The sequence below is a fragment of the Ixodes scapularis genome, unplaced genomic scaffold (assembly GCF_016920785.2).
Source record: "Ixodes scapularis isolate PalLabHiFi unplaced genomic scaffold, ASM1692078v2 PGA_scaffold0__279_contigs__length_252992795, whole genome shotgun sequence".
NCBI classification, from domain to species: Eukaryota; Metazoa; Arthropoda; class Arachnida; order Ixodida; family Ixodidae; genus Ixodes; species Ixodes scapularis.
The window spans coordinates 89386067-89458155 of record NW_024609835.1 but is presented as its reverse complement, the minus strand read 5'-3'; positions in this window follow the sequence as shown (position 1 = coordinate 89458155).

The following is a 72089-nucleotide window of genomic DNA, read 5'->3' as shown; positions in this document are numbered from 1 at the left end:
CCGCCAACGAGGTAAAAATAAGTTACATTTTTGTTGTGGGCGACTAATACAAATCTGTTACATCTTAGCGACAGCATTTATTTTTACCTACGTAAAATGTATGACTTCCAAGTGAAAAGGCATCAATTTATCAGTGTTCTATTAAAGGGGCACTGAAGTCGAATTTGAGATCTTTTTTTTTTGGGGTGACAACTCAATCCAGACGCTCTGAGCATCCCAACAAACCCGAAACCACAACCGTGCGCAGATTATTTCCTAGTTAAACGCGTGTTCAAACATCGTGACACGCCCTTGTGAAGAATGTTCTTCCGAGTGAAGTGGTCGACGAAGGGCGTTTGTCGGAGAGTTGCAAGCGATGGCTTCGCGTACGGAGGAAAAGAGGAGTCTTATCCGAATGTGTACCCATCTGACTCTCTTCGAAACGAGTTATAGTAAATCATTCGGAATCTGCGCGTATTGTAGGGCTTTCATTGGTCCACACAATGCATTCCGCGAGAAAAAAGAATCCAAATGCTTTTCTATTGACCTGAGATGAATAGGCGGTTTTACAATATGGGTCTTGGTACATATGAGAACTAACAGATTTTAAACAATATAAAATCAAAAACAACCTTTTCAAAACTGACTTCAGTGCCCCTTTAAGTGACCTAACCGCGCTTACTAACTTTGTTGGCGTACACCCACCTGCAACATGAAAGACCCATGAGAGAAAGCATGTTAAGGTGAATTTGCCAAATTCGCTTTTACAAGGACTACATTTCTTAGTACTAAATAATAAATTGACATTTCGTCTTGCTCTTTCCTCAAAATATATGTGTCTGACATCTGTGGGGTTAACACCAATGCCTAAACTGAATAGGCGAATGGGTCTTTCATATTGCAGGATACTGTCCATGTAAACATTTTTGGTCACATTTATTGGGCTTTTTTAAACCAAGTAATATTTTCAATGTCGCTGTTCAGAACGTGACAGCTAGTGTTTTAAAACATAACACGGGACTAAAAGTGATTATTCTTCGAGACGACCGGCCTAGGTGGAGGCGCCTTGCCATCAAAATATGTGTGATGTGGTTTGCTAATCAGTTTACTCTTTGCGTACATGGCATCATGTAGCGCCTAAGCTATTTTGAGCGAAAGCATTATCTACGTAATGTCGTTCGTCGGGTTTATTCTTTAGATTTCATTCTGATTTTAGAGAACACTTAAGATAACACAAGGGCGGTTTAATTACAGCAAGGACCAAAGCATCCCAGCGGATTCGCATATTGAGCTGTGAACTTCACTGAAGTGCACTCTCACGGGTCAAGCTTCATGAAGACTCGGTTATGAAGATGACTTTTCCGGTTTCGTGGTTATAGGAAAAATAAAGTACTGCTTGGGGTTGCAGTTAAGTAATTTTGCATGCTACTTTGTTTTTCACCCTAAAATATTTTATTCTACTATTCTTGAACTTTCAAGAGATATAGACAGACATCAACAAACACTTTTAAAGTTATACTCTATGTAATGGTGGTTATCTAATAATCCGAATATTTTCTGTTTCCTTGTTCATTATCTTAGGTCGCGCGAGGCAACATTATCGGACCACGTGCCCTCAATCTTATGGCACTTTATATTTGACAAACAAAAAGGCGCGTTATTTTTTAGCTAGAGCAGCGACTAAAGATCAATAAATAGTAGTTCGGCTAAGGGTATTTCTTGAGGCCTATAGCTATAAAGCCTGTTGCGTCTTTCTTTCTTTTCTTTTTATTTTCTTGGGGACCGGAGTTTTCAAACATCATGTAAGGATCGAGATGAACCCGGTAACGAAGTAAATTTCAGGGTGCTTCAGGGACAGTTATGGTTCTACATCAAATGTAGTACTTTGGTAGAGCAGTCTGATGGGCAATACTTTTAATCTTAGACTGACGAAGTTTCTTGAACTAGTGCAAATCGAAACATTTAAAATTGTAAAATTCACATTTTACCTCCATTGTATACCCGCATCTAAAATTTTATTAGTTTCGCAAGGACGTGGCATTCTAAGATACATATTTTATACTCATTTGGTTAAAATATTAAAGGCAAAGCCAACCTGCCTCAAAGCAACGGAAAACCAATATGCATCTGAGAGGTGAGCGAAGAAAATTCTTCTCATATTAGTATTCTTGGCTGCGTTGACATGCTTCAATGGCCCCAAACCGAACATTCCTACTATGAGAGAAATGTGACCGGGCATATACAAATTATAATTTTGATAGCAATTTTCGGCCAAGGCAAAATTCCTTGAACAAGTTTACGCTCAAAACGCTACTTCAAACCGCGTCATTTAGGTAAAATTCGGTTTATTTTTGTCTATTAGGCGGTAGATTGCGGAATTTTTGAAATAGGTACAATTAGGTTTACCGAAATGAAATATAAATGTTTGAACTTCAGTTTTCTACGCAAATATAAAGGGAAGAACTCATTTGTATTGATTCGTCGTTAACCGTTAAGTACGCTAACCGAACGTTTAGGTAAAACGCAGTTATGGTGTAGTCGAGAACATGGGCGTACCAATCGGGGGGACAAGGGGGGCGCTTGCCCCCTCAGTTCTCCGAGTGGGGGGGGGGGGGGGGCAAAGCATGTGTTTTGCCCCCCTAAAATGGCCGCCACTGGGCAGGGAAAACACTGGCCGGCGGCGCCCAAGGACCACCAAGGGCACTGCCCCCCGACCCTCGCGGGCATATTTTTAACCCGCAGGTGATACAAACCCTAGCAACGGCGCTCACGCCAAATTGGCTGGTTCGTGGAGCCTTGCTCCACGAACAAGGCTTCACGGTTCCCTTGCGGACTCCATCCGCAAGACGTGGGCCGGACGGGCCGTCCGGACCAGGACGTAGGTCCTTACACAAAATAAAGTTTTGCTTGCTTGCTTGGAGATAGGCGCTGCCGCCTTCAACATAGGCAGCGGATGCAACGCGAGTTTCCGAAGAGGTAGCGTAACTTAGTGGTGAGATGTCTGCATCATACGTATCAGACCAGGGTTCTATTTATGATGTGGGCTTACTTCTTTTTTTTTTTCCTCGAACATTTTGTCTTCACGAGGCATTTGGCGATATTTACGACATTTTTTTTATTTACCATTAACACAAAAAAAAAAAAAAAAAAACGAATGTTGTTGACGAAACATCACTGAACTAAATCGCATGGAACTATATTTACGGAAGTGCATGGGGGACAGCGGGGCCTGGGTTGCCGACTGGACGCCGCAACGCGGCGTGTACGGGGGTAGGGCGGGGACTAAGTGGGTTAATAGATTTGTAATTAGCAGCCGCACACTGTCGCCGCAAAGCGGCGTGCACACAGGCGCGGGGGTGGGTTAACGCGCTTCGAGTGATACACGCGCCGTCCGAATCCGAAATTTAAGTTCCCGCGCGTTGCCGAGCAGCCAATCCGGCGTGAGCGTCGCTGCAAGGGGGTCTATCCCCTGCGCCGTAAAAAGAGCCAGTGATCAAGGCGCCCGGTGAGCATACACAATTAGCCCTCTCCTCCCCTCCCCCCCCCCCCCCCCACACACACACACATACACTCTTTTACAACGCCTACACACACACACGCCGTAAAAGTCAGTGATGGACCGAATCTGCCGAACTTCAGATTCGGCGAAGTTCCGCACGTGCCGATATTTTCAAGGAAAGTCTGGCAAAGATTCGGCAAAAATTTGGCAAATGTCTGCGCACGCGCACGAGCGCGACGGTGCCATGGATCCCAAATGGACGCCGCGCAGTCGCGCGGTTATAGATATCGGTTTCGGCGAGGTGTGGAGTAGGCGACACGGTAACTGTGCGCTTGTGAGCTTTTGCGAGTGTGGTTCTCTTCAGTATTTTCTGCCTCAAGAACGGAAGGTCGACCAGTAAGTTACTCGGTCCACTGCGCAAATGACAAATGATGCGGTGCATTCTGGATAACGTGATTTTCATTTAACCTCTCCATTGATGCAGCGAGGTAGTTGAAACATTGACTGACAACTGAAAATTACGCTCAGTGTGCGCAGCCCACTGCCGACAAACGGGGCAGAGTCACGAGAGCTTGCCAGAATGTATGGGATGCATCTGGCATCCTCGTCATATTGTGATACATGTTTTCTCGCTTCGTTTCTTTCCTTTTTTACATACTTTCTGTATTGTGCATATTCTGTACATTTATTTGTCTGTTTTGTTTTTCCCATATGTGGTGGCGGGCTGGCAGCAGACATGTACAAGCTACTCAGAAAAACTAATTGGGTTGAGTTACTGAGTATTAGCCTCAAAAAATAATTTGAGGAGGGTGGAAATTATTCAAATGGGAAGTAATTCATTAAATTACTAATTACCATAAAAAGTAGAGAATTACTTTTGAAGTTACTTTTATTTTTTTTCTATGCTAACAAGAAAGTACTTACACAGGTTTTGATGAGTAAGCAAAATTCTGCTAGCCCAATACAAAGCGGCTTGTGTTTTCACAGAAATGCTTTAATAGCTGGTTCTGCTTCTGCATACCTAATTGTTCCGTACTTCTTTTTGGTCAAGGATGTTCTGCGGATGTATCATGTCACCTTTGAGGTTCAGCACTGCCTGAGCTTGATTTTGCAGACAGCGTTTGATTGCTTACAGTGTTGCGGAAAGTACGTCTAAAAAGTACTTGGAAGGTCAAAGTAAATGAGAGGTCATGTACTTCAAGTATAGTAGTAAGTACACCGGGTGCAATGTACAGTCGGGAGCAAAAGTTTGCGGGGCACGGGAGCGCGTGCCGAAATGCATCGCCGCGCCGTGCAACGGCACTCCGCCGCATTAAAAGCCGCGCTTTGCGCATGCGCGCCCTTCGTGCTGGCAGTCATATCTCTTTCGCTCGTTCCTGTCCGACCCACTCCTGATAACCGGAGTCGGCTCCAGGGGCGCAAGTTGACGTTTTGCTGGCTCTCATGCTGTAGAATATTTTTACGTTATTGTTTTGTTCGGCCAGACTCGGTGGCCCCGCGTTTCGAAAACGAAGTGAACGTCGCAAAACAACAAACAGGCCTTCGTTCGGGTATCTGCGGTTCCCAGGCCCCGGAATGTGAGGGGGGTCATAAACGGAGGGGCGCTCCTGGCCTTCGGCTCGGACACATCTGGAACGCATCGCACCACCCCGCCTCTCTCTCCCCCCTTTGCTGTTGTTCTCTCTTTCCCTTGCCAGTGTCGGTGACTTTGTCCTTTGTATTTGTACAGAAATAAACCAGTGTTTTTTTCTCAACGAAACGTATCGGACGCTTCCTGACGTTCTCCTACGAACGCAACGAGTTTAATCTTAACGTGAATTCAGTCTTCTATATATAGAAGTTCCCACAATATTGGTGCCGAAACCCGGAAGAACGTCAGGGAACTCACTCTGGCAAACAGACACTCAACGGAAGCAGCGACAGCCTCACGAACTGAAGCCAACGAACAACGTAAACGAGCGGCTGCAATGGAGAAACTGAAGAAAAAACGAGCGGTCGTCCGAGCTGCGGTCACCAGGATTATCAGCGAGATGACCACAGCAATGAAAGGAGCTCCATCGCAGCAAGGTGAGCTTGACGAAAAACTTTCTCTCCTTGCTTTAAAAGAAAAATCGCTTCGTGAGCTTGACCATGTGGGATGTTGCTAGCTACCAACACAGGTACCGATAGAGTAACCAAAGGATTGTCTCAACAGCGGCGATATCTCAAAGGAGACGTCAAACCTAGTAGCGCGGTCCCCACATCTCCGCGGCAATGTAGACGACGTTTAGGGCTACATTACCGCGGGTCGGTTCGATTAATTACCTCCGTCGGTGCCAATGATCGTCTACCTTGTCTCACTCTCTCGAATATAGCGGAAGAGAAGACACACGTACCAGAGTAAGGACAGAGTCCAAGTGCATTTATTGGAACACTCTTTAAATGAACTGCTATGTCCCCATCCAAAATGCCCCCCGCGCCGGCAAGGTAAGAAAAGGTCCTTACCTGGCCAGACGCGGGGTTCCGGAGAGCCAAGACCGGGGAAGCATCGGAGAAGTCGCCGATACACGTCCTATCTCTTTCGCGGTCACCCGGACGAGTCCCTTTCCCGAAAGCGGGAAAACAAGAGGCGAAACCTCCTCGCCTGTCGGCAGTGATTCGCATCCGAGCGGGGGGACGGAAGAGGTCCCCCCGAGAGAGAGTGAGAGGAGGGCCCCCCCAAGCCAGGCGGCCCTCCGCCTCACGAACAGGTCGGAGCTCACGGCGAAGAAGGCCGAGCGTTCCGACCCGCGGCCGTTATCACAGCCATCGGGGAAGGGAGACCAGAGGAATCCCCACATCCCCCCCTCCTTAAAACGGTAGGTGGGTCTCAAGAATAAAGGAGGCCCACCTGCTCTCATAAAATAATATATCTCTCTGCGCACCCCCAACAAATACACGCGACACCCAGCGCGCGTCTTCACAGTGTCCGCCGTCAACAGCTCACGGACCAGGCCGAAGAAAAGGAAAGTTCCAGTTCCAAGCACTTGACAGTCGCCGCCACAGCACCGCCGAGCATCACAGGCACCGTGTTGACGCCGCTGGACCCCGGTGTCGCGGTACGAGCTGGCCTGCAGTGGGGGGGGGGGCAGTCAGGCGGTCGTGAAGGCGGCAGCACCAAAAAAGACCAACGACCGCCGCCCACCGGCGGAGACCAGCTGGGGAAGCCCCAACCACGCTGCCCGGGGGGTTCGGCGCCATCTCGGCCGCAGTGGGCTGGTGAAGGGGGGGTGGACGACCTCGGAGCAGACCTGCGAAGTCGTTTTGCGCCAGCAGCAAACACGCCCAGAGCCAGCCGTAGACCTCCCGAAAGGGAAGAAAGGGCGCCGCAACCTCCAAACGAGGGGGCGCGCGCAACCGACGCTCGCCTGCCTCGGGCCGCAAAGGCGGCAGACACGGGCAGGAGCAAACGACAAACAAAAACCACAAAGAAGGTGGCCAGTTTGTCAACGGTGACAGGAACATGCCAGAGTGACCCGATTCGACACCGGAAGAAGCCATAAAAAGGGGGCCCCTCCGTTCGAAACGCGTCCACATACCATGCAAACTAATTGAGTTCGCTTAATGTGGGCACCGGGGAGAGAGCTTCTAGGAAACATGCCGAGTTCTCAATCCATTGCGCAGGCAGCTAAGACAGAGGCTGCCTACAATACCCGGTTTTATAGTTACCGGAAGAGTCCGTTGACTATAAGTGGCCAAAAACAGATAACAGTCTGCAGCTGGCCCGTCTTCTGAAGTCGAGGTAAACGGATACGGGGACTTCGAAGGGGCGGATAGAAAGAAACCGCCATGCATGCGCGTCTGCGAGCGGGGAAGATGGAAGTTCCCGCGCAAAATAGCCGCCATCTTGCTCCCCAGGGAGGAAGACAAAAGGGGCCGCAGCTCACACGCTCAAACCTGCTAGTTTCGCCAACTATTTGAGCTAGCTAGCTTACCGAGGCTAGAAAAACATGTCTTGCACTCGATACGGTTTGATCAAGGACTCACAACGGTGTGGACCCTTCTTTTGAGGCAAGGCCAGGTTTCAGAGCAACGTAACTGCTAAGAGTCTTAGAGTCGCTCTTCCACCTGGATCACGGGAGTCTGACAGATATCGCCAAAGGGCGCTCTGGCCACACGGCGCCTGGGTTTCAGAGCGACATAACCTCCGAAAGTCTTAGAGTCACTCGTCCACCCAGATACTGTTACAGTGCGCCTCAGACCGCGTAGTGCCACCACCATGAACGCAAAACTAGTGTCGTTCTTGGAAAACAACAACAGGCTGCAGGAGTACGTTGGCATCAAGCAGATACAAATCTTTCCCTAAGAAAACCCTCCGCGCCCACTGCAATACTAGCAGTGAATCCAGCGCGCGCGTCAACAGTATGCGAACTGCTTCTCGACGCCGACGGTTACGCGGCCCGGCTCCCGGAGCCCGTCAGTAGCAGTACCAGCTACTTATCGACGTTATTGGCAGGCGCACCGTCCGACTCTAACTGAGTGTCCGCGACTACTCAGAGTCAAAGAAAACGCGAATATTTACATTCCCAGATTGCACTGCTGATCCTTCGCTACTCTTTTCTGCAAAGCCTCGCTTCCCGCCGTACATAAAAGTCCACCCGGTACTCAAAAACGTCATCAAAACTTCTATTTACAATTTCCCTTCAGGACAAGTTGTTGGTGGCGCGCAAAGGAACCCAAATACACACAGGTGAAAGGTTCGCCTCAAGCATGGAGAACAAAGAGTCTCCCGCAACAACGAATGTTGCTTGACGCACGCTAATTCAAAACAGGAACACGCGTACGAATCACACTGCGCTCGCTCATAGGAGTGGCACTGCGGGTTGCCGACTCGACATTAATCGCTCAACCATAAGTGGCGAGATCAGGACGCTCGTGGTACGGGGCGATCAAAGGCAAGGATGGTCGGCAAATAGGCCGGACAAAGGGACGGAGGCCAGGAGCCACGACTACGATAAAGGAAGCCGTGGCCCCACGTTGGGCGCCATTTTATGTGGGATATTGCTAGCTACCAACTAACACAGGTACCGATAGAGTAACCAAAGGATTGTCTCAACAGCGGCGATATCTCAAAGGAGACGTCAAACCTAGTAGCGCGGTCCCCACATCTCCGCGGCAATGTAGACGACGTTTAGGGCTACATTACCGCGGGTCGGTTCGATTAATTACCTCCGTCGGTGCCAATGATCGTCTACCTTGTCTCACTCTCTCGAATATAGCGGAAGAGAAGACACACGTACCAGAGTAAGGACAGAGTCCAAGTGCATTTATTGGAACACTCTTTAAATGAACTGCTATGTCCCCATCCAAAATGCCCCCCGCGCCGGCAAGGTAAGAAAAGGTCCTTACCTGGCCAGACGCGGGGTTCCGGAGAGCCAAGACCGGGGAAGCATCGGAGAAGTCGCCGATACACGTCCTATCTCTTTCGCGGTCACCCGGACGAGTCCCTTTCCCGAAAGCGGGAAAACAAGAGGCGAAACCTCCTCGCCTGTCGGCAGTGATTCGCATCCGAGCGGGGGGACGGAAGAGGTCCCCCCGAGAGAGAGTGAGAGGAGGGCCCCCCCAAGCCAGGCGGCCCTCCGCCTCACGAACAGGTCGGAGCTCACGGCGAAGAAGGCCGAGCGTTCCGACCCGCGGCCGTTATCACAGCCATCGGGGAAGGGAGACCAGAGGAATCCCCACAACCAACAAGTAGCCGACCTGACTGACGTGAACGATATCGAGGAGGAAACGGAAGCTAGCCTCGGTTACGAAGATGCTATCAGCAGAGCCAGAACTAGAGCCTTGAGGCAGCTACAAGAAGTCACGAACAGCGAGACAACCTCCTCTACCTCTGGCAACGTGTCGCGTATGGAGGTACAAAGGGGTAAGGGCGCAACTGTCCCAAATGTAAAGCTACCCAAATTGGAGTTACCGAAGTTCAACGGAGAGCTGGCGGAGTGGCAGACATTCTGGGATCAGTTTCAATCCTCAATCGACCAGAACACAGCATTGTCTCCCGTAGACAAGTTCAAATACCTCAAAGTGTATTTGGTCGGCCGAGCGGAGTTTGTCATCAAAGGTATTCCGGTAACCGGGGACAACTATGGCACGGCCGTAGAACTACTGAGGAAGAGGTTCGGCCAACCCTCCGTCATCGTCAACGATCACCTCACGCACCTGTTGAACGTTAAACCAATCACTATGTCAGACGCGGCAAATGGGCTCCCCAGGCCCTATGACAATGTGCAGACACGCATGCGGAGCCTCAAAAGTTTAGGAGTTGACTCAGATTCGTATGGGGTACTGTTGCACACTGTTCTCCAGAGATCTCTTCCTCCTGAGCTCATTCTCAGATACAATCGGAGTTTGATTGTCGAAAAGCGACCACAGACCGAAGGTAGAGACGACCTCGCGAGGTTGCTTGAGTTTAATGAAATCGAGGTGGAAACCAGAGAAAAATGCCGACAGCTCACTCCCCACGCGAACCAACGAACGGCACCCGAATCGCGCCACCGAGGGTTTCGCTCCGAAAAGGGAGGCACTGCGGCAGCATTGACCAGTGCCGCGAAGTCAGAAATGAGGCGCTGCGTATTCTGCGGCTCTAACGAGCACATCTTGGAGAAGTGTACGTCACCCCTTACGATCCAAGAAAAGAAGGAAAAACTGAAGGCGGAGAGCAGGTTCTTTCGGTGCACAAAGCAGTTCCATCGTTCCCGAGAGTGCAGGTCCGCCCAGAAACTATCGTGCGCAAGGTGTTCTAGGAGACATCTAACCGTGATGTGCGACCCCGAGTGGGCAGGAGCAGGGCAGTCGACGAGCTCTGACTCAAACCCACCTCAGTTTATTGGCATCTCGAGCGCCTGTACAACCAGCCACAATCAGGTGCTCCTTCAAACGGCCAGGATGCGAGCGAGGGGTCAGACCGAGACTTCCCTGCGAGCACTAATCGATGGAGGCAGTAAGCGAACCTTCGTCCGTCGAGACACCTCCGAAAAACTTCGATGTAGACCAGTTGGAGAGGAGGAGTTAACGATATTCGCTTTCGGTGAGTCGGCGCGTGGTACGAAAAGAAGATGCCGCCGGGTGGAGCTTATACTTCGAAGCCACCACGGAGACGCCGAAATCGTCATCGAGGCCTTGGAGGTTCCGGAGATCTGCGGAGAGATTTTGGGCATCACTGATGGTGATCTGATCAACAGCCTACAAGGGCAAGGGATCACACTCGCTGATCTACCTGTGGGGGACTGTCAAAGGGAGCGTGGAGTGAGCATTCTAATAGGAGCGGATTACTATTGGAGGGTCACCACCGGGAACGTGCATCGCGTCAGCCCTTCACTGACCGCCGTGGAGACTATCTTCGGGTGGTCTCTGCAGGGCCCCCTGAAGGTGAACAACGCTGCCAACGCATGCACGACAGCCGTCTTCAGAGTCAACGTTGACGAGACCCCAGGGTGCATCGCAACTGAACTGCGTGCATTCTGGGATCTTGAAAGCCTTGGCATTAAGGACACCTCCCAGAGTAGCGAAGGTAATGAGCCATCGAAAGAACTGGTGACTTCTTTCAACTCGTTTCTGATAATGACTGACGGCAGATACGAGACCCGCCTCCCTTGGAAGACCTCAGAGCGTCAATTGACGAACAACAAGGAGGTTGCTTCTATGCGCTTGACAGCCTTGCTGAAGAAACTTCGCCGAGACAACTGCCTGCTAACGCAGTATGACAAGTCGATAAGGGAATATATGAGCAACGGCTTTGCTGAAAGAGTTCCCCCTGAGAATGAAGACGGGCCCAGTGGCATGACGTATTATATGCCTCACCGGGCCGTGATCAAGGAGGACCGCGAAACCACAAAAATTCGCATCGTGTTTGACGCCTCCTCACATGCTCCAAACTCTGCCTCGCTTAATGATCATCTTCATGCTGGGCCCAACTTGAACCCAGAGCTGCTGCAAGTGCTTTTGAACTTCCGTGAGCACCCCATCGCTCTTAGCGCCGACATAGAAAAGGCGTTTCTGCAGGTCTCCCTTGCCCCGGAGGACAGAGACGCTCTTCGCTTTTTCTGGTTCAAAGATATGCCCAGGGGTGACGAATTGGCAAACCCGCCTGAGACATGGAGAATGACGCGAGTGCCCTTTGGGGCGTCATGCAGCCCCTTTCTGCTTTCAGCCACGATTCGACATCATTTAGACACTGTAAGGGGAACGTACCCCGAGACTGCGGGGATCATCGACACGTGTCTGTATGTTGACGATTTGCTTACGGGCGCGGAGACAAATGTTCAAGCTCGTGTAATTTACGAAGAAGCCAGCGTCATCATGACAGGAGCGGGCATGAAACTATGCAAGTGGAACACAAACGACAACGACCTGCAGCGTGTCTTCAACTCAAACGAAGCGAACGACAGGTCAGAAACCACAGGCCAAAACGCAGAAGTCGTAAAGATCCTTGGCCTGCTCTGGAAAAGAGTGGATGATCGGCTAACTGTCAACCTGGAAAATGTACTCGGGTTCGTGGACAACACCAAGCTCACTAAGCGCGGTCTTCTCCAGACATCTGCCCGAATATATGATCCGCTCGGGGTGATCGCCCCCGTCGTCGTCACAGTGAAGCTATTGTTTCAGACACTTTGGGAGCTGGCACTGGGATGGGACGAACATCTTCCTGACAACATCGCTGGGGAATGGTCGGACTGGTGTTCCCAACTTTCTGCGCTTCGGGAGATGTCGATTCCACGAAGATACACCAGCCTGAAGGGGGACAGCGACGTCACGACTGTCGAACTTCATCTGTTTTCCGACGCTAGTCCCAGGGCCTACGGTGCAGTGGCCTATCTCAGGACAGAGAGTGAAACCGACGTAACGATTACGCTTCTCATGTCCAAATCAAGAGTCGCTCCACTTAAAAGGCTGACTCTACCAACGCTTGAACTCATGGGAGCCTTATTGGAGGCAAGGTTGCACCACTATCTCATCGGCACGCTGAGGACACCGCTGCAGGCTGTCTACCTTTGGACTGATTCGACCATCGCCATGCACTGGATCAAGGGGTCTGTCTTGAAGTGGAAGCCCTTTGTCGCGAACCGCGTAACGGAAATTGAGCAACTGACGAATCCTGTGCAATGGGGGCACTGTCCAGGCAACGAGAATCCTGCAGACCTGTTGACCAGGGGACTGACGGCTCCTGCGTTGGTTACTAGTGGACTCTGGTGGAGAGGACCGGACTGGCTGCAGGGTTTCCAAACGGAATGGCCCCAACGGACTCCGAGAGAACGACTGTACGACACCGACTTTCATCGGCAGGAGCAACGGGAATCAAGGCCATGTGTCACTCGTGTTGTTATGTTGCCTCTCATTCCATTGCAACGCTACAGCAGCCTGAATCGTCTCCTGCGGGTCACGGCGTGGATCCTGCGTTTTGTACGGAATTGCCGGCGAGTTCAGAGAAAGCAAGGATCATTGACAGCACAGGAAATGAGCGACGCGGAAGAATTCCTGGTGCGACAAACGCAACGTGAAGAGTTCGGGGAGGAACTGGCCGCAATACAAGACAAGGGGGAGTGCAGCAAGGGGTCTCCGTTAAGTTCGTTGGGGGCCTATCTTGACTCTAATGGCATCCTTCGCGTCGGGGGAAGGTTGCAGAAGACGCAACGTCAGCTGGGGGAAAAGCACCCAATCATCTTGCCTCCCAAGCACCTCTTTACTGAGCTGCTTATTCGCGCGACCCACGAACGTCTACTTCATGCGGGTCTTCGTGACACCGTAACGGAGATCAGGGAGAGGTATTGGGTCATAAGGGCTCGACAAGTGACGAAGCACTGCGATGTTAAACGGTGACAAGCGATACCAAGTTACTTCGCGCACTTTACGCCTTACCTTTGCTAGTCCTCGAGTCACAATTCTTCGTCAACCGCGCAGAACGGAGGAAAGGTAAATCAATTTGCGAGACCAAAAGCCGCTTTCAAAGGAACAACTCAAAGCCGCTGTTGCAAGGTAGCGAGAAACTATCGCATCGCGTGGAAGAAGGTTTAATCGCTTGAAATCAGATGGCAGGGCCAAACAGGGCAATTGCTAGTAGCACGGCTAGGTGGCGCTAGATACCGCCCAAGTCATGTTCTACAAAAAAATATTATCATTTGCTTACGCTGCCATTACGCTTCGGAAACTTCGCTCTTAAAAAAAGAAAAAAAAAAAAAGGTTGCGTGAAGGAAATAATTATCTTTTAATTTCACGACCCTAGCGCCCTCTATTCAGAAGCGGTAACTCGTATTTTATGATTGGGAGCTTTTTTACTAGGGTGTTTGATTTTTTATAGTCATTTTCATTATACAAGGGAAAAAAGGACATTGAAAAGAGCTGTCTCTGGGTAGTTTTCTTTTTTTCTCCAAGTTTTCTTATTCCTGAATTGGTATATAGGGCGTCTACAATATGTCTTAGTGCTGTGAAACGAGCCAGAGAAATCAGATCCTGTATGCAGAAAGCTTAATTAAGATTTAACAAAATGTGAACTTTTCCTGCAAAAATTTCAAAGCTTAGCTCCCTTCACATGAAAAATAAGACCAACAAAGTGGCCAATGTCAATAGCAGTCATATCTGCAGGTGATGGAGCTAACGATAATTGTAACTCCCAATAGGCACAACGAGCAGATAAAGGATCGCCTTCTGCTTTCGTGATTAGAACAAAATGACGTCACAGTTCACAAGCATTGCTAACTCTGCAAGCATGTCCACCGTTGGCCCTGGCAAGACGGTCTCATTTTTCACAAAGAAGAGGCGAAATGCCTTACAATTTCAACAGATAACGTGCACAATCAGTGAATGCTTAAACTTTTAATGTGCAGGCACCAATTTTTCGGGCTCGTTCCGCAACACTAAGGACAATTGTAGACGCCTATATATATGCCAGTCATGTTAAATTTTGGCAAGTCCTTCAGAGCCAAGATGGCAGTATTTTCTTTTATACATTCTTGTGATGTGCAATTGTTTTCATTTTCAGTGTTGTGTAGTTTTAGAATAAATATATTTCCACAATGAAAGTGCTAATTTTTTTCTACAGATTGCTGGTGCAACGTTTTTCGTAAAACTGGGATGTTGGATGTTAAAGCCTTCCTGAAAGTTCTACGAGTGTTGTCGGCATATCAAGTCTTCGTAGGAATTATTACTATTTAGATTAGGGTTGGATATGATGCTGTTTGTTTGGCAACACAGGCTTTCTTTTGCCAAATCAATGTGCGAAACTTTTTAGATGTACTCCAATATTTCCACCTTTTAGGTGTGAATCGGAGTGAAAGCTCTGCAGTATTGAATACCTCCCTGTTCTGAAAAGACACTTTGTGTAACTTTCCGGAAGAGAACCTTTTCAGACAAGTTGCACAATCTGCCTTTTCTGAATAGGACGCTGTTCAATGCCGCAAACCTTTCACTTCTATTGACAGCTGAAGGATCTCAGTACTAGTAAATTCGTCTCTAAAAGTGGCAAAATTTGATCAATAAGGAACGAAAGTTACTCCCTCATTGCTGTAGAATTCATCTTTAAAAGGGTCCAATTTTGTCCACAAAGGTACGAAAGTTACCCCCTCATTGCTGTAAAATGCATATCTAAAAGGGTCGAAATCGACACCCCGTCAATATAAATATATCATCCCTTTAAGTGGCAAAATTAATCCCTAAAGGGATAAAATTTAGTTCCTATCTAAAAAAAAGGGTAGTCCCCAATCACCACTGTTGATCCTCAAAGGGATCAAAGTTACTCCCCCAGTTATGGCCACGACGGCGCTCAAGGGACCATAATTGATCCTCTCAAGTGTTAAAATTAGTCTCTGACGCCCTGCTGTAGAATCAAAAGCACTCTTTTTAACGGGTCAAAACTTCGACCTCAAGGGATCAATGGAAAGGGACTAAAAGAAAAGAAGGGTCTAAACCGAGGTTTTGCCGTTTTGGGGGGGATAACCCTCAGTGACATCAACTTAGTCTCCAAAAAGACGAAGTATTACTCCTTTTTTTTAAGTGCGTTTCAAAACCTTTATTATACACACATGTAGGCCCGTAACGCATACTACAGGAAGCATCACTTAAACATATACATTGAGCGCATACACATACACGGCACATACAAACATAAATGCAACAGCACACTTACCCGATCACTATCACTACTTCCGAGCTAAAAAAAATGTGTTTGCTCTGTATGTTTATACAGCCTTGATGGAGATACGCCTCAACGGGTAATCGGTCTCTTTTAGCTCTAGAGGAGAAAGTTCGCCAGTGCAGTGCAACCGCTAACCTGGGGTCTTTAACGCGCACCACGCAGTAGTGATTACACGAACGCGTGCCCATACAAAACTCATCCAGATCGAAACGGACGGGGACGGCGGAGATCGAACCCAGTAGGTTCCCAGCGCAAGCTTTCGCTCCACGCTTCTAGATAAGACGCGTTAGCCAATTCGGGCACTTTGTTTTTAGCCCATTCGGCCACTTCCTTTCCCGTTTTTTTTTTTTTTTTTAATCAACATTGAGCTTTATGTACATGTTAAAAGAAATTCGTTAACACTCCCTCCTGTAATCAAAGTGCAGTGGAACCACAAAGGATCACAACGCACTGTGCAGAGTAGCACAAAGTGACAGAACATTTCACATGTCTAATCCGCAGTTCAAAAGGGAGCAAATGCAGAGACAGTATCAACCCGAGAAACCGCCGCAAGGCAAATGGCATGCCTCACTTGGTGACGGCAGGGAACCGAGTGCACTCCGAGCCGAGCCTCCAATGTGTCCCAACACTGAAGCCCCTCCTGCTCTGTAGTCGCAATCAGCGAGCTGGCATAGACAAAAGCACCCAAAAAATGCCTCCACGCAGGTTTCCCTCCTTCGACAACATGAAGGTGATCCGTTCTTGACCTCCACAACGCGTGTAAACCAAGGATGATCAGAACCTCAAAGGCTCGACTATCTCTTCCTGTCCCACACAAGAAACATTGCACTTTGTAACCACACATACAGATCAACTTTTAGCGCCGCCTGCAGCTGTGCCCAAAGAAGTTCTGCATTTGTGCAAAATAGGATAACATGTTCCAGAGTTTCCGGAAAAGGACAAAACCCGCAATTCGTGGACCACGGTACGAAAAAACCTTTTTGCACCAACCATGTTTTTACCGGGAGAACTCTTAAATGCAGTCGCAAGAAAAAAAATGTTTTGTAGCTGTTCTTACGGGATAGCGTTGTAGCTGTTTCAAAACATCCGAAACCACTGCTGTTCCATCCTAGATCCGATACAGTGGAACAGGAATCAGCATGTAGAGCGTGTCCCAGTACAGAGTCTATCGTTTCACCCTGTCAAGGTACTCATCAGAAAGGGGTTCTTAAAAAAATTAATCGCTGCTTCAATTTGTTTGGAGAGTTTTAAGATCCGTGAGCAGGGAAGACCCAGATTCACCTTCTAGCCACTGTCGTACAAAGTTACCTCCGATCACTCTGAAGGAGGGTAAAACAATGTCGTTCCTCTGACTTCTGAAAAACATAAAACGGTGAACTTTTGACATAAGACATAAAACGGTGAACTTTTGAGTCAAACCAAGAGGAGGGGGGGGGGGGGGGGGGGGGGGGGGGCGTCGGGACTGGTACCGTCTGCTGCTTGTCGGGCGGCGCACTCTCAGCTTCCGTTTGACTATACTCTATTTCACCTTATGATGTCCCGCAGAAAAGGCTACCACGCGACCTCCTTGCTCTAGGGTTCGTTTCGGCGGCACAAGCTCTCGTGCACCAAGGTGTTCTGCCAATGCTATGAGCTCGAACTTCTAGCCTTTGCTGCGGTACAACATAAGGTGAAACGGAGTATAGGCGTCGTAGTCGGTACTTCGACAACCTGCTCCATGACCTTTGCCACCTCCTCAGCCTCCTCCTCTCCATTTCGAGGGTCGACGCTTCGTTCTCGATGGTTGCCTCGATGATAGTGGCATACGTCACCACACAGTTGATACGTTTATGCCCGAAGAGTCCACAATTTTCGCACTTCGGTACGCGACACTGGCAGCGTGTGTGTCCGGTGCCTACACACCGCAGGAAGAGCGGTGAGCGTCCTGGTACAACCACCAAGACGTTGCCGCCGGCGATCCTTAACTGATGTGGAAGGCAGTCCAGGGATACGCCCTCCTTAGGGCTTAGACAAGCCAGCTTAAGCGTTGACTGGATGCCCGCGAAGCCATCGGCTCTCCAGAAGTTACGGGTGATTCCGTTTACCTTTCCAAAAGGCTCCAGGGCCTTCTGCACGACGTCGTCGGTGACGTGGATAGAAATCCAATGCAGCTTAACGTTGATGCAGCTTAACGTCGACAACGCGCATGCGTTGTCGACCCCGACAACGCATCCGCGTTGTCGGGGTCGATAATCACACAGCGCTTGCCTTTTGTGGAAAGCTCCGCCGCCTCTACACACGCCGCTTACATTCTGCCGTCTTCATAGAGAGCATTAAGACGTGGTTCATCTGCTAGCCTCCAAGTGCGTCGATGACGGCCATCACGTCTAGGCGCTCCAACTCTGCCCGGAAATCAGAAATCTGATACGGCCTTCCGGAGACGTCGCCATGAAGTAGAACGGAGTTCAGCGCAACACTTCTTGAAGGAAGCGGGGGCAGAACGCCACGGTACACAGTCGTCAGTCGAAGCCAAAACAGGATTTCCGCGGCCTGAAAGGGGCGTATCGCCGCTTTTTGGGAGAGCATGATTACACAACCGTAGCTGGCGAGCGCCGAGAGTGGAATGCCACTTCCTCCCCTACTACTTCCTAGCTCTGCGTTCCCGTCTTTTATACTGGTCGTTTTGAACCTACGGAATTTCTTAGTGAACGCCTAAGCAATAAAAAATATTCCCAGTATGTTAATTTTTGTTCAGCAATGTCATACGTCTGAGGCTATTTCGAACGGCTCAGGGGATGAATCTCTTAGTAAAAAGTAAAAGCTCATGCCGTAAATATTTGACAACCAATAAATCAAGCCACTCCAATGCGGTTCCAAGACATGTGCGTGCTTCCCCACACGGCACGTACTAGCCAGTATTTATATTCTATGGTTTTTTTTGTTGTTTTGTTTTTATTTGAGCTGTTCTCGCACGGCTGCAGTTGTCGTCTCCAATTAATTTCCGTACAGCGGATATTCGCTTAGCTGAAAGCGATGCTTCAGTGACAGAGAAATTGCTTTTCGATCAACTTGAATGCAGTCAACCCAAGCAGCACGTTGTGAATGGGCCATCGCTGGCAAGTGTACCATGGCCAACCAGATTTTCGATGGCCCAAGCTTGGCCGAAGTGCTCGGCAATAGAAGTGTTTTCGTCCTCGTCTGGTGACTTGCCATTCACTTTATGCCAGTCGCTGGCCACTCACTTTAGGCCAGTGACTGGCCATTCACTTTAGGCCAGTGACTGACCGTTCACCTTTGTCCAGTGACTGGCTATTCATTTTAGGCCAGAGACTGGCCATTCACATTTGGCGAGTTACTGGCCATTCACATTTGGCCAGTGACTAGCCATTCACTTTAGGCCAGTGACTTGCCATTCACCTTTGGCCACTCATTTTCGGCCAGCCACTGGCCATTCGCGTTTGGCCAGCCACTAGCCATTGACTTCCGGTCAGTCACTTGCCGAAAGTGGCTGTAGTTATACACTTAATACATAATTTATCACAGACTGCCAAAAAACAGTCTTGACAGTCTTGACAGTCTTCTGTTCCTCAGAAGACTGTCAAGAGTTTCGGGAGGTCAAGTTCGAGAACTCAACCCCAGAAACTCTTACATAGTAATGACATGCGAAGCTGCTGCAAGGCTGCTTAATATTTATTGGACTTTTTGAGTACTAAGTCTTACGACGCTGGTGGCGACCACCATTCCAGTCGTCGTGGGTTCAGGGATGGTATGTTGTCCCACCATTAAGATCACCCGGTAGTGCAGCAGTAAAAAAAAATAAAAAGTAACTTTAGGTGAAGGGAGAGTGCAACAATAGTTTTAGTAGATCCTTCCGATACCTCCGAGAGCCCCGATAACGATACCATGCATGCGCAAGGGAGGCGGTGGCTGAGTATCGGGTATCGTTATCGGAGTCATGGGAGCGATCTACTAAAGCTCTCTACTGTTCAGTTACAATATTTTTCACTTTACACAAGCTTACTGACTCTAATGGGAAAGAGAAGCCTTGAGTACACAGTAAAGGTTTTTACACACTTAAGGGTGTAAATCAGTTTGTCCCTGGGCTAGCACCCTTACGGCGTTCAAGCAAGCACCCTTCACAAAGGGTGCTTGCTAACACCCTTGGTAAAGGGTGCTTGGCATGAAGAGGGCACCTGCTGGGGTGGCCCAGTGGATGCTGGGCCACCCCAACCAATCTAGCGCCGGGAGAGTATCATGCGACGTTTTGGTTATGTGGAGTTCAAGGTCACATGACGCTCTCTCGGCGCTGGATTGGCTGGTACCGTCCGCCGCGCTCGGACGAAGGGTGAAATTAAGTATAGACCCCAGTGAACATCTAATTGGAATGTGTCCAATACACATATCAGAACTTGTAAATTGTACGAAAATCATATATGGTATTGCATATTCTTATATTATTATTATATGATTTACTGCTTATCGTGTTTACTGAACACATTTACACTTCTTTCATATAAAGGGATTGCCACATCACCACATACGAGGCATGTGATAAAGAAATAATGAGTCACACTAAACAAAACTCACTTCATGAAGAAGTAATACAAAAGAGCTCCTAGCAAGCCACATCATAACCCCGTGGGAAATCGGGATGTGGTAGGGCACCCCTTTTAGAGTGCAGCTCTTAGGGGCCCGTTTCCAGCCTGAGCGGCGTCGGCGTCGCCGTTGGCGTCGCCGTCGGCGTAACCGCGCCCCTCCCTCTCCTCCTCCTTTCCTCCTCCTTCCCCTCCTCCTCCTCCCCCTCCTCCTCCTCCTCCTCTTCTCCTCCTCCCCTCATTGTGTAGTATGGTCCGGGCGGGTCACGTGACCTCGGGGGGAGGGGGTCACATGACCCGTTTCCAGCCTGTGCGGCGTCGGCGTCGGCGTTGGCGTCGGCGTCGGCGTCGCCCCTCCCCCTCCTCCTCCTCCCCATCCGCTCCTCCTCCTCCCCCTCCTCCCCCGCCAAGGTCACGTGACCCCGGGGGGTGACTCCCCTCCCCGAAGTCACGTGACGGCCCGCCCAAGGTCATGTGATCCCGTCCCCTCGAGGTCACGTGACCCCCCGGACCTCTGCCCTCCTCCTCCTCCCCCTCCTCCTCCTACCCTCATTGTCTAGTATGGTCCGGGGGGGTCACGTGACCTCGGGGGGAGGGGTAAAGGAGAGGGAGGGGGAGCAGGAGGGGAGGAGGACTAGCAGGCATGATCACGAGGGAGGAGGAGGAATATACCCTCCACTTCTCCTCCTCAAGAGCTGCGCTCCAATTCGGCGTTACAGGAAGTTGTAAACGGCTTTCACTTTTTAGAGCGCAGCTCTTAGGGGCCCGTTTCCGGCTTGAGCGGCGTCGCCGTCGCCGTCGCCGTCGCCGTCGCCGTCGCCGTCGGCGTCGCCGTCGGCGTAACCGCGCGGTGCATCATGGGAAATGTCCCATAATGCACCGCGCGAGCCCCCCCACCGGGGTCACGTGACCTCGTGGGGGGTCACGTGACCCCCCCGAGGTCACGTGACTCCCCTGAGGTCACGTGACCCCCTCCTCGAGGTCACGTGACGCCCCGAGGTCACGTGACCCCCCGAGGTCACGTGACCCCCGCCGATGTCGCGTGACCCCCCGATGACGTCATCGTCACTGATGACGTCACCGGCATCCACAACGTTATCGTCATCATCATTGATGACGTCACCAGCATCCACATCGTCATCGTCATCATCACTGATGACGTCACCGGCATCCACATCGTCATCGTCATCTTGACTGATGACGTCACCGGCATCCGCATCGTCATCGTCATCATTACTGATGACGTCACCGGCATCCACATCGTCATCGTCATCATCACTGATGACGTCACCGGCATCCCCATCGTCATCGTCATCATCACTGATGACGTCACCGGCATCCACATCGTCATCGTCATCATCACTGATGACGTCACCGGCATCCACATCGTCATCGTCATCATCACTGATGACGTCACCGGCATCCGCATCGTCATCGTCATCATCACTGATGACGTCACCGGCATCCCCATCGTCATCGTCATCATCACTGATGTCACCGGCATCCACATCGCCATCGTCATCATCACTGATGACGTCACCGGCATCCACATTGTCATCGTCATCATCACTGATGACGTCACCGGCATCCACATCGTCATCGTCATCATCACTGACGACGTCACCGGCATCCGCATCGTCATCGTCATCATCACTGATGACGTCATCAGTGACGTCACTGATGTCGTCACCGGCATCCGCATCGTCATCGTCATCATCACTGATGACGTCATCAGCGACGTCACTGATGACGTCACCGACATTCGCATCGTCATCGTCATCATCACTGGTGAAGCCATCAGTGACGTCACTAATGACGTCATCGGTACCCGCATCGTCATCGTCACGGATGACGTCATCAGTGACGTCAGTGATGACATCATCGGCATTGGGGGTCACGTGACCCCCAAGGTCACGTGACCCCCCCCCCTGGTTAGTTTACCCCCCCCCCCCGTGCCCTTCCCTCCTCCTCCTCAAGAGCTGCGCTCTAATTCGGCGTTACAGGGAGTTGTAAGCGGCTTTCATTTTTCATTAGCTCTAAGTGAGCAAGCAGTGGCCCCAAGCATCGCACTGCACGGCTGAACAATTGTGAACATCATGGTCTGCCACAAACGAAGCATCTAAAGCTTTCCTGTTTGGAGATCAAGTGACAGGTTTTGTTTGTCGCAGAGGATTTCAGGCAACACGCTTCGCTTATCACTTGTCTCCTACGCGCATCTATTTCCTAATTGGAAGTAGGGTAGAGGGGGGTGGTTTAGCCTTTGACTGAACCACAGCAGTATTTCATTAGGTGAAGCTCATTATGACATCAATTAGAATGTCTTAAATTGAACATTTATTGAACCTTGAGAAATGGAAAATACAATGTATGCCGTTCCATGAAATAAAGAATGCTATCTGCAAACATGTAATGAAAAATATTACAGTATGAACTTGCACTCTACGGCAAAAAAAAGCAAACGTTTCAGTAGAAGACGCTATCCTCTTGCACACGTGCAAAAAAAATTATAAAGTTCTGGAAGACGACTATGGATAAGGAACTCGTACAGCTAAATTCTAAGCACCTCGTCTACAGGAGGTCAGAGTTATTTATCACAGAAAGTGCCCAACATTTAAAGAAAGAAAAAAAAAACATGCCTCCATAAAACCTTCTATCATTCATTCTGGAAGCAAAATAAAAATTAACTTGATAATACTGCCGAGAAAAGTGGCATATACACTTTTAAAACGGCTCACAAAACATCTCTTCAACCACATACGTTTCTGCAAACTTTGTTCAAAAATTTAATTACGACTGTCCTGGGATTGGTGTCGCTCAAGCCAAGGAAAATCCTCTCCAGAGCAACCAGTGTGTTGGAGGCCTTGCATTCGTACTGGATGCTGAAAAGCCAATATGCTGCCAACAACATGCACAGCCCCTCTTCTATATTAAAAACGGAAAACAAGCGCTCACGATCGTCAACAAGGTGGAGAAAGTCTGCATCGTCCAGCTCTTCCTTGTTGTAGAGGACGCATGGTGCCGGCGGGGTGTTCTCGTCCTGCGCTAAGTAAAAGGATAAAGCAAAACATATTAAAATGTAGAAGGCCAAAACATGTTTGTTCTTGTCAACTGCTATTATTCGCTGCAGTTAAGGCCATGAGCATCAGCCTCCGCACAGGCATACAGTGCTTATGTTGGAACGAGGAATTACAATCGGGGCAACACCACAACATGCAAGTATTGAGATATAATCTTAGGGGCATTTGTGAGTATCTCTATTTCTGTGCCTAAATGCATTTCCGAAAGCTATTTGTGTTTCAGAAGTGAGATACTTTTGCGATGTATTATGATACGCTGTTAGACTTATGTATCTTGTTACATTTATTGTTAAAAATAAGGTGACAGGTCTGGAGATAAAAAAAGCCACGGAAAAATCCGACGCATCACTGGTTTATTTTCGCAGTCCGTGATTTTTTGCTTTGCTCTCACTTTAAACTTCTACAGCGGCCGGTTTTCTTTCTGCTGACAGCAACCTTCCTGTGTACATTTGAGGTTATTGTATAGGTAAGAGGCCACCAACAAATGCACAGATGAGAAACAATGTCTTAAAAGAAGAAGGCAAAAAGCAGGGACGTTTGGGCAGACAAGCTTTGTCAGGCGGTGTCATCGGTCACCAGCGTTGATTGGGTGCGATAATGGGGTCTTTTCGGTATCAGCGAACTTTGCCTAGGGAAGTCAATTTGCAAAAAAAAAAAGGGACAAACACCGACAGAAGGCGGGGAGCTTAGGTGCTATAATCTATGTTTGCCACAGGCGCACCCTTCTCACCTCGCCACCCTGCAGTTTTGAACCGTATAGGGCTGCCGACTGACCATAACGGTACATGCTAATATTTGTCCCTTCGGCAATGTTAATTTTTTTGCCTCCTCCTCTACACTGAAAACCCAAAGATAAAGGTTACAGAAAACAGCCAACATAAAAATGTTTCGCATATAGCTGTAGAAATTAATTTTCAAGGGCTACATTTTAAGTACAGTCACCGGCCATATGAATTCCCCCGTACGAACACCTCCCGGTGCAGCAAGAATCCAGCATGCAGCGTGTCGAGGTCGACGGCTGCGGTTTTCAACGGTGGAGGGGGTGATTACACATTAAAAGGCGCTCGTGATAATATATTTCTACAGCTATCTATGATACATTGTTGCGTTTCCACCTCAATGCACCCCTCAAATCCGTGACAGACAAAGGTGTTCTGACAAAATATAGAATGAGCTGTTTGCGTCAAGAAAAGAGCAATCTCGGTGGCCCAAAAGGTAACCTGCGGCTGCTGGATGACTTCATGTAAACGGATCCAGAGTTCACGGGCTTGGTGAGAGGTGCTGAAACAACGTGACATCCAACTGAAAAGTTAATAAGCTCAAATTATTATCCATTTTAAGCCAAAATTCATGATTAGCACATAACTAAGATTTTCACAATGAAGCCAAAGGCAAACCGAGTAGTAGTCCGTTGATTTATTGCCGAATAGAATACACTTTGAGTACTAAACTGGATGCTTTGCTTGTGTTTGGAAGGTTGCAAAGACAAATGCAATACTTAATTGGGTGAAAAGCAGTTTTGTAACAATTATGTGCATGATTACATTCTACAAGTCGTTTTACGTGTATACACTCTGCACAGCATTCTATTTGGAAGCTAACAAAATTTTAAAAAATCGCCGTGAGAGTTCTGTCGATGTGTTCTTCACTGCGTGTTCGTGGGACTCGGCGGACATTAGTAAAGGGGATAACTGTCACAGTACGTTGACTAATCGACCAAAATCTGTTAGCTTTGTAATTCATGGCTTTATGAACCATGTTGCAACTGCAGTGTTAAAAGCCAGTCAATATTAAAGGCTATCCCTATTTAAACCATACACAAAAAGCCAAGCGGCTTAAAGGTATTCATTGTCCAACTGTTGCGTTTTTAAAGTCGTATGCAAAAACCGTGCTCAGCTTGAGCTCAAGATTTCGTGCTGTTAATAATGGGCAGAAGAGTGACCTAGTCATACCCGGTACGTCGTCACTATCTCGACAGTGTGTCCTTGGAGGAAGCATCGGCGTCATACTTCCAGGGTAGTGAAGGTGCGTCCGAAGCAACCACGTCCGCACGATATCCTGAGGCCTTCTGAGCGCAAGATTTTGGAATTGGACGACGAAAAGGCAGATTTTTAGAACTCAATATTTCGAAACGTGTTGCCATTCGCAAATTATGTCAATTGTGTAAGTCTTTAATATTCACTGCCTTTGAATCTAGAATTGAAACATACCCCATAAAACCATTATTAAAAATTTCGGTTAATTAGTTTTGAATAACATACTGCTAAGAGTTTTCCCCTTATGTAATGTCCTGTGGGCCCCAAAAACACACATTGAAGTCAACATCTAAATAAATATAGAAAGCTTTGTATTTATGTATATATAAATATAATAAATACCGGGTGCATGTGCATGCAGCCGTGCACCATCCCACAATAGAGGTCCACTTTTTTCTGAAGTAAAACTGGATGAAACGGACAAGGCCAGTTTTACATTAACCTTCAGCACCGCATGTACCAAAGACTGCCAAACATGATTGCTCGCCTCATAGAACACTCTGCGCGGCTTGAAGATAGCGGCTTGCGGTCTTTGACGGTGAGTCTACTCGCTTGGTCCAGCTGGGACCTGCAATAAATTCAATACCGCTTGCCATATCCCACAAAGTAACAAAGAAAAGCCAGTAAAACATAAGTCTACAGCACGACATGTCCCAAGGACCGCTAGAAATTCTTGCTCGACTGATAGAACACTTCATGCGAAAAAACCCTGCAGTAAGCACCGATTGAACTTAGTATAAATGTTGCAGAAAAATAAGGATCTGTATTCAGCTGTGTCAAAGCACGTGATCTAATGTAATAATTGTGTGGCCTTAAAGGGGTAGGGAAACGAAATTTCAGCGCTCATTTTCAAGCTTGAATGTGTTGCATGTTGCACCCTCACCTCAAAACGACCAGTCTTCTGTTGAAAGGCGCAAGAAAACTAATTTTAAAGCTAAATAAACGATCCCTCAATGTGCACCTGGTGGATGCATGCGGAGAGTATTTGGGAGGTAATCTAACAACACTGAGGAACTTGCTACGTAGTCGTGACGTAGTAGATTCCTTCGGAGCAGCACCGCCCTTTGGAATTTCAACATTTTCTTTCTTAGCTTTCCTCCTGGCTCAACTCACAAATCGCGCATTGTAGCAAACGGTCCAAGAAGACGGAAAGGAAGGACTCCCCTTATTCTCGGACCCTCGTTCGTGCAACCGGAAACAGCCATTCTCCCCCTAGAAGATTAGCCCGTCGCTCAAAACTCCAACAGAAGGTGCTTTCCCTATCCCGTTCAGCCCTAAGATGACAGTGTTGTGGAAGCTACGTGCTCCATGGGCCAGCCCACGTGGGCCAGCCACACGCTCGTCACGCCACGGGTGCTTCGAACGGCTCGGTTGTAACGCGCTGACGCTATTGACACCACCACAACGCTGACAACGCCACAAAGGAGAAAGCTCATAACCACGCCTGCCTTGCTACTCCACGAACGCGGGGAATCTTTTTGTTCTGTTGTTGTTTGCGCCGGATATCCCATGACGCATCGCGCTCTCAGTTCGCTTCTCTTCGAGCGCTTGCTCGAGTGCATCGTTTGGAACGAAAAATATAGCCAGCCGTTCAAAATACATACGTGCGATTATCATTTACCGTTATTATCCATCATGCTTGACTCACTTCCGAACGAAATTTGAATATTTCAATTTTTTTAGAGCGCAGCTCTTAGGGGCCCGTTTCCGGCTTGAGCGGCGTCGGCGTCGCCGTCGGCGTCGCCGTCGCCGTTGGCGTCGCCATCGCCGTCGGCGTAACCGCGCGGTGCATCATGGGAAATGTCCCATAATGCACCGCGCGAGCCCCCCACCGGGGTCACGTGACCTCGTGGGGGGGCACGTGACCCCCCGAGGTCACGTGACCCCGGTGCATCATGGGAAATGTCCCATAATGCACCGCGCGAGCCCCCCACCGGGGTCACGTGACCTCGTGGGGGCACGTGACCCCCCCCCGAGGTCACGTGACCCCCCGAAGTCACGTCACTCCCGTGAGGTCACGTGACCGCCGCCGATGTCGCGTGACCCCCAATGACGTCATCGTCACTGATGACGTCACCGGGATCCACATCGTCATCGTCATCATCACTGATGACGTCATCATCACTGATGACGTCACCGGCATCCACATCGTCATCGTCATCACCACTGATGACGTCACCGGCATCCACATCGTCATCGTCATCATCACTGATGACGTCACCGGCATCCGCATCGTCATCGTCATCATCACTGATGACGTTACCGACATCCGCATCGTCATCGTCATCATCACTGATGACGTCATCAGCGACGTCACTGATGACGTCATCGACATTTGCATCGTCATCGTCATCATCACTGGTGAAGCCATCAGTGACGTCACTAATGACGTCATCGGTACCTGCATCGTGATCGTCAATGATGACGTCATCAGTGACCTCAGTGATGACATCATCGGCATTGGGGGTCACGTGACCCCCAAGGTCACGTGACCCCCCAAGGTCACATGACCACCCCCTGGTTAGTTTAACCCCCCCCCCCAGTGCCCTTCCCTCCTCCGCCTCAAGAGCTGCGCACTAATTCGGTGTTACAGGGAGTTGTAAGCAGCTTTCACTTTTTTTCCGTACCCCTCTAAAAAACACAACTGTGATGATTTACTGAATGATGATGATGAAATAATTTTGACTAAAGAGAGTGACCACAAGTGTGTACTGAAAGAATCACTAACAATGATGAAACCTAGAAATCTATTAGTGCCTTCCCTGTGTTTTGCCATCGAGTGGAAAAAGTTTCTTGGCTTATATTTTTGTAGGAAACAGTTGTGATGCGTCCGTCTGTTTTTTTTTTTTTAATCTTGATGTTGTGCATATTTTTTATTTCCTAGGTTGAAAGCTCAAGGCATTCCCTGTTGTTTGTTCAATCACATTTACCCAAATGTTAGTAGGTTGTTTTTTTATGTTTACTGTCCTTGGGTATGTCAGGGGTTGTGAAGAGTAAAACGCTGTAAGGCCCAAGAAGGAATTCCTTTTGGAAAGTGGTGGCAAGCAGAAGAGAAATTGTAAAGACTGACTTCATGTCTTCCCCTGCGTTTTCTTTTTAAAGTCGCCTATTCATTTTTTGTCCATTAATACTCAACTGTGTTTGATACTTCTCTGCGTTTGTGTCATCCTTCAGAAAACCCGTCTTTAATAAATTACGTGTTTAGCCTGTTTAGCTAGCTTGCACACTCGTTTTTGTTTATTAATGAATGACGGTAGGATTCAACTGCAATCACTGTGTTAATGCATACTAATAAATAGCAGCATACTTTTATTGACTAGTGCTGATGATTGGACTAGTTAGTAGCCAATTATTGAAAAGAAATCACGAAGAATACGGGAACAGAGGATATGAACACAACACAGCGCTGTGTTGATCTCCTCCTTTTTGTACGTGCCATTCACATTCCATGTTTTTAATAACACATTTATTAATAATTTTCTGCTCGGTATCATCTGTATAGGGGTTCACTGGAACGACCCACCTGCTATTGCATTTACTTTAGGGCAGCTCCACCTTCCTCATGGTGCCATCGTTCAGGAAGTGCAAGGCGGGTGTCACTCTCACTCTTGTGGTTCAGTTCCCCAGCTTCCCATAGGTTTCAAGCTGCTAGCCAAACTGAGTCAGGCGTTCCAGCCTTGCAGGAAATGTCAATTCCACTCTTTTAGACGTAGACAGCCACAATTCGCGTGTACGTGAAGGAAGGTCTAACAGAAAGGAAACAAAATGATTGGCCTTTTTTTAATGCATCCTTTTCTTTTGCTGAGAACATACATAAACGTTACACGCTATTGTACATTCAGTGGCGCGGCCTAATTTAGGAAGAGCACTTTTTTCATATGATGTTTATATAAAGAAAACACTCAATATAATGGGTCGGCCATAAATGGTTGCTATGGACTGCCCTATAAATTTACACATTACCTGATATCATCAAAAGAGTAGACTAGCGTAGGGCTGCATTGAACCAATTACAACTTGTAACCAATTAATAGTTGCATTTATTTGTTTATTACTATTGGCTATTATTCTTTGACAGAAAGAATAACCGGGCGAGTTGGTACGGTGGTAGTCATTGAACTCCATCAAATATTCAGGTTCGACATCAGTTAATTTTTACCGGCTTTTTTCATGTTTTTGTTTTTGCTAGCTGCTCTGATTTTTGTAAGGGCTTTTGCCACTACTAAAAGACGTGACATCTAAACTCCTTTTATTTTTTGCATCACACAATCGTAAACTTACAAAGTGTGCCGGTTCGGTAAACGAGAAGAGACCTAATTTCCGAGGGTAAAAGTTCTAAAAAAAAACGGACAAGTAAAAGAAACAAACAACACAGGGCGTTGTTTGTCCGTTGTTTTTAGCGCTTTTACCCTCGGAAATATGACGAAGAGACTGCGCGTCTCTTCGGCCCTATTGAAAAAGGCCAATATGAACTCGGCTTATTGGAAATATTGTATTCCAATGAAGTTGATGGAAACCAATAAAAACTTATTGTTATCCGATTAACCCAATACGCACGATGGGAATTCATATCAGGTTTCAGGTTTCAGGTTTTATTGTGCGTAGATCAAAGGTGCTCTCAGGTTTTATTGTGCTCCGATATTTACCTTAAGGTAAATATCGGAGCACAATATCCCGATATAGTATGCGGTTATTGGTATACAACAGGATATTGGAGTACAATATCCCGATATAACTTACGGTTATTGGAATAGAATACTACACGGCGTGCATATTGGTGACCGACGTGGACATACTGTGCGGCCACACGATATATAAATATCGGTCGTCGATCACGGGCCCAAAGGAGAATACAATATCGCGTGGATAAATCTCAGAACGAATTCCAGGTTATCAACATGAATTACGTCGGCATATACCGCGGACTAAGAGGATAAGTAACACAATATTGATTGCCCGTGAAGCAACATGTGCATATCATCGGTACGCCCACATATGCGACATCGCGTGAATGATATCGTAGAACAGCAGGAGTTACCATACGGCAATACGAGAGAGAACGATATTGGAGGTGGATACACACAGAACGCAAACGTTCCGCGTTGCAAACACATTCACATTATCGAAAGCGCAAGTGTACGTACAGCACACAGTACACACAGCCTCGAGCGCTTGAAATGCTAGACAACCACCAAACCATTCAGAATAACTAGCTGGAACATCCGCGACCTATACTTTCAATGAGAAAGTCCAATAACGACGTGCTCATTGGAGTGATCGTTTTCAAACAAATGTTTATTGCAGTTTTAATGCAACAAAAGTTAGGTTACCGATGTTGGAACCCAAATCGAACGCGATACGTGACAATGTCAGTTCGCACGATAAAATAATGAGGATTAATGGTCTTGACAGGTCACGTGCTTCTTACCCGCACATTTATCGATATTGACCCACCTTTCTGGGTAATCCTACGTCGTACACAAAATCCACAACCACACACGAGCACATTTCACCCACCACTCTTCGTCGCCTGTTTCGCAAGATTCACACACTGTAAAAAACGACGGGAAAAGTACGTGCATTTCCGCCATCAAACGATACGTTACAGACTCGTTTTATGAGAAAAGTTTCCATCGACAACCCGCGCGCGCGAAAGCTCGAGCGCTCGAGCTTCGGAGGCAGTTCGAACTCCGAGGGGAGGCGAGCTCAGCGAGCCGGCGCGCCTGCGCGCATACGCTGCCTGCAGTGTAATAGCCCATCGAGCCAGACGAGCGGCTGAGCGAGCCGCCGAGTGGCCGAGCCGCCGAGATTGCGCGATTGCGCCATTGCGCAGCGACCGCGACCGCGCCAACCCGGCGAGACGGCGGCGACGGCGGGACCGACGGATGACAGCTCGTCAAGTTCGTCGCGCACTTTGCTTGTGGGCTCCAGGTGAAACCAACGCACTTTCAATCGCTTCGAAAGGTACGTATAGACGACTTTATTACTTGCAGCATTGGGTGCTTTGGTAAACACAGATCAAAGTGAACACTGAAGGACAGAAGGGAGACATGATGTTTTGAAATCGCAGCTTATTTGAACGCATGCGTCCCCTGCTGAAAGCGTCTGGCTGTGCTCTGTTGCAGACGTCATTTCGACTGCCCGTACTCTGATGTAACGTCAGTCAGTGTTTACACTCGGCTAGCTTCGCTATCTTGTTATTTCATGCGCGAAATAGACGTAGAAACCAGCGCCTCGTCTCTTTCGGATATTCAACCTCCAGCCCCCTGGCTCCCAGCGTGCTTACCGGCGCAAACCGTTCGACGTGTTGGATTCGTGGGCTCGTTCGAAGAGGCGTTGTTTAACGCTCGCGAGTCGCCGAAGTGTTACTGGAGCTTCTCTTTACGAAAGTCGCGATCGACGCTGGGCTCTGAGCTCGTACTTTTTTCTTCCCTGGTAGACTAAAGAGTGCCGACCATTCGTCTGTGGTGCCGACTGGCGCCGTACGAAGTTGAGAAAAGCTAGCGAGTCTGTCAGATTTTCGTGACGCCGCCCAACTGCTCTGCTACCGGCTGCGCTCAACGAATAATGTAAAAAAAGAAAGAAAGAATAAAGCTCTACGCACTCCGGAGTGCGCTTCGGACGGAAATGGCTATACGCACTCCACTAATCTCGTATAAAAAGAATGGTCACTAGCAGTTTTCTAAGCTATGGCATAGCACAATGGTTAAGGTGTCTGATTCGTACGCATGTGGACACGGGTTGGATCCGCGATGGGCCGACTTTTTTTTGTTTCGTTTTCTCGAACATTTTGTTTCGTCGAGGCATTGGGCGATATTTACATTTCTTTTTTTGCGATGAACACTAAAAAAAAAAATTCGTTGTCGACGAGACTTCGCAGAACTAAATGGTATGGGACACCTTTCCGGCGGTGCGATCGGGGCAGCGGGGCTTGGGTTGCCGGCTGGACGCCGCGAAGCGGCGTGTACTGGTTAAGTTTTGTAATTAGCAGACGCATACTGTCGCCGCGAACGTGAACACAGGCGGGGGGCTGGTTTAACGAGCTCCCCAGTGATACACGCGTCGTCCGAAAAGGGTGGCCCGAGCGGCATAAGCTTTCCGAGGAGTGCGTATTGTCATTTCCGTCCGAAGCGCACTCCGGAGTGCGTATAGCTTTACTAAAAAAAACGCGTTTTCTAATTTTCACTTTTTTTTTGCCATGTTTCATTTCAGTCAACGCAAACTAAATTGCGGCCGTACGTCCGTTGACTCCCGATTACTGTCTCAACATCGTAGATTGTCTCACCACAATGGTGCCTCGTTAGTGTGATCTTATTCTGATATCGTTACATCTTGCATTTTCATCTTGGCACACTTCTAGACGACCTTCTACACGTTGCACTCCTTGTCGACATGTCGCTGGTGTGAGAGACAAATCTGAAGTCGCTGTTTGCTCACTCCTCGGTGCACATATTTCATGTTCAACATCAGGTATCTGAAGAAGGCGCCATGAAACCCTAGAGTTTGTTTAGAGGTACCTCAACATACTGTATTCAAGTGTCGTTTTGTGTGTTATAGTTTCCTACAAAACCAAATTGCACTTTGTTCGTATTCTACCCTATAACTGTTCACTACACACTTAAAATTTTAACACCCTTATTGGTGTAAATGGCTTGTCCTATGGGGAGCACCCTTATTCGTGTAACAGAACACCCTAGGAAATGGGTGTAAGTCTGAGCACATTAAGAAAGGGATGTGATTTTCGGACACCCTAAAAAAAGGGTGTGATATTCTCACACTCTAGAATAAAGGTGTGATTTTTCTAGCACCCTTAGGGATGGGTGTGATTTCTAACACCCTTAGGCATGGTTGTGATATATAACACCCTAAAAGGGGCGTGATTAATGTCTGACACCCTAAAAAGGGGTGTTACTTTCTAACCCCCCCCCCCCCCCGGTAATGTCCACCTCTCAGAAATTCTTGGGGAGAACGCTGCTTGCGACATTTATTCTTTCTAGCACTGGTGACGTAAGCAAAACTCGACAGGCTTGGAAAGGCGGAACGACCGGAAGTTACTTGGGACGCAAGCGGCAGTTCATGTTTTTAAGCATGCTTGCAAAGTACTTAAAAATAAGAGAGCGATCTCATGCAATCCGTGATAGATGCATAATCCGAATCGGGCAGCACAGAACAATTCGCAAACAATGCCGGGGATGAGGGCGGTCGCTCACATTCAACGGAAGCCTCGCGGTCACCGATGAGCAGCTCTCTGTCGTGATAGATGCACAATCCGATTCGGGCAGCACGAAACACCGCAAACACAATATCGAGGATGATGGCGGTCGATCACATTCAACGGAAGTCTCGCGTCCGCCGATGAGCAGCTCTTTGTCAAGACTCGTCCAAAAAACACAGCACAATAATTCCATAGACTCCGACGAAATAAATGGCCAATAGATGAAAAAGTTGGCATAGATGTATTCCGGCCGTTCACAACGAAAAACCACGGTCGCGAAATGGAACTCGTCAGCACTTGCTTGCACGAAAAAGAGAACACTGACGGACGCTTTTTAGAAACCGGATTCACGTGGTCCCTACAACTCACCATAAACTGGCAAACGGCAAAGGCTATGACCCCAGTAAGCCATCAGCGCGTCAGAGCAAGTCGCGTGACAAATGTTCGTCCAAGCGTTCTTGTCCTACGGAGAGCGGTCACGTGTTTCGCTCCACACCTCTGATTCGCCAGAAGCGGCCTTCGCATTCGCTCATAGCCACACGGACACAAAAGAAAGTGGGGAGGCTTATCACAAGAAGAGGTCAAAGGGGGGTGGACAAAGCTGCTAATCTTCCCCTGCTGCCTCCTGGGCTGCACAGGGAGGGTCGCCTTGTATGTGGGACCTTGAAGTTGTTGTTCGAATGGCGGTTCCCTTTCGAAAAGTGTGGAGCCGGGGAGTGGCTTATGCTTTCTGCGTAGAACTCGTTGATCGTCGTCTTGTTTATACGTTTGAATTCCTTTTTTTTTCTTTCCTTTTTTCTTCATGTGTTTGGAAGTGTATTTATTGGTCAGGTGAGTTTGTGCTACCCAAAAAAAGGCGCCACAGTTTATTCCAAGTTTCAGCGCAGTTAAAAAGAAAATGAATAAAAAGATTAAGCAAAGCGGAATTTGCTCGCTTTTTTTCCGAGAAAGACTTCTCGGGCTAAAAACAAGCAGATTCCGTTTTGCCTAATCTTTTTATTTTTAACGTCGTATTTTAGGCGGCAAAGAAATAGAAATACCTCTCCGGCATAGCCGATTCACGCAGGATACTCTCAACACTCAACTAAAACGGCGTCGCGTACGTTATGTCAGGATATCGTTGGCGGGACTCATCCCATTCGTTAAATATTTGCTAAACCAGAATGGTGTGTTCACAACCTTTTCGAATAGATCCAATATCGGCGACATACGGTGTGTTGCCTGGGCTGTATATTTACACGTCTTCGGTCACCTTTTGCGAGGGGAGGTGATTTTTTAAATCGAAGTTGAACTGATAAAACTGATGCACGCGCGACACGTAATTTTCGGCTCCTCTCGGACGAAGAGTTCGATCGGAGTTGCAAAAAACATTCTCTAGCACTTCCTAATCATACGCGCTTTTGTGTGGCGATTAATTATATTCGATGTTGGTACCGCCGTGCATCAGCAACCGTTTGATCAAAGCAATAAACATGAACGGTTATAAAATCATGGGTGTAATCGACAGCATCAACATTACGCCCCTCTCACACCGTGTGAATGAAAAGTGTGTGGACGTCTGTTAACCACTTGACCGGGGACGGAAGCATAGAGCACTGCTCATCGTCATTTGCGCCGGGTTTTCGGGCAAAAACCGGTAGGAATAAATGGCCTCTCCTCTGGCGTGAAAAAAAACGGCGTCGATGACAATGATATTGACCGAACAGAGGGGAAAGCGGATTTGTGTAAGATTAATGTGACGCGCATTCTTGCACGTTCTCGTTGATGTCCTGAAGTTTTGACGGCACGCGGACCGATGCATCGCTACGTAATTCAAAGCAATTTGAGCTACGTCTTGGTACTGCACAAAGTATAAAATCCACCGCTTGAAGCACATATTAGATAAAAATTCGAGCTTGCTAATGCAGGCGACATTTTTTTTCCGACTCATTTAGCTCCTCGATTTGGGGCACAAGCTGCTATACCGCGATGACGATAAATCGATGTCACGATGTCCTTACCGGTTCCTCTCGTAGACAAGGGTTTCTTCGACGTGATTAACTCCGACTCCTTGAAATCATATAAGTCCATCACACCCTTTCTACACGTTATGAACGGGGGGTGTTGCGACGAGTGCCTACACCCTTCTAACACGATTTCCTGAGCATATTTCAAATTGTGGGTGTGAGAGGGGTGTATGTAGGGTGTAAGCCTGCTCGTACACTCCTGTTACACCCACCAATACTCAAAATCGTGTAAAAAGGGTGTAGGAAGGGTGTTGGTTAAAACAAACACCCTTTTAACATGATTTTGGTTGTTAAAATATTTACTGTGTACAATTAAAGTTGCTATGAAACATTGGCCACGAGAGGTGTATCGGCCAACGCAGCCTGAAAATTCCTCGCATAATTTTCTTCATGGGTCATTTTGGACATTGACAAATTTTCTTGTGAATAATGAGTGTTATGCACATGTGTTCTACTTTTCGTACAGGTACTTCAGTTAGATAAACCCCAGCAAAGGCAGCAAGACAGTCTCATGGGGTCACACCAAGGATAACTGCATTACTGCTCGAGTCCCGAGTCTTGTCACCAAACTTCACTGAACATAATGGTACATTCCGTTTCCTTAACTTTTTCTTCTGAAATGTGTTTTTTTATTGTTGTTGTTGTTGCTTCTTTCTATTGAAAAAAGGGTCGTACAACGTTTAAACACCCAATGTTTTTTTTTTCTTTTTGTAAAATGTGTAGTCCATTGTTTAAACACCCAAGCGTTCATAAATGGTCTCTCTACCAGACGAAAGGGTGTCTTATACTCTGTGTCATACTCAGCGTGCAACGCTGTCAAAGGTACTAAAGTGGTGCGCATGAAAAAATAGAAAAAGTGTTACTCCGCACGTTTCGTGGACGAGTGGTAGAAGGCGCTGCTCTGGCGATACGGACGTCTCGTTGGCCGTGGTTCGAACCCATTTGACGCGGAAAGTTTTTTTTTTTCTTCTCTTTTTTAGACATACTTTTCGTGCAAGATTGTGCGCATTGACGAAGTGCATATCAGTTCCTCCTTCTTGATTTTTATTTATAAGTCGCCGAGAGGCCAGATTTCTACCATCTGGTCTGCCGCTTTGCAAGTGTTATTTGCCTCCAGCACCGAGTTATATTTTTCTTTCGTGCAGCGTGGAATTAGGAATCGCCCTGATAGCGGCCTTGTCCCAAAATTTATAATAAGACATTAATCAACAATAGTTGTGGCCTGTACAGTTTATTTTGATATAGCTGTCAAGGGTAGGAATCTCCCTCTCGGAGCACTTGCGATGCACCTTCAGGCGAATGGCGTTCTGTGTGAACTCGTCATGCTTTACCGTCCCCGTGCTCAAAACTTTCACTTTGCGAGGTCTTTGCTTCGGGGACGCCACCTTGCCAGGTAGGCACTGCGCCTTGCACTTCGCGACAGTACAGGGCACACTCCAGTGTCGTTACTGGCCGTCTCCAGGACTTCACGACCGAATTCTCCGAGGAATGTGTTCTTATACTCCCGTACACATTGGCGATCATCTGCTTGCACTCTTTCAAGACTTTCGCACAACGAATCTTCGAAACCATCCGAGCAGGAGAGGTACTTGAGCTTGCTCCGTAAGACGCCATCTACTCAAAACCAGCCAGTGCCACTCAACCCGAAAACCCACAGCGGCTGCCACACGGACGAACATGAAAACAATTTAAGGTGGTTTACATTATCTTTTCCTTTTTCTTGAAAAACATTTTGCTCCGTTGAAATCATAACGCCATTATCAGTTACTAGCCCCGAGAAAGCACATTTTCCGACTTTTTAAAATTTTTTTGCAGGGGACGCACTATTTTATGGGGCGAACGTAGGCATAGTCAGCAATGCAAACCGGTGCGCTAGTTTTGACTGCGTTGCACTCTATGTATGAAACAGAGTATAGGATCGCTTCAGACGGGGCAGCCTTTGCAGCAATTTTGGGGCTGCTGGCGGGTTGTTCCCTAGCTTTCCCTAGATCGACACGAATTGCTGAGATCGGGTCCGGCTCGAAGCGGACGAGCAACTCTGACTACTCGGAGATGTTTGAAGCGGCAGCAGCCAATCAGGAATGCAATATTTTCACGTGACAACCCTGTGGTCGTGATGATGAGAGCTGAGGACTTAGTTCTGGTTTGAAATGGATCATTTTTGAAAATAAACTGTTTCAAAAAGATAAGTTACAATTCTCAGCGCCATTTAAAGATATAAAAACATGTTTTTAGGATATAACTGTGCGTCTGAATACTGTAAGAAAAATAAAATTTTATGATGATGATGGCAAGTCGTAGCAATTCGGTTGCTGCATGTGAACGCGGGCGGCCCGTGTTGCTGGTGTTGCGACATGAAGTTGCTGGGCGAAATTGTTCCGTCTGAAGCGGGCTTTAGGGAACTGAATTCAAGGGCCATGGAGCTCTGGGTGCAAGCCCACCTGGAAACATTTTCTTTTTTCTTTTTTGCCTTTTTTAGTATTTAAATATATATATATATATACATATATACTTTTTTTTTAAGTTTTAACATATAGATGCATAATTTACACACTAATTCATTTTCAGAAGCGCTTTTATTCACACTCTGTGGGTTTCTAGTGCTTGCAATAGCTTCTCGGTGAGCTAATGCCAGCTCTGCAAAGGGAGAGGGATCTTCCCACGCTTTGCAGGCTGTAAAGCTGTGGCTTGCACAGCTCTAGTGTGTCACACCTCGCCCACTGGCCCCATCGCGAAGCATAGGTGCTGCACGTGTCGCGCCACACCGTAAGCCCATATACGGTCGGGTGACAAACCTGGGACCATTTATCACTGCACTCAGCTATGATATGGTGGCATGGTCGGGGCATGAAGCAGGGGTACAGCTTGGAAATGCTGATCTTCATGACATTTCAAACACATTTTTCATTACTTTTGTGTCGAGTTGTCAGCTTTCTAAAGGTGAGAAAGCAAGCAGCAGCGACAGCAAGAAAAGAAAAATTTAAGACCGCTTTCACCAAGAATCAATTACGAGCATTAGAAAGGCATGGGGTGTAATTAAAACGCTTCTTAAGGTGAATTAGCGTATAAATTAAGTACTTGTGCCTCAAAAATACAAAAAAAAACAATGTAAATATAGTTATAAGGATACAAATATACACCTGGAGGACTTAAACCAAAACTACAGTCTGTAAGTTTGAAATTTGACACCTTAAACCACTTGGCCACCACCCAATTTTATTTCCAGGTCGTTCATCGAGGTATATGAATTTTGTTTGCAGCTGTCGGCTGCAAGAGAGATTGCCTTATTTTCATTTAGTTTACTATTCCCACCAAATATGAGAAGTGATAAAGAATAGAACCTGATTTGGTTGGCCGAGGCACTGTGCTTGCATCAAGGCAAACTAGCCTGTCTTGCTGGGTTTATATTTTGTTTCATCACCTGTTTAGGATTCTGTTGTCGCTCATCAAAAGAAGAAAAAAAAACTGACTAATTCTGACTCATTCTGGTGTGCAAGTACCCTTGGCAGTAAACTTTGCTAAATGGGGCAAAATATATATACTTTTTTTAGCAAATATGCATCATTTTAGAAAAATGAGCTACACTATTTGACTAACGTGAAACAAAACGAGCCTCTCCACTTGGGTCTTTTTTCATCTCTCGCAGACACTATTTCCTGCTTTTTTGTGGTTTGTATCAGACTTTTGTATTCTGCCTGGCCAAAGCATCTGTGTTACACTGAGACTGGGCTCTTTAGGATATCTACAGGTATTCTTCGCAGCAAACGGCTTTCAATCAGGAACACGAATTTGTTCTCGGCCACCGAGAGCAAGTATTTTCAAGGTGAGCTATTGCCCGCCTATATAAGTTTTGTGTTTCATTCCTCTTGAATGCCTTAACCTACGTGTAGTGGTCTTGCATTATTATTTTGTTGTCTCTCTTCTGCAAAAACACCCAAGTTTGACTAAGACCGGGTTCTTTCTTATACATGCAGGCCTTGGTGGAAAGCACCAGCAAATCAAGGCCAGAAGTTTGCTCTTTGCCGCGCATGGCAAGTGTTTTCAAGGTGAGTGATTGACGCCTATCTGAGTTGTGCGTTTCATTCCTCACAGACACTCTATGTCCTGTCTTTATAGTGGTCTTGTGTCAGGCTTTTGTGTCTCTGTCCGGTCAAAGTATCTGTGTTAGACTAAGACTCGGTTCTTTAGGATTTCTGCAGGTATTCTTTGCAGCAAATGGCTGCCAATCAGGAACACGTGTTTGTTCCCGGCCACTAAGAGCAAGTATTTTGCAGGTGAGCTTTTGCCCACCTATATCCGTTTTGTGTTTCATTCCTTTTGGATGTCATTTCCTATTGTAGTGGTCTTGCACTAGTATTTTGTTGTCTCTCTTCTGCAAAAACACCCAAGTTTAATTAAGACCGGGTTCTTTCTTATGCATGCAGGTCTTGGTGGCAAGAACCAGCCAATCATTGCCAGAAGTTTGCTCTTTGCCGCGCATGGCAAGTGTTTTCAAGGTGAGTGAAGGATGCCTATCTCAGTTGTTTGTTTCATTCCTCACAGACACTATTTCCTGTCTTTATAGTGGTCTTGTGTCAGGCTTTTGTGTCTCTGTCCGGCCAAAGCATCTGTGTTAGACTAAGACTCGGTTCTTTAGGATATGTGCGGGTATTTTTCGCAGCAAATGGCTGCCAATCAGGAACTCGTGTTTGTTCTCGGCCACCAAGAGCAAGTATTTTCAAGGTGAGCTATTGTCCGCCTATACGAGTTTTGTGTTTCATTCCTTTTGGATGCCATTTCCTATGTGTAGTGGTCTTGCATTAGTATTTTGTTGTCTCTCTTCTGCAAAAGCACCCAAGTTTAATTAAAACCGGGTTCTTTCTTATACATGCAGGTCTTGGTGGCAAGAACCAGCCAATCAAGGCCAGAAGTTTGTTTTTGCCGTGCATGGCAAGTGTTTTCAAGGCGATTGATTGATGCCTATCTGAGTTGTTTGTTTCATTCCTCACAGACACTCTATTTCCTGTCTGTATAGTGGTCTTGTGTCAGGCTTTTGCGTCTCTGTCCGGTCAAAGCATCTGTGTTAGACTAAGACTCGGTTCTTTAGGATATGTGCAGCAATTCTTAGCAGCAAGTGGCTGCCAATCAGGAACACGAGTTTGTTCTCGGCCACCAAAAGCAAGTATTTTCAAGGCGAGCTATTGCCCACCTATATGAGTTTCAGCATTCATCAAGGAGCGCAAAATCAAAGCCCGGGGGTTGGCCATTGCAAAAATATTGACTCGGAAGCGCATAGGGAGGAAGCTTTATAAAAGTATCCACCTGCTTCTACAAGCCAAACCAAAACTAAGAATGTGGGTTCCATTTGAAAAAACAACAAACATTGTCAGCTCGAATTAACTCGGGGGCGGCACGGAGCAAACAAGCCACGGTACGAGTATGCTTGGTACAGGCGTTTGTAGGGGTGGTAGATGACTCTGTGTTTCCTAAAAAAAATATTTTTTCTAAAAGTGTGGTGGTCGAATATTCAGGTATGGGCATTGAGTCGGAATGTTAAGGTAAAAATTTCATCCACATGCCGGGATTCATGTCCCTTGTCCCCCTAGCGAGGGGGACAAGGCCTTCAAAATTTTGGGTTCGCAAAAGGGGGGCGTCAGTATTGACGTCTCATTTTACATCATGCGTCTCAATTTAAAACGCACTATAAATGACATGCCTGAGATTTGTTTGGGTGTACTTCCTCTCAGCAAGTATATGGTTCTGTCTCAAAAAGGTCTAATCTGATGTTGACCGCTCCTCAGGTCTCCACCGACGATTCATCAGGACGAGACCCAACTGGGACACTAGGGAGGAACGGCTTAAGCAAGGGAGGCTACATATACGACAGCTTCTTGCGGACAAGAAACGAAAATAGATAGATGGTGGGTGTTTCATTTGCTATGCCTTTTGGCGTGCACATTATATTTGTTATGCTTCAAGATTCCTGCAGAGTTCGGTTTCAACTATTGTAAAATACCGAGCATGCGCCCAGGTCGCAGAAGCGCCTACCCTCTGATTCGGAACGATCCGCAAATAAGCAAAGGGCATACCAGACACCCATCCACCTGTTTTGAGCCATGCTCAAAATATTGAAAGAGCACATCAAGCGCCAGGTGCTGCGGTGTCTTTGCCACAATAGCGCCAGTCGCAGAGCTGACAGATCCGTGACTGGCGCAAGCCATCCCTGTTGAAAATTCCGATGATGGAAAGATGACGGAAAAGGCTCATACAAGCTTAACCGTAATATGGGACATCCTATACAAGCGAAAAGGCAGCTCTAGTATAGTGGATTAAGGCGGAACGATACAGGTAGGCGGAACCATACAAGCGTGTCGTATTATGGGACATCCTATACCAGCGTAGTGGATTGCGACGGAACCATGGAGGCGGACGGAACCATACATGCATAACGTAATATGGGACAACCTATACCAGCGAAAAAGCGATATTAGCATGGTGGAGCCATATGGCTCCAACATGCTGGTTTCGCCTTTTCACTGTTGTACAGGGCGATTTAGTTTTAAGCTTTACGTATATGTTTAGAAAGGTCATGAAAGCTAAATTAATGCGGTTTGTGCAGGCGAGTTATACGGCCAGGCGTACGTAGTATAGGTACCTAGTCGTAACTGTGGTGGACTAGTTCACGCTCGCAGGTGTGTGACACAGTGAGACGGAACACGAAGATAATGTGGTTGGATACGACAAATATGATTAAAGATTTAAGACATTATATACAGATTATTACAAAAACCGCACAAACGAATGTCACTGACAGTATGAAATAAGAGTGTTACAGGCCTTGCCGGGGAGCGATGCGACAGTGTTCGAAGCCTGGTGAGCGTTGCAGCGATGGCTTGGTTGGATGTCTCAACCCGTCTGTTGACGTGTGGCTAGGGGGCGGCGTCTTCGTAGTCGGGTCTTGCGTGTAGCTGCAAGACTCTGTCGACCTGTCGACAGACGACCTTGCGTAAAGTTGCAAGGCACAGCCCGCCGGCCTGATGCTGTCCCGTCGAGTTCCACACTTCTTCTTCTTCCACCTGCTTCTTTTTCTTCTCCCTCAGTGAAGGCTTTCTTTCTTGCCCGTGGAAATCACCACGCTCACCCCAAATCACCACAATCACCCCTCACTTAAGATAGTTGTTTGGTTCAAACCACTTCTACCACGTTCACTGTCACTGAGTACGCAAGCTACCATATGCTATAAATTATGTCCGTTGACCATATACACACACACACACAACAAAACAAAATTTCTACGCGAAGGATAAGGCATTAATAGTCACTGCCTAAACACTGTGCGTTGAGAAAAAAAAATAGTTTTAACACAATCAGCAATATATACGTCAAAAGTCACTGAAAAAGGTCCGTCGGCCACACGTGCACTTAAAAAAAATTATTTACGCACCTAAAACCATGAATGACCTAAACAAATATTCTTAAGCAGCAGACATCCGACTCATATAATCAGCGCCAACGTTTTCACTACCTTTGATATACTCAACGGTAAAGTCGTATTCCATAAGAGCTAAGCTCCAGCGCAAGACTCGGTTGTTGACGTGCTTTGCGGAATTTATATAAACAAGTGGCTGGTGGTCACTCTGCAAAATAAATGACCTTCCGAACAAGAATACATGAAATTTCTTAACTGCCCACGTAAGTGCCAGACCTTCTCGTTCGATTGTTGAATAGCCTGCTTCACGCGGAAGAAGTCGACGACTTGCGTAGGCGACCGGGTGAAGAACATCATCATGCCGTTGCATGAGAACGGCACCCACGCTGGTGTTCGACGCATCGGTGCGTAGCACGAAAGGTTTGGAGAACTCTGGTGCTTTTAGAATGGGTTCTTTGGACAATTGTTCTCTTAGCTTGTCAAAAGCCTCTTGTTCCTTTTTGCTCCAATTTACCCTGTTTGGTGCCCTCTTTCGTGTCAGTTCGGTTAGTGGATGAGAAATCTCAGCGTACTGAGGAACGAAATCCCGATAATAGCCGGTAAGGCCGAGGAATGATCGCACCTCTTTTTTCGTCTCTGGCTGTTTAGCAGCTTGAATCTTCTCCAGTGTCTCGACCTGCGGCCTCAGGAGACCATGACCAACGATGTGTCCGAGGAACTTCACAGAGGAAAAACCAACTTCACTTTTTGTAGGTCGGATGGTTAAACCGGCATCCTTAACCCGCCGGAAGAACAACTCGAGCGTCTCCAGATGTTCCTCCCAGTTCTCTGTGGCAATGAGGACGTCGTCGAAGTAGTGGTAGACCTTTGGGAGACCCTGGACCACTTTTCTCATCAGCCGGGTGAAAATGGCCGGCGCGGTTTTGATGCCAAAGGGCATAACACGGAACTGGTACAATCCTAATCTGGAAGAGAAGGCCGTCATCGGTTTTGCTTCCTCATGCATTGGAACCTGCCAGTACCCCTTCGAGAAGTCGAACTTTGAGAAGTACCGGCTTCGTCCTAATTGTGCAAACATTATGTCCACCCTTGGTATTGGTTCGTTGTCGGCGATCAGAGCCCTGTTCAGTTGTCGGAAATCAATGCACAGCCGCATTGACTTGTCTTTTTTCTTTACCACCACAACAGGTGATTGATACGGAGACTCCGATGGCTCAATCATGCCTTGCTGTAGCATTTGCTGGATTTCACTTTCCACAGCTTCTTGTAAAGAGAATGGTATCGGGTACTGGTTCACCTGAACAGGGGTGTCTGTTGTAAGCTTCAATTTGCATTCCACCAAATCGGTCTTTCCTGGAACATCTGAAAGACTCCCCTGGTGTGCCGCCAAGAGGGTAGCAACCTGAGTTCGTTGATCGCTAGTTAATTCCTCGGAAACTTTCACGTCTCGGTAAGTTTCCTTTTGGTGCAGCGTCAGCACAGGTACATCCTCTTCCTCCACTTCCTCGTGTTGGAATGCGGCTGACGCACGTTGGGGTGTCTGATCGGTTAGTGGCCTTTCTTCATACTTCTTCAGCATGTTGATGTGGAACAAGCTGGTTCTGGTCCCTAGGTCGATGACGTAGTCGACGTCGTTTCGTCTTTCTAAGACGGCAAAGGGACCTTTCCAAGTCAAGATAAGTTTGTTAGCGTCAGAGGGAAGGAGTAGAAGAACCTTGTCTCCGACAGAGAGTTGGCGCACTCTTGCCTTTTTGTCATAGTATCTCTTCTGTACGGCCTTCGCTTTCGTGAGATGTTCTTGGGCCATCCGGCATGTTTCCTCTAACCGCTGGCGCAGGTCAATCATGTAGCCATATGAGGTCTTCGTCTCGTCGTCTATACGTTCCCCTGTCCAGAGCTCTTTCAAGATGGCCATGGGTCCTCTGACGTATCTGCCGTACAGTAAGTCGAAGGGCGCAAACCCGAGGCTAGTCTGTGGAAGTTCGCGATACGCGAATAACAAAGGCGCTAAGTACCTGTCCCAGCTTTTAGGGCACTCCTGACACATCCGGCGTATCATTTGCTTCAACGTACCATTAAAGCGTTCTACAAGGCCATTGGCCATAGGATGGTACGGTGTGGTCGGCAGCTGTCTGAACGAGAGCAGACGACTGAACTCCTTCATGAGTCCAGACAGGAACGATCTGCCACGATCGCTAATGATTTCGCGCGGAAACCCCACGCGTGAGAACATTTCGAGGAGAGCTTCGGCTACCTTCTCGGTCTCAATGCTTGGCAGAGCAATGGCGTCAGGGTAACGTGTCGCGAAGTCCACCATGGTGAGGACATAGCGGTTTCCCTTCTCTGAGATTGGTGCTAGTGGGCCCACAATGTCGATGGCTACCCGCTGAAAAGGTGTAGCAATGACTGGCATGTTTCCGAGAGGCACACGGCCTACTAAGTGCTTTGGCACAGTTCGCTGGCAGATGTCACACGACTTTACGAACCGAGTGACATCTCCCTGCACTCCCGGCCAGTAAAACTCCTCGAGCACCCGATCTGTTGTGCGCTTAATTCCCTGGTGTCCAGAGAGAATCCCCTCGTGCGCCATTTTCAGCACGAAGCTTCGAAGGTTGCTTGGGACGACGAGCTGTTCCATTTGCTTAGCCGATGGTAACCTGTAGTGACGGAAAAGAATTCCATTTGTCAACACGAACTTAACATCAGCTGCTCGTGACACCACTTCGCGTCCAACAGCTTCAAAGCAGCCGTTTAGCGAAGGGTCTTCTCTTTGCTTGGTTCGAAGCTCCTCTGGATGAATGTCCACTGGATTGACCGTTGCCACAGGGAGCCGGCCAGCTGCACCCTCAAGCTGCTTGTCCTTCGGATTCATAGCAGCCAAGAAAGAGGGCGTCTTTGTACCAGTTGGTTGACTCGTCAGACTACTGTGGCTCTCATTTGAGGTCTCTGGTGCAGGCTCTTCTTTCTGGGTTGGAGCATACTGCTCTGCTTTCCAGTTGATATCAGGATCAGAAACATCCCGTACGCCAACAACGTTTCCTAATACGACGTCGTACAGCGGATTTTCCATGCACGTTGCAGTCACTCTGCCCCTGAAATAAGGAGAATCAATGTCCACCTCCGCTTCTGGTAGACACCTGACTGTCCGGTCCAGCAGGTAGAGCATTCGGCTTTTTCCTGTCAGTTTGCCATCAGGAACTAATGACCGCTTTACTATTACGGAGTTACATCCGGAATCCCGGAGAACAGTGACAGGGTGTCCCTCAAGCAGTCCTGTAGCCGTCGGCATATCTTCTGCTTGAACCTCGGACCCCTTTGTCCTTGCCGTTCCCACCGGATATTGCTTCGACAGACAGGCGTCGGAGCCCAAGTCCTCAGGACGATTGCAGTGCATCACTGAGCACGACGCTTTACCGCCAACGTCTGACTTTTTGTTAGGACAAGCTTCGGCTTTATGCCCATTATCGCGGCATTTCCAGCCGAAATTCGCATGTTGTTTAGGTCCTTTTGAGTTGGACCAGCAGTCTGCGGCCCGATGGCCCAGTTTGTTACAGAGGAAGCACTGCGGCTTCCTCTTTTCATCTCGATGGGCGGGAATTCTAGCTAACCCCGAAGGCTTGCTAGAATCTTTTTCTTCTTTATTTTTTCCAAGGTTGGTCAACCCTTGGGCCTCGAGGTAGTGGTCTGTAGCCTCCGCTAGCTTATCGAGGCCCTGGCAGCCCCTTTCCTTTAAAAAGATCGCGAGCTTCTCATGGCATTGTTTCAGGAACTGTTCGGACACTATTTTATCTCGAAGTGCGTCGTAAGTGTGTTCCGTTTTTGCCATCTTTTGCCAGTGGTCAAAATACCCTAAAAGGCGGCCGGAAAATTGCCTACCCGTCTCCGTGTCCTCCGGTCTCGCGCTCCGAAACTTAGTGTGGTACCCTTCCTCGGTGTACCGAAAACGTTGAAGGAGTGTCTGCTTCAACTTATTATAGTCCATGGCGTCGTCAGGAGCCATGCGTCCGACCACACTTAGCGCCTCTCCTGTCAGGCATAGGCTGAGGGACAAGGCCCATTTATCCGGGGGCCACTCCTGACTAGTTGCCACCCGCTCAAATCTTTGAATATACGCATCAAGTTCGTCGCGCCTCTCGTTAAATGCCGGTATTAGCTTGTGCGGGCTCCGATGTCCATGTACAGCGCCAGTTGACGTACCCTCGCCAGCCGCATCTGGAACTACCGCTCCTACGATCCCCTGTCGCTCCTGTAAGCGTAACTTCAGCTCTAGTACTGCGCGTTCTGCATCTAATCGAGCGCGAGCATTGGCTTCCGATTCTTTGACAGCCTCGCGCTCTGCCACACGCTGATCTCGATCGCGAGCACGTTCATCGTCCATCCATTGTTTTAGTTCTGGCCCCGAAAGCCCCAACTCTTTGCCAACCTTCATTAACTTCTCGAGATCCATTCTCGGTCGTCACACACACACCAGCGAGGTGAAGCTCTTTAGAGTGGAAAACAAGAGTAAAGTCCTGTCGCGGACGCCAGATATGTGGTGGACTAGTTCACGCTCGCAGGTGTGTGACACAGTGAGACGGAACACGAAGATAATGTGGTTGGATACGACAAATATGATTAAAGATTTAAGACATTATATACAGATTATTACAAAAACCGCACAAACGAATGTCACTGACAGTATGAAATAAGAGTGTTACAGGCCTTGCCGGGGAGCGATGCGACAGTGTTCGAAGCCTGGTGAGCGTTGCAGCGATGGCTTGGTTGGATGTCTCAACCCGTCTGTTGACGTGTGGCTAGGGGGCGGCGTCTTCGTAGTCGGGTCTTGCGTGTAGCTGCAAGACTCTGTCGACCTGTCGACAGACGACCTTGCGTAAAGTTGCAAGGCACAGCCCGCCGGCCTGATGCTGTCCCGTCGAGTTCCACACTTCTTCTTCTTCCACCTGCTTCTTTTTCTTCTCCCTCAGTGAAGGCTTTCTTTCTTGCCCGTGGAAATCACCACGCTCACCCCAAATCACCACAGTAACGATCAGTCAGATAATTAAAAACAATTTGTTAATTAACTTTTAATTAGTAAAAATGAAAATATGGTTTCAAATAAAAACTTGCCGAGTCATTGAAAACCTCAAAATCAACTCTTTTTAGAAGGATATAATGCAGGGGTAGCATTTTACGCGTTCTGTAAAAACGCTTTATTTGGACGAGTTTCTAGGTTTCAGTTTCTTATCAGAGCTCATCTCTGCGCCCACGGTACTGTTCCCCAGGGGCTTAGACGCGCGACACACGTGCGCCTTGCTTCCCTCCATACTAAGAGGGAGGCGAGGAGGGGGCGGCTTCGCACTGCGGCCACTGGGCAGCAGAACCGCAGGTGAAAAGCTGCGCTTGGTAAGAAACTGAAGTCTGGAAACACGTCCAAATTTACCATTTTTTTAGAACGCCATAAAATGCTGCTCTTGTCTTATATCTTCACAAAGAAAGTTGATTTAGTGTGTTTTTATAATGCTTAGCAAGTTTCTAATTGGAACCATGGGTCTATTTTCACTGATTAAAAATTTCAGGAACATACTATACTTAGAGAGAGGCTGAAGTGGTTTTGTATTTGAGAAAACACTTTTAAATCTTCTTCATTTGACCTCCAGAATCTCAAATATCAAAATTATTTGGTAATTTTATGAATCGAGGCTGCATAGTCATTTTTAAAGCGCTGCGAAAGCACTTCCCTGGAGAGTTACGTGACAAAAGTGGCTTTCGAAATCTTTTCTCATGCATCTTCAGCACCTATCAAAGCTATGCACGCACGTGCTATTTTTTAAAAGGGCAGAAAAATGTGTCACGACTGGTGCCAATGCGGGAGAATATACCTAGAAAACTTGAGATTGGACGCGCGGCCCTTAAGAACCGCGCTTGGCGGCCGAAAGGTCATCTTACGATGTCACTATTGGTAAGATGTTTTTTTGTTTTCTCACGTTTAGTTATATCTTTGTGGAAAACGAACGGGATATTCAGATTCGCGAGATAAAAGTATGCTAGAATGAACCTCCATCTAGTTTTCTGAAAGAAGACTGGCACATCTCTGTAATAAGCTGACTGATCATTACAAATTAGCCTTTTATACTATGCCGCCCTGGCCATATAACTCACGTGCACAGACCGCGGAAATGTAGCTTTTACGGCTTTTTTTAAAAAATCTGTAAAACATACAAAAAAACACTCTAGAATGTCCCCCAATACGATACGATTGTATGGTTCCTTTCCCACTTGCATTGTTCAAGAAAGACCTGTGGACATCCAGCGTTTCATTGGAATGCTGGATGTCAGCGAGTCTACATCAGTGAGTGGTTTCAAACAAGCATGATGTTTGCACACCAATAAGCTCTTATCCGAGGCTCACCAGGAGCACTAAGAGCAGAGGCAAAATGTCGTGACGTGGTAAATTTGGTTGCAGGTATTTATTTTTAGAAGAACTGCAAGCAGCAAAGCTTAACTTTGCTCAAAAGAAGATAATTAAAAATTCAATACTGAACAATGGTGTCCCTTGAGCTGTCAGACCAAACTCCCACTCTTGCCACTCAGGAGTTCCTAACTTGTGCGTAGAGGATCAGCACAACCCAGAATTGTGCTGCAAGCGCACCTGCAATATAAAAGTTGAATAAACATGAGATGAAATATGAGACGTTTACAATTCTCTGTAATGTGCAATTAGAGCACAGATCTTGAAGAGGAGGATGGGAGGGCATGACCCCCCACCCCCTAACCCTCCTACTCTTCTGCTCCCTCCCATTTAGCGAAAAATTTCCCTGAATTTAGCGGGAAAATTTGCCCACTAAATTTAGCGGGTTAAGTTTTCCACAAAATTTACCGCGGAAATTGATGTCACATGACCTCAACACAAATGCAGTTTTCCCGCTAAAAGTAGCGGGGAAAATGACGTTGCATGACCGTGTCATGTCATCCATAAAAAATTCAGTTTCTCAGCTAGACTTAGCGGAAATATTAACGTCACATGACCCCAACATTAATTCAATTTCCTGCCAAGTTTAGTTGGGCGGTTACGCCGAGGGCCACGCCGCGAAACGCGGAAACGGGTGCTAAGAGCTGCGCTAAAAAAACTAAATGCATCAGGTGAAATAAGGTGAAAATTAGAGATAAGAAAAAGAGAAGAAAATCTAAGATACCGTTCTCAGATCCTTCCTTTTGTCCGTTCTCAAATGTTTTGATTTCAAGAAATGTTTATATCTTTATTCATACCCAGAGAACCCCTCCCAGTTTCAGCATGAATGCAATAAATCAATGCAGACGAGACCTTGTAACCTATAATGCGCATGAAAATGAATGTTCGCCACATAGTCATGTATAAGTCGGTGGCTCAGATCTCTAAATACATTTGTAGTGAGGAACATTCTTGAATAAAACTTCTAGCCTTCGAATTCAACAGTTTGACCTTCCATAAAGAACACTGTATGGCAGAATTTTTTTTTTGTGACACATCTGAAACGGTACAGCATTCTCATCCTTGCATACCTAACAAGAATTTGTATTTTTTTTTCGCATGGCATGTGCTATTTTAATGCTTATACAGCCTCCTTTAACAAAATTTCCTTTGTAGAGCTTTTTATTGGTTCTTATTTAACTCGCACGAGAGATTCGGGACCTTGAATTCTCACTCGGCATCAACAGCTTTATATATTAATGTAATAGTGAAAGACAAGATTAATGGTCTTGAGTACGGCTCAACAAGCACAGATGTTGAGAAAAGTACTGAAGAAAACTCAATGTCAAAATAAAAATAAGCTGGAATGTGGATACAATTAAGGACATGGTCATGAATACAGTAGCAGATTCAATATGAAGAATACGTGTTAGACGCACACTCAAAGAAACCTGTTGCATCTATATTCATGCAAATTACTTCGCAGAACCCAGCGCTGCAGTCTCGGGTGCGAGTTCGCTGAATGAGTCCACTGAAAATGAGTGCAGACGGAAAAAGCAGTTTGATCTGCGACAATGAGCATTACATAGGCAAGTGACATGTCATTGTTACTGTTACAGTGCCTAATGTTTCAAACTGCCAGTCGTATCATTCTGCGAGTTCCATCCGTATATTACAGGGTTTGGCTCTCTCGAATTCTTTGCGAGAAAAATTATGAACTGGAAATGTCTAGCGTAGTTCTAGAAAAACTACTTCCAGAATCCTAACTCAGCATCGTAAAGAATATAAAAAGTTTCTAAAGATAAGGTTAGTGCAGGAGTTGAATAAACTAAATACTTAGTTTTGAGAAACCGTCTTGCCGTAGTAAACGTATAAAGTTCCCCTAGGTAGAGCTAGTCATTACGGATGATTGTGCCCATTGCATACCATAAAAATTTAATTTGCGACCTTTACAGACTCAACCAACTCTGAATAAGTGGAACACTTGGCACTAAAGATTGGTCTCACCATGACTGTCTGCAAACATCCACATAATAATTTCCATAAACCTATGCATTTCAAGAAAATATTTGGAGCGAGCTGTTTAAACTGCCATAACACTTTTTAACACTGATAGAAAGCCTGTAGTGGGCCACAACTTAAGCAGTTTTTACTTCATTATGAAGGGCAATAACAAATATGTGAAGCTTAAAACTAGGCCTGCACTGAATTGCTTTCTTAAGTTGAACGTGCTATGCTCGGTTCTATATATTATCTTTGCAGAGCTGACAATGCGCAAGTTCCCATTTTTTTATATTTCACATCTCCCGACTGCTGAGTGGGGTAGGTACATAAGATTAATGACACCAACGTAACACAATGATTATTTTAAGAATTTGTTTGGGTATGGCACTAGCGAAGCCATCTGCGGGAAGTTATTTCTGTGACTCCGTCGAACCTACATCCGTGGGCTTTAAGTTCACATGTGAATCATGTCTGCAGACGCCTTTTTGTAATTAGAACTCCATCCAACCCGAGATTTGAATGTTTTTTTGCATTTTAGGCTTAGTAGTGCTTTTGCTGTTTCACTTCAAGAATAGGTAAGAATGCTTATTTCGAGTAGCATACCTAACACTTGGTGGCATGAGGACTCCCTTGTCGTGATGCTAATCGAAAGTCACAGGCAGGGAGATACTGTGATGCTCTTGTTGCTGGGATTACCTCCCCCATGGGGAGGTAATCCCAGCAACCGGACCACAGAAGAAGATTGAGTCCAAGCTTGTGGCCACTAAAATCTCCAGATCTTGAGGCAACCAAGTAGCTGGAAATAAAAACAAATCACAATCAAGTACTTGGCAGAGCTACATTAGAATGGCTAGCATATTCTTTCATGATCAGCACATAGATCCTTTTGTTTTTATACTTTGTACTTGTACCTATTTAAAAACTGCTCCTTCACAGCCACAGTCATAGACACACCCCAGGACAAGGCCACGCAGGCCTTGAAATGATGGGCACCGAATTAAGGCGAATGATCAAATGCATTCATTTAACCTCTTTCACCCCAACCTGGGAGATTTCTGTCAAATATTCACATTTAACTCTAAAGACTATAAAAAAACCTACTACTGCAATGCAGAGCCGTATAGTGGGAGAGTTTACCCAGTGGGTGTGGTGACAAAGGTGCCGGAGAGGAGGAAAGAAAGGAGAGCGCTGAAGGAAAGAGAAAGAAGGCAGCAAAAAGGAGACGACCGCTATTTTGACGCAACGCTGTTGGCGTGGAGCACTGCTGAGGCTATGTCATCTGCTACTGGCTTAATTCATTTTTGCCTTTATAAAAGTTTGCGTTTAAACATGGAGAAACTTCTTTCTTTAGGTTTTTAAGCCACCGAGGAATAACACTATATTATTTTATTGCCACAGCCTGCCAAATAAAAGCAAAGGGCAGGTGTCTGGATAGAAAGAGTTTAGTTGGCGCACGAAGAGGCTAACCAATAAAAATGGGTACCACTCTGCACAAAATGCCTAAAAAGCGTGCATCTCTACTTGACACTAACAGCGGCACACACTATCTATTTTTCTGACTAAAGGGTACTAGATCATTATTTTCAGCTAACTAGTCAAAATAGATATTCTTGCCGACTTGCTTTTTAGGAAAATTTTTAACTTTACAAGAACTATTAAGACAACGGCTAAAAAAAAAAGCAATGGCAAAACCAACAATCGAATTCGCCTGCTCTCCAGTAGCACGACATCTATAGAAGGCAGACCTGCAGAATGAACAAGATGTCTAAAGAAGATTATGTCCCATGTATAATTTGTTTCCATGCTGCAAAGTAAGTGCTGGAAAGAGGTTTCACGACATTAACAAAATTTCTTGCAATCAGTTGAGAACAAGTTAGAGCAGTGAACTTGCCCTTGGCATAACGTTTTAGTGTTGCACATGGAAACTCAAATAAATTTGTGAATAAAAACAAAAAAAGACTAACCTTCATAAAAAAATCTAACTTTCGCAAAGAAAAGTTATCTTGAACAAAATATGCGGGACACAGTTGTACAGCATCAATTTTTGTGCTGAACCAATTTTGAGGCAAATCTGCGACAATGAAAACGCCTGAGTACATTAGGGAAAGACAGAAAGGATGCATACCTACAACAAAAAAAATTAGAACGACCACGGGCAGGAACCTCTGGTAAGGCTCTCGGAGTGACTCCCTGCAATGGGCCTGCGCAGACCAGAGAACAAGATCGGTCAGAGCTTGCAGCCATAAGGTGCTTCATACCATGAAGTTCCAGAAGTAGGTGCAATTGGAAGCAAAGCGCATTTCATTTCTCTGCAGAATAGAGAGTTTAATAGCTAGTATGCATTCATAAGGTGATACAGTCACGAATGCAGATTTTTCAATGCAGCACTATATCACCAAATTGTTAACCGTGCCGGGAAACACTAAAAACCGGGAGCATTATTCCAAACTATCTCAGTTTAAAGTTAACCACGGCAGAAGCTGCAAGCCATGTGACCTTTTAGTTGGATGCCATGGTACGTCGAGCTTATAATCATGTCTCACACTGTTTTTGCTGCAATGGCTTGTAGTGTCAAAAGTGGTCCAGCTTAAAGAGATGCAAAGTATAGACGTTTGTGAGTGGGGCCCTGACCTAGTCTTGAGCTATATTGCGAGGAAGGACATTTCAACCGGGATGTTTGCTGTCTGCATCCACACGACCAGCTTGTGCACAGCGATTGCTCGAGCCGAGTACATGTCCTCGACAGTGCCATTATTTGACAAGCAGTTTTATAAATGTTAAACATGACTGACTTGCAGAAAGACTGCATCTCAACGACTAATGACTTGGGATACCTAAATGAATACTGATATATTAACTGAATGCAAAACAAATTACCTGGCAGGCATTAAATTTATCAACAGGGTGGGTCGACTCCACATTAAGTTGGAGTCGATGCGTCAGGCACGTAGCCAGGATTTTGTTTCAGGGGGGCCCCCTCATAACAAAACGCTGTATGAGGGGGAGGGGGGAGAGGAGGACCCATGCAAAATGGAAGATATCGGGGGGAGGGGGGGGGGGCCGGGCCCCATAAGCCTCCCCCTGGCTACGTGCCTGCGATGCGTAATAGGACAATACAAACAAAGATATGCCTTACAATTCCTTTTGCACCCCCAAAATGATGTGTTTTTGAAGGTAAGATACACAATGTTCTTGATTCAGAAAGTGCCTCAGCTGTACAAATGCATATGCAGTAAGAGCACTCGCCAAGCGTATTCTCCTCAGCTCTGTGCAGGTTAAGCTAAGCTAGAGTATAGAGGTGCACGCTCACTGACAGCATGAGAAAGGCAGGGAGAAGTCTCCGTTGATCCACCACCAGCCCGTCTGCTACCTTCGATGACGTTTCAGCGCCTCATGAGCCTGGAGCAAGCACATCTGTCCAAAGTGGGATGAAAAGCACAAGCACGTGCTGGAGGACGCCCAACCATTCTCTTTTTGTCATCGGCTATTCTACATATTTTAGTATGACATATTTTTAAGTGAGAAAAAGTATTGCAAATAAGCAGTCCAACTTTGACCATAATACAGAAGTCTGATAAAGATAACAGTTGCCATTCACCATTTTCCAAATAAGTGCTCCCACCTATCGGAACATCTACACATGTGGTGCGTGAGTGGGTTCAGGACTGAGACGCTAGAAAATGAAGCGCTCACAAGGCTCGTCTGGCCCTTCCAACCATGCGGGTACATTCATCGCAAATCCCAGATTTTTAGACAAAATGATTTAGAATAAGCAAATCTTGTCTACGCCCGAGGTAGAACATTGAATTGTGATTCCCCCATATTGTGCCAACCATCCTTCAACCTGCGGTACCACCTGCAAATGAACAATGTTGTGCTGCGGCACGCGTCCATGCTGCCTGCTTGAGAAGAAAACCACTGCTTGTGTTGAAGACGACATCCCACAATGTACAGGCAACAATGTTTAACGAACTAAAACAAAATTGATATCATTCAATAGACACAGATAGGCTTACAAAGTGTCGACACCATGAATGTTGTTGTTGGTTTTACTCCTGCATACAAACATAAGTGACTTCCTCTTTCCTCCGATGTACGTTAAAACCCCCTTATCTTCGTGGCCCCTATTTCTTCTCAAATCGGTCACAGAGGACATAATCGCAGCCACTGAATTCTGCAAAATTAAAGGTTCGCCAACATTAAAGAGTTTACTGTTCTTCCGTGTGTCACATGATGTTAACATTTCAAGGAGGCTGACGGTATTGGTTTAAGAAAAAATTGACCTATGAAAAAAAATGCCCTTCTCCAGGTTGGGCACGCGAGGTTCTTTTGCACTACCTATAAGGCGGCAAGTTTGTTTCGGCAGAGCTTTTGGTTAAACGGAGTCACAAAAGTAGCTATACTTGGAGTCAACTATTTTGTGCTGCATTATAAAGCTAGAGTAAATTCCACTGTGCTTCTGCACAGCACTGCTTGTTGCGAGAGCATATGTGGTTTAGTGTTGCATCCCATTTGCATGATCTAGAGAAACTAGCGCTGACAGAGTTGGAGCACTCAAAACAAAATAAAAAAAAAAAGACAGCCGACTGTGGAAACATTGAGAGATGCACACATGCGAACTGTGCATTTCTTAAAACTGGATTCGAGCAAAGGTAAAGATAATATGTATACTTACGGCGGCCATACTTGCCTTTCCGAAGCATGACCACTTTTCCCTCGGTAGCACCATCCAGTAACCACCAGCAACACGCCCATGAGACGCCGCCGACTCATGGATTGAATGACGACCCGCCTAAGGTCTTGGAAGGAGATCCGGAACACTGCTTTAGGCCAGATGTTGTATCTGGAGGGGGCAGGGACTAAAAGTAAAATTAACAAATTTATCTGAAGCGCTACATTCCTATAGCATAAACTCTAGGATAGCAGCTTTTTTTTTTTTTAAGGTCAGTGATGCATTTTATTTAAACACAAATGGTTGGTTTATATGATGACCCAGCAGCCCCTATTTTCCTTAAGTGTAACGGAGTGTCTAACGTTACGTCCGACGGAACCCGAAATAAAAATTAAAGTTACGCCCAACGTAACTGTCAAGCATTCGAGTTGCGTCCGACGTAACCCAAAATAAAAATTAAAGTTACCGTATTTACTCGAAAATAGGTCGAACCCTATTTATAGGATCCACCAAGAACAAAAAAAAAAAAAAAAAATTCAAATATAGGTGGACCTTTTTTTTTATTTTGAAGAACAGGGGAAATTTTGGGCAAAAGAAAGGAAAAAAACCTTTATTTACATCACTCTCAGCTAAATCACGGGGCGATGCCAAAAACTTCATCACCGTCAGAACTTCTGGACATGTTATCATCGTCCGAAGCTTCGTCAGCTGGGTAGACATCCTCGCACATTCGCAGCAATACTTCACTGACACCGTTGTAAAATGACGACAAGAAACGAAAAAAGGTGCGAAGCGACGGAAGACAAACTACAAAGACGCAAGCAAAGCCGCCGTGTCGCCATGAGCAACACGCGAGCCGAGCCGCCTCAAGCAACTAACAAAAATAACATTTTTTTTTTTTTTTTTGGTGCGCGTTTGCGAGGATGGAGGGTAAAGTGCATGGCGCATCGCGTTCCTCTCCTTACCCGTTGCCCAGCAAGGGGAACGCTAGAGGCGCGATGTCGAAATCCGACGCCCGAAGGCGGCACCGGCCACCGCGGGCGGCGAGCCATTTCGGCAACCAAAAGCTTTTTGAAACAAGAAGCGGCGCGGCTCTACGGCAACGCCGGCTCGGTGACTCGATAGCTTCATGCCTCCGGTAGGGTCGCAAAATTTGGTCGCGAATGTAGGTGTCGAAATTCTTTAATCACAATTTCCGAGAAGAAAAAAAAAAAAAAAAAAGTCGACTTATATTTGAATAAACACGGCAGTCAGCCGCGCGACGAGACACACATTATGAAAGCGATTGGTGCGAGCGACCAAGGCGATGAGCGACGTTTTCTAGAAGCCCAAGAACCGAGCGGCGCAAGCAGTGAGAGTGAGAAATCTTCGGCGCTCGGCGCCGGCTCTCGTAGCTTCTCGCCGTCGCTCGTCTCGTTGATCGCTATATTGCTAACATGCCGTTCAGAAAGGCGCTCTAAGTGCTTACCATTGCATTGGGACCAGCCTCGCATCCAACCGTAACGAGTCTTGACTTTTTTTTTTTAGCCGCCCAGGTAGAAGTTAACATCGTACATACACCGTTTTCAAGCATGGCTCCTCGTTCATTGCTGGATTTACATTTTCGGCAAATGACCGCAATGAAGCACAATTATTCTAGTTCAAAATTGTCACGAACACTTGGCACGCATGCTTATATTGTAGCGCACCTAACGTAATTTAAAAGTAGAACGAAAACGGGACGAGATTCGCTTACCGCTTCCCGGATCCTAGGCCTTCGGATCCTAGGCCTAACGGCCGTACTTGGAAGTCGCCTGCGGTCCGGCGATCGGACGAGTCGAGCCGGCCTGACGCAGGCTGACCACGCCTGGTTGAACTATGAGAGGCGCCGTCCAGTTGAGAGCCAGAGACGCAGTAGAAACGGACCGCAAAACATCTGTCCCGTAACCGTAAACGAGCCAACGACCCCCCACACCGCTCTATCTTCGCCATCTCCGCGACGACCGGAAGTGGAAGCCGCGAAGTTAGAAAAGCCGCGGCAGCGGAAGCCACTGGGCGGAAGCTTTAAGTTTCGGTTTCGCTTTTCTCCAACGCAGGCTACGGTCGCTACGGTTTCGGGCTGGTGGGTTTGTCGGGTTTGTGGCTGGTTGCGACGACGCGAGGGGCCACGAAAAGACGCCAAGTTGGCCGAGTACGAGTCACGGCCCACGATACGAGCAACGGGCCGTTTGCCGCTGTCGACCGGCGATGCGGTATCCGCGGCTTGGTGTCACGATCGGTTTGTTTAGGGATGCCGCGAACTTTTTTCGAATCGAAGTTTCGATGATCGCATCAAGCGGTTCGAAAGGTTCGAAAGATTTCGATTTTTCGAATTGTCTATATCGTAAAATTCGACGGAGGTCGAATTTTCGAACTTGTTAAGCTAAGAAGTTCGACGCTTTTCGAACCGTCGAACTTATTACGCTAAAAAATCGATCTTTTTCGAACTTTCGAACTTATTGCGCTGCAAGGTTCGATGCTTGTCGAACTTTCGAACTTGACTGACCAAAAAATTCGATTAATATCGAACTTTCGAACTTATTTATCAAGAAAATTCGAAAAGTTTCGAACTTTCGAATTCTGAAAAGTCAGAAGTTCGACGAACTTCGAACTTTTAGGGTAAAAGTTCGACGTTCGTCGAACTTCGAAAGACCGGCGGACGGTTTCATTTGATTTCAAGTAGTGGGGTACATTCGTAATTTTTTTTCTCGAACTTTTACACGCGGTGCTGCGTTTCTTACGAAAGACAATGTCATTTATTTCAATGTTCTGGCATGCTTAGGTTTAAAGAAATAAATCCCCGAAGGGGCGAGGACGGACGACGGGTTTTTGACGATTATCGTTTGTGCCAGATTTGAAGCACGCTGCAGCCGGAGCTATTTATGGTACTTTATACTTTTTTTAAGAATGATCTATGTATAGCCTAGGTAAGTGTCGTCTTAAGATGTGATTATTGTTATTCAACGTGAGTTTCGAAGAAATGTCCAAACATGTATCTGCATGCAATTATGACCTAAACTTGATATTTATTTTCGTCTAAGTTGTTTGAGGTATCGCATTTAAATTAACACCACAGACAGTACATATCATTGCCATCTGCAGAATACAAAATAATATATTTATTGTTTTTTCACGTTAAGGAATAAATTAACTCATTGCAGAAGATTTCTAGTAGTGTTCAAGTTCAGCACGTCATTAAAAGAAAACGTTTTTTTTTTTTCGCTTCACGTTCCTGGGACGTGTTTCTTTTAGACTGTACACATTTTAATAAAAGAAACTTGTTTCGAAGTTCTGAACCTCTGAATATGCAAGAATAGAACACTTCCGACGAATTCTTGATAGTTTTTTTTTCTCCTGCTTTTTATTCCCGCATTTATTCTTTTTTTTTTTTCTTTTGTTACTATCGGCACAGGTGTTTAGGTCGAAAAGACATAGCTTTGAACTTCCGAACCACTAAGCATATGACGAGCAGTGCCTTCTGACAACGAGTTTCTAACAGTGACCATCTACGCAACCTTTTATGCAGTGAAGAGCGACAGTAGCTATACATATGCATAAATAATTTCAGATTAAAATAAGCTCGACCACGCCCTCTTTCCCCGTATTGTTTTCTTTAACAGTCCGAAATACCTGCAAGGGGGAAAAAGAGGCTGAAGCCCCCCCCCTCCCCCCCCCCCCGCTACCCTCTTTCCCCCCGTTTTTCCTCTTCCGACGCCACTTGTATGGTAGAACGCTCCTCGACCTCGAGTTGTGTCGGCTTTTGTGCTTTTTGCGAGGCGATTCCTCCGTCCCAGAAAATAAACCTCCAGGACAATTATAAACTTCACCGGATCGGATTACTACCAGCGTGCAAGGGGTGGCGAGGTAGTTTGCCAGGTCGCTTCAAGGTTTTTCTGAGCCTCAACCTCCTGCTCGCCCCTGGCCGTTTCGAACTGGATGAGTCTCGTAAAACAGTGTGTTCGTGCAATCACTACTGCGTGATGCAGGTTAAAGACCCCCCCCCCCCGGGGGGCTGGCGGTCACAATTCTGCACTGGCAAATATTCTAGCACGTCCGGGACACTGGTGTCTCATTTAATTGCCTGACCAACTCGCAGAATCTAGATATCACACCCTAACTTTTCTAAACTTGATTTTGTGAAAACCAGTGAGTCGTGAAAACGTTATTTGAAACTGAAACTGTAGAAAAACTTGAAAATCGGACTTCAAACTTTGAAAACTTGGATTAGAAAAAAATTCAAAATCTTCGAAGGTTTTTTTTTTTTTTTTTTTTTAATTTAGCGTTAAAAGAGAATCGAAACTTTCGAACTTTTCGAACTTTATGCCAAAAGAAATTCGAAATCTTCGAATTGTGCGAACTTTATGTCTATAAAAATTCGAAGCGTTCGAAGTTTTCGAATTTTTTTTACAAAGAATTTCGAAATCTTCGAATTTATCGAACCTGAAGTAAAAAAATATTCGAAATATTCGAATTCGAAATTTTAGAAACCGTGAAAGCTTCGAAATTTTCGAATTCGAAACTTCGCTGTGGGCAAAAGTTGCGAATTTTTCGAAATCGAACCTCGGTCGGTACGAAAATATCGAAATTTTTCGAAATCGAACCTCAGTTCGCTTCGCAAATATCGAAACCTTTCGAAATCGAACCTAGGGTGGTTCGCGACATCCCTAGGTTTGTTGCCGTGCACGTTGACTCAAAGCTCGAAGTTATGCAGTTCCGTTCCGGCACCAGCCGCACCACGTTTTCCGGTGCATCGCACGTGGAGGCCTTTCGACGCATTCAGTGAACGTAAAGTTCGTGCCCGCTGTCTTCGGTGCTGTGGAAGAAGTTGGGAGACGGAAGGCGTTTAGGACTCCAGGCCGGGCCGCCGGTTCACTCTGAACGAGAGGCGACGTGTGTGTGCAAGCTTTGAGGAAGCCTCCGCGTTTCGCCGCGCTAGACCTCGCCGATCGCGACCGGACCAACCGGATCCCTAGTCCGAGAGGCTCTTGCGGAGCCAGAAACTGCACCGAGGTAGGAGCTGCTCGTTCTGCGCTACCATGCAGTGCTCTACAGTGATCGGAGCTCTCGGTGTCATTCGTGCTTCACCGAAGCCTTTGTGACCCCTTCGGACGCGCAAGTCGTACTTCGCAAAGGTTTAAACGGGGCCGCCCTCACCGAGCAGCTCCGCTATATTCCGCTTACTTATGATCGCAATAAAAGCTTGCGTTCTCGGGAAAAAAATTGCGGGACCGCTCTCCGCGCCGCCGACGAGGTTGGCCGCCGCCATGTTCTCAGCTGTTCCCTCGCTCCCGCAGCGAGCGCCTTCCGATAATCCTCCCCGTTCCAAAATGCGATGCGCTTTGCGCATTATGCCGTTTACATGACCGCATATTGAATGCGGCAACTGGATTCAATGCCACTAAGTCGCATTCGTGCAAGCGTATCTTATGTTCTTTTTCGACATGTATGGTGTATGTAACGATAGCGGTGGTGAACGATGGACGTTTTAGTTGGAAGATGCGGTCGTCTTTCTGCATGTATGATTTGGTTATACCGGTGGTCCTGTGGTATAAGCGTTTTGTTGGAAAGACGGCAGTCGCCTACGTCATCGGACGCAAAATCATACCAGCCACACCGAATCATATCGGCAAGCAAAGTGGCTGCCAGTATAGACAGACCCGGAGCCATAGCGGTGCCGGTATCTCCAGTTATGCAGAACGCCAAACCAAACTAGCTGCATGCGTAACACAAAGAAATTAAGGTGGTGTCATACCAGAACTGTACAAGCAGCAGGTTTGTTTCTTGTACGTTTTTCCAATAGGGATGGCATGGCCTTTGGGAACCAGGGAATCGAGATTAAAGAAGTAGCGCAGAAATTGGAGGCGAGTAGTGAAGGTGAGCAGAGTTAACAGAAAACAAGGACAAAGGGAGTTCCGTCGCATGAGGCATCTGTGTCCCGTGCATGTAATTTTGAGTGTGCTGTAGGTGGCTACCAAAAAAAATTGTTACTTGGACTTAACTAATCGCAAATCTCTCTTGCAGTTTCTACGGCCCACAAGCCAGCCGGCGCCAGTTCGTTCTCGTTCAAAGGTGAGGATTCTAGATATTCTAGATTGCTGTGAAGCAGCAATACTGAAGCCAGACAAGCGGTACGGCATATTTAATTGACAGAACGACTGGGGACGGTTTCACTGAAGCTTGTTTTGCTGCAATACACGTGTGTATTGCAGAGCTGGCCAAATTACTCATATTTTGTAATAAAGTTACATTACTAATTACTTTGCTAAAAATTGCTTAAATGTAATTAAATTACATTACAAATTACCACAGCCAGAAAGTAATTAATTACCATTACAAACTACTTTTAAAAGTAATGACATTACTTTCGCATTACTTTTGTATACTTCTGAATATAAAGGAGCTATTAATAACTTCCTTTTACAGATAACTTTATTTACATTATTTACACAGTTCATGGCACACAGCTAGAACTCTCTGTTGCATGTTTACCGATGGACAGAGGAACGCACGCGACTGATCCGTTTCCCACCCCAACCCGGACAACTATTTTTGGAGATGACTGAGGACCCTACGCGGGTTATCTCTGGGAGGGGGGAGAACAATTGTCATTGTTCGCAAAATCGCGTCGAGGGCCGTTCCACCAGGGGCCTTAGTTCGACCCACTTCCCCTCCTTCGTTTCCCGAGAATGTCGAGCAGAAAAGCTCGAATGGAAGGCACTTACCGGCCCTATTTCTCGCAGTGGAAGATAACACAGAGAGGGTACGCAGTATGCATCAGAAAAAGTAAGCGGAAACTTTCAAGAGGGGCCAGAAAACGTCGAATGCAAAACCGCAAAACATAGGTAGAGAATCGCGCTGAGCGGGTTTTCACAGTTCAAGAGAGTGGCAGAAAATGTCTAGCTGATAGCGGGCGCGAGAGTCGGACCAGCCGCATTAGCATCAGCAACATAGCGGCGGCCAAAGAGCGTTGTTTGGAAAGGTGTAGAGGAAAAAGAAAAAGTAAAATAAAAAGAAAAGCGCTTTTGTGTATTGTGGACACAAAAAATATGCCTGGTGCGAAAAAGTAATTAGGTAATTGAATTACAATTACCGTCGCTGGAGTAATTCATTACATTACTAAGTTACCTGCTACAAAAAGTAATAAATTACATTACTAATTACTGGAACAAGTAATTAAATTACTGTAATTTCATTACAGTAATTGCATTACTGCCAGCTCTAGTGTATTGCAGCAAAACAAGCTTCAGTGAAAGCGTCCCTACTCGTTCTGAGCTCCGTCAATTAAATGTGCCGTACCGCTTGTCCGTCTGGCTTCAGTGTTGCTGTAAGCGACAAAACGTGTGCCCAGTTTTGTCACAAGAGGCATATTATGTCACGCACATGTAATTTTGAATTTATCCGGCTTAGTGTGCTGTAGGTGGCTGGTCAAAGAAATCGATACTTGGACGCAGCTAATCGCAAATCTTTCTGGCAGTTTCCACTGCCTAAGAGCCAGCAGGTCCCAGTTTGCTTTTCTTCAAAGGTGAGAATTCCAGATTCCCGAAGCAGGAATACTGAAGCCATACGACCGGTACATCATTTTTAATTGACGGAGCTCAGAACGACTGGGAGCTCCTGCATTGAAGCTTATTTTTCGGTAATACAAGCGGGCGACATTGACACCTGCCCAGTTACGTCGCAAGAGGATATCTATGTCCCGCGCATGTAATTTTGAATCTTTCAGACTTAGTGTACTTTACGTGGCTACTCAAAGTAGCTGCTACTTGGACGCTACTAACCGCAAATCTCTCTTCCAGTTTCCACGGCCTACAAGCAAGCAAGCACCAGTTCGTTTTTCCTCAAAGGTGAGCATTCCAGATACTCTGGTGAGCATTCCAGATACTCTAGTTAGGTGCGAAGCAGGAATAGTGAAGCCAGAGGAGCGGATACGTATATTTAATTGACCGAGCTCAGAATGACATGTGGAAGCGGCATTCAAGCTTATTTTTCCACAATCAAACGCAGACATAATTTTGAATCTATCCGGCTTGGTGAAGGCTTGCTACTTGTCGCAAACTAATCACAAATTTTTATTTTGCAGTTTCTACATGGCTACAGCTAGCACGTGCTGTTTTCATTAAGATGAGGATTTCACATTTTCTTTTCAAACATCAAGTTTTTGAATGAGAGTCCTAAACAATTAACTTTCTTTTGCAGTAAATGCCAGATCCTCCAGTTCAGGAATATGTTAAATATATTTGGTATGGATAAGTCCAGTGTTTTGCTTCTTTATTCACAATTTGACAACAGCAACATTTTTTTTTTAATTTATCACTCAGAAATGCACACAAGAAGAGACTGCGTTGCAGAGAAATGTTGCGCTGAACGTGATATTCCAACTCGTATAGAGTTTTATTGGTAGCCGATATAATATATTGGATTCCAATATCCATAATACGCTGAGTATATTGGAATCGTAAACCCTTATTGGATCCCCATACGACACACGGGGATCCAATAGGGGTTTATACGGTACTGGATTCCTATATTTTCAGCGTATTATGTATATTGGAATCCCATAACAAACCCTTATTGTAATACAATACAATAAATGTAATGTTTTCCAATACACTGTCCATATTGTATTGTAATACAATAAAAAGATATTGTTTACCAATATCCATAATACGCTGTTCATATTGGGGTTTTCCAATAGGGGGCACAGGCAAAAAATCATGCTGCATGCTCGCTCTTGTAATGTTTTTCTCGCTCCCGCTTTATGAAAAAAATCGGTGGCGAGCGGCTCTTAGGACAAGACGTCAGAACTAGCATGACCTGTGATCAACACTTTGGGACGGCGACTGAATGCTTGAACTGCCGTCAGACGGCACTTGAACGCTCCGCACAAGCGTCGTCGGACAAGCGCCGCACGGCGGCGCCCAGAACATGCCCACGGTTTTGCCGCACGGGAATCTTTCTCACATTGCGGAGCGAGCCACAGGTTTTGAAGAAGATACGCTCTTTTCAAATAACAAAATAACACAGGGCGGAAGCATAGTTAGAATCAAGCATAGCTTAACAAGCACACGGTACACGACAAAGTTTGAAACAGCAGCCCACTTCGCAGAAACAAAAGAAAGTTGCTTCCCGGCGTTTGCACGAGTCTTGCATGGGCGGTTCTAAACTTACGGGCGTTGGCAAGACGCAGCGTCTCCCAGCTCTCAGTCATCGATTGCTATTCTTGAACACGGTATTCGTAAGGAGGATATCTAAAATATTCACTAAAACGGCTAAAACGTAAAAAAAGGAGATTTCCGAAGCTTCTGGAACTTCAACGACCATTCAACCGAGCCCAACGGAAGCTGATTGCAATAGCGATGGTCTTGCGCAGTCTTCAAGAGTCTCTTTTTGTTTTTCTTTATCGTTAATTTTTTAGAACGATACTAAGCAAATATTATTATATTAGTAATAATAATATCATTAAAATAATAATGTAAACATTACAAAAAGTGAGTAAATTCTAGGTTTTATTTAAACATTAGGTTGTTTCTTTTTTGCGTAAACCGAAACCGAAACTAACTTAAGCAACGTTTCCTTCGTCGTAATTGTTTGCGTGTGTGTGCATGCATGAGCGAGCGTGTTTGTGGGCGCGCGTGTGGATGCGTCTGCGTGCATGTGTGTGTGCGTCTCTGGTTGTGCGTGCGTGTGTGTTTGCGCGCGGCCGTGGGTTTGCGCGTGTGCATGCGTGTGCACGTGCGTGCGCGCGTGTATGAGTGCGACTGCGAGCGCACAAGCGTCTGTTTGTGCGTTCTATTGCACTGCGCCCGCAAGAAGAACATTTGGATGTCCCTGGACACTGTTAAAACACTAACTTATTGATTAGTATTATTATTATTATTATTATTATTATTGTTGTTGTTCTTGTTGTTGTTATTGAAACACAGCCCTGAGTCTTTAGACACAGGGTCCTATACTTTTCTATAGCTGGCTGTAGCTGTATCTATAAATTTCTAAATCCCACCATGCAAAGCTAAAGGGGGTGATAGCCTGCCATTGAATTTTCCATAGACGACCATAGGCCATTTTTGTATACACGAACTCATCTCTGTAACGTCACGCCGCGGTGGTGGCGCGTCGGACGCACTTTCGGTCCGGGGCTGTGGGCGGAAGTGCCCACGTCAGACGTGTATTCCTGCGTTGTTTTGAAAGCAACAAGACAACAACCTGCCTTCTCGTCAAAAAGCTGCGACTGGGGCTGTACCAGAAGTGTCGAGAAAGATTTGAAGGTCAGTTTTCATGCGCTCGGTTCGTCAAAGAACGCGGATATGTGCCGTGAAAAGGGAAAACCAGACGCCGTCGGACCTCGATTGCTTGGGCGGGAAGCATTTTGGGTTGAATTCACGGATACTTCTGGTCATCAAATTTATTTTTTTTTTTTGTTCCAAAATGAGCGCCGGAAAATCGTCAAGTTATACGGACCACCTGCGGACTACGTTCTGTGCGTCTTGAAGTTCAAACGGCCGCCTGACCGTTCGAACTGTCGTCTGCTCTTTCAAACGTTTCTGCATGTCGTCTGCTCTTTTAGAGGACACCGGCCCGTAGACCAAACGAGGGCCTGGTACTTGCGATAAGAAGTAAGTACAGGCCTCCAACCTGCTTACGAACCTTCAAGTTTGAAGGTTGGTAAGCAGGTTGGACGTAAACAGTAGGTACAAGGAGATGCTGATCATTGTTACCAGTGGCCATCACCGACTTGTTATGCCTGATTGACTTGGTTAGATTCTGCTTGCGATTTTCAGTATCGACGTCGGCATCTCAGCTACGGTTCACGCTTTTGCAATCCGAGCGACGTCGCTACTAAAAATTGCGAGCGAAATCTCATCATGTGAATCAGGCTTTAGCGTACATTCCGCGGCGTCCACGCGGAATGAATCGCCGCATGTCAGATGATTCACGTGAAGTTTTGTGGTGTAACGGGCCTCGGTAATTTCGCTGACGCCGTTTAAGTAGTCAGACATCGTCAGGAGGACATAGAATCAACAATTTTAACGCCAAAAAGAGCGCGGGGACTCACACTGACGCCGACAACATCGCATTTCAATGGTTTGTTAAGGGCGACGGTGAGCTTCTTGCCCACACCCCCATCGAGCATGCGCGGCGCCGGTGGCGTCCGCTAGGGGCGCTCCGGGCGCTCCGGTTTGTTTGTAAACATGAGTTGGTGTATAGCATGTCTCGGACTGGTTTATTATGGGATTTGCCTCTTTATGTGTGTGAGTTTTTGTGCATGTCACCATATTCTCAAATGAATGTTTTACTCAGGTTGACATGGTCACGTGACAGGTTCTACTAGCATGCCATTAATATTTGTCAAACATTTTCACTATATTTTGATTTCATGTTGCCAGATACAAGCTCGAGACTAACTGATCTTTTTACTGTCCATTTCCATCAATAAATATTTGTAAAAAATGCTAGAATATATATAGAGCATTTCACCCCACTTTCCAATTTCAGAGGATGGAGTGATTTGTAAGAAAATGTAATATGAACTCATATATAAACTTTTGTTTGCTAACATAAAAATTGTATGCAAAAGAGGCACTTTATTATCAGCTATTTGCATGAATTACAACTGACATAAAAATCTAGACTGCTAACAACTGTTGCTTTTCAAGCAGAAATCTTACCTGTACATTATGAACAGAGCCATATATAAGCTTTCCAAAACCATTTCACATTATTTAGCACCCTCTTCTACACCCTTCTCACATTCTTCACTAAATGTAGGGTGCAACACGAAACAGCACCCTTTGCAGTAAAATTATGAGGTTGTATTCCTAGTTTTTAGGGTGTTAAAAGGGTGCAGCCGAAGGTGTAAGTTGCTACAACACCCCTTTTAAACCCTTAAGGGTGTAAACACCTTTACTGTGTAGTACGGCCGAGCATCACTGGCGTCACTCACCCCGATAGCGTCAATAGCGTCAAGGCGTTGCCCACCACCCGCCAACAACCACGTTGTTAAGAACAAAAACCAGCCTTTTGCACATCTAGGTCGAGATGTTCATTTTCTTTTTCTTTTACGTGTGGTTCGATTTTGAACGTTTCCGCTGCGGTTTCAACCGAGGCTGTTAGCTTTCGTTGGCTCAGGAAATCAGTATCGTAGCACCTATATAAAACATTACTGAGACTAGCTTAAGTTTAATCAATATATGAGCGACGTCTTGTTTAGGCTCTTACAAAACACAAAGCCTGAAATATCCAATCTTATCCGATTCAAGCACAAGCTGATCGGGAAGCGTGGCTAGCGTGGCGGTTTACTAAGCTGAGTGCATTGATACACCTATAGGTTTTTATGGTAGAGAGAGGGGCTTATGGTCGGTGTACAAGTACACTGGCTGGGTAACGGAGGCTGCGTCTTCCCGGAAAGGGGAGCATGTGCGCCCGATGCACCCGACTACAACTTTTTTTTTTCTTCGAGTGCAGTTGGGAAGTAAATATGTGGAGCACTAACCGAAAAATCGCGGATGTGATATTCGCGCTAAGAGTGCCGCGGAGCGACTGAGCGGAATTGTTAGCGCGAAGTTGACGTGAGCGGTGTTTTCGCATTTTATTTTCATAGAACAACGACGGGCACAATATTTTCTCACTTCTGGTAATGTTCTAAATGAACATATCCCACGACAGTGCTAATTAAGACCTTCTTAATTAGCACTGTTGTGCTAATTAAGAAGGTCTTAATTACCTTTTTCGTTTGCCTTTCAAATCTAACGAAAAAAAAACTTAATAAAACGGTGATTGTTTCTTTGCGCTAACAGTGTTCGCGCAATGCACGCACTCATATCCTGCCAACCACTCGATCATGATGCTTCTCTTGCTGCCCGTCGTTATGCCAAAGTTTCGTCAACGCGATGAAAGTTTAGATGATGGGTGTCCCTGCGGCGAAACTGAAAATCAGCACTTCCGGCCGAACACTTGCCGGCCATGTTTATATCCACGGCGGCCAAGCTGAAAATCAGCACTGCTGGCCAAACACTTGCCGGCCGTGTTTGTCTCCCGCGGCCAAGCTCAAAATCAGCTTGCTGGCCAAACACTCGCCGGCCGTGTTTAGGTTTCCGGCGGCCAAGCTAAAAATCAGCACTACCCAAGCAGCACGTTGTGAATGGGCCATCGCTGGCAAGTCTACTATGGCCAACCAGATTTTCGATGGCCCAAGCTTGGCCAAAGTGCTTGGCAATAGAAGTGTTTTCGTCCTCGTCTGGTGACTTGCCATTCCCTTTATGCCAGTCGCTGGCCATTCACTTTAGGCCAGTGACTGGCCATTCACATTTGTCCAGTGGCTGGCCATTCACTTTAGGCCAGAGACTGGCCATTCACCTTTGGCCAGTGACTGGTCATTCACATTTGGCCAGTGACTAGCTATTCACTTTATGCCAGTGACTTGCCATTCACCTTTGGCCAGTCACTTTCGGCCAGCCACTGGCCATTGACTTCCGGCCAGTCACTGGACGAAAGTGGCTGTAGTTATACACTTAATACATAATTTATCACAGACTGCCTCAGTGTTCGTCAGAAGACTGCCAAGAGTTTCGGGAGGTCAAGTTTTAGAACTCAACCCCAGAAACTCTTACATAGTAATGACACGAGAAGCTGCTGCAAGGCTGCTCAATATTTATTGGACTTTTTGAGTACTAAGTCTTACGACGCTGGTTGCGACCACTATTCCAGTCGTAGTAGGTTCAGGGGTGGTATGTTGTCCCACCATTAAGATCCCCCGGTAGTGCATCAGTAAAAAAAAAATAAAAACCCTATTGAAAATAATTCTAAAGGGCCCATCAGCCTTGAAGGATTATGGGACCGCACAGGCCTTCAAAACCCTTCAAAAATACCCTTCAGGTATACCCCTCAGAAAAAAACCTCCAGCCCCACAGCCCTTCAACCCAAACGCCTTAGCCCATCAACCCTTTAGACGCCCAAATGACTGTGAACCATAGACAAAAATTCAGTTCAAAACGGAATTTAAAATTTATTGCGGACATTGAGTTTTACATGCGCATTAAAACTCAAAAAGCGATAAAAACCAACGCTTGTTCAAACCCGGCGCAAGCAGCTGTCGACGAGAGAGATCACATCAAATAGGAACAACTAACTTCTTTAACACAACGAAAACTATCTTTCAAAGTACTCACAATGCCGTTGAGTAAATTCCTGATGTACGGTAGTTCAGCTAATAAAACGGAGCAGGTCCACCTCACGTACACATACACAGTCTCAGTAAGCACGTTTAGCGAAAACCACGAACTCGCAAGCAGATCCCGTCACCGTTGAGAAATTCCGAGCACAGTCACGGTTTCGTCCACGATGTCGTCGGGGCGGCGTCTTCCGCGTATTTTTCGCTCGCTGGATGCTTCTGAGGCCGGTCGGACGAAGAGGCCCAAGGAACAAGGCGGGACAGCGGCCGTCATCCACCGTCCCAGGATCCGAGGACCCACAGTGCTATGATCCGGTGCGCAGGCACTGCGAGTAGGCCGACACCGGCCACCATCTCCTTGAATGCGCTGAACACGATGGTGCTCGAGCGGTGCTGAAGGCGGCCAACGCCGAACTGGGGTTCACCCGCGGAACCAAGGAAGAAACGGCAAGGATTAAAACAGACCAAGGGAGGAGCCCTCAAAGCAGTGTTTACCTTTCTGGATGTAGGAAACCGGTCCGTTCCAGATCTCCATGGCGGTGAGAAACAAAGCGCCCACGAGCGGAAAGAAAATGGCTGTAGCGGCCTCCTGACTTCTTCGGCTTTCTCACACAACTCTCTTTCGCCGACCATTGCAGAAGCGTGCTGTCCGGAACTGGCGGTATTGCACCCTCTCCCCATTGCCGGGCGGAGAGAAGCGCAGTGTGTGTGTGTAGGCACTGTAAAAGGGGGGGGGGGGATTTGAGTTGCCTGTTCGTGTTTTTGGCGACGACGAAAAAGAGAGGATTTCCGACTCTGGTGAAAAGCAAAATGGTTTTGTTTATTTTGTTTTTCCTTTTTTGGGGACCGTCGCCCGCGGGGAAACCGGTTCCCGGCACGAGTCGCTGCCGCTTCGCCCTCGGAATCTCCCCAACGTCCCTGAATTTGGGCAACGCGCTGCTCTCGGCTTGCCCTTTTTATTATTATTAGTGCAACAAGTAAAGCTTGTTCGCCTCAAAACGCCGCTCGGCCAACAACACTCGGCCCGCGCCTTGTCAATTCTCCACATGCGGCGATCGAACCCGTAGCCCCCTTGGCGGCCGAACACCCGGCCAGTGACAGACGGGTCGAGGAGCCCAGTTGTGTTTGATAGAAGAGCAGTAATAAAAAACTGACCGTACACACATACGATCGACGTTCTCCAGATAATTATTTGTTTTCCTTTTGTGAACAATACGTAGCTATGTTCTAATTCTGCCGGGCCGTGTCCCCACAGACATCTCAAAAAACCTAAAAGTTTTCCCGACCCCATTAGAAAAGTCCTTGACAGGCTGTCAGACATTTCAAGGCATTGTAAAGGGGACTTGAGACATTTCAGGAGAGCCTCTGACGGGGCCGACGAACCCACCAGAAAACATCGTTGCACCTTTCAAACATCACAAGAATTACTGAAGTCCCCTTCACACCCTTTAAAGAATTCCTGAAGTCCCCTCAGAGCGATTTTCAATAGGGAAGAAGTAACTCTAGGTGAAGGGACAGTGCAACAATAGAGTGTTTTAGTAGATCGTTCCGATAACTCCTATAGCCCCGATAACGATACCATGCATGCGCAAGTGAAGCGGTGGCGGAGTATCGGGTATCGTTATCGGGGTCATGGGAGCGATCTACTAAAACTCTCTACAGTTCAGTTACAATATTTTTTCTTTACACAAGCTTACTGGCACTAATGGGAAAGAGAAGCCTTGAGTACACAGTAAAGGTTTTTACACTCTTAAGGGTGTAAATCAGTTTGTCCCTGGGCTAACACACTTATGGCGTTCAGGCAAGCACCCTTCACAAAGGGTGCTTGCTAACACTTTTGGTAAAGGGTGCTTGGCATGAAG